Genomic DNA, 72,089 nt, shown 5'->3' on the forward strand with positions numbered 1-72,089 from the left:
GAGTAAGTTAGTAAGTCAGTGAGTGATTTGGGGTGGTGTGTATGGGGATGTTTTCTGTCTCAAGGATCAATAAAGTCTGGAAACCCATTCATTTCCTATGGCGGTCACTTTTGACCGGGAACACCACAGATGTAACAAGGTTGATTAAAACACTCAAATTTCAATGAAAGAGGTGATCATCGCTTTTACATGTTCAAATGCATGGTGTGGAGGATATCATAAAGTCTTGAGGCAATCAGATTTAAAAAATACAATTTATGAGCGTTTTAAGTTGTAAATCGGTCTGATTTGACCCGAACACGACAGGAGGGTTAAAAGAGATTGCTAGAGAAATCTCCATGAGCTATTAGCCATTACATGTTTTCACACTGGTACTGCACTACTGCCTCCCAACAGTAACGCTAACATTAACACGAGCAGATACATTGTGCCTCCACTAAATGTGAGCTTTAAAAGCTCTATATCTACAAAATGTCTGATTACAACCAGCTCAACACTTGAATAAACAATGTGGTTCATTATGATGAAGTCTGCTGTGAAGGACTTACACTTACTTAAGGTACTTCAATGTTGTAAACAACTTGCCACAGAAATGACAACTACACATTTTGTTGTACACTTAGCTAGCTAGCTAAACACATTAATGTTTAACACAAATACATCTAAGACAGTTAGATGTAAGACAAATGTTAGCTATAGCAAGTTAACGTGTAAGATTAGCATTAAGGCTAGCTAGCCGCTACCGTTAAAAACGTTAACTAAATAACGTTTTAGGGAACACGTCGTTAACCTCAACTTTAATGTCAATTACAATAACCGTAACTTTTAAGAAGAAAAATGACCGAAGCGTTATTTTAAAGCTCAAACTTACCTCCACACATTGCTCCTCCAGGCTAACATTCAGGAGACGCTGTATTCCGCGGTGCTGCTCGGACAGAACCGGCGCCAACTGTTCAGTGTCCGTTAACATTTGAACCACAGTTTCCCGCTCTCTGAATACGTCAGTGCTCCGTCTGTTAGTCTTTAAATGACGGTGGTTCACAGTTAGTTTGAGAAAATAAAATAAAATAAAATACATTTACAACCAGTAAACCATATGTTACGGTAACTCACCATGTTTTCAGTGAAAACCCTTAATTAACATAACTCTAAGTATTACAGTGATATAAATGGACCTGGTCATTACCAGTATGGAGGCTGATCCCAGTGTGGGCCGCATTTCAAATCTTATCTATTATATTTCCAGTTTGTGCTGTAGGTACATTAGAGGTCAGAGGTCAACAGCAAAACCAATAACAACATAATTACGGAAAAAGTTTCCAGAAACTTGATACATGAGATATTTGGTATTTTTCAACACCAACGACTTTAATTTCTTCAAGAAATGTATTATTCATGTTTTAGTTTTCCATCACACATTAAAGCCTTACAAGTGCATAACATAAAATGACAGTATATGTAAACATATATTTGATTTCAAAATCTACATAAATACCATATTTTTAACATCTCCTTTCTGTAGAAAGAAGAAAATGTTTTTGTTGAATTATAAAAGGTTTTAAACCGTAGATTTCAATGTATACTACAACAAAATCTGTAATTTAAACCAAATAATACAATTCATTTTACGGTATTTACTTGCTTGTGGACTTACGGTATTTTCCCATTAATTTTAGCTAAATTTTATGTTTTAACAGTAAAACTGTGTGTTTTCTACATACTTTCACAGTAAAAAGTAAAGTTACGTACTGTTTCTTGATTAACAGCAATAAAGTGTATCTATTACGGTGATATACTGTTTTAACAGTTTTTTACCATAATTTCTACAACCATTTCTTACACTGTAGATAATTAACAGGTAGTTCATTATAGATAAACAACACATTCATAACAGTTGTATTTTTTATTGTTGCTTTGTCTTTTTTTTCTTTTAACTTCATGAACAAGATCTCGTTCTTTGGTCTAATATAAAGTACTATTTAAATTCTACTGTGCAAACATTAATACTACAGAAACACTGTCAGGGGGATACTGTACTATAATATGTAAATTTTGTCACTTGGGTTTCGTCCTTGGGTTACCATCTCAACAGAAAATCATATCTAGCTTAGCAAAGGCTAAGTGGTAGTGATACTGTATTTGTGACCTTCCTCTGTCTCACCTGTGACAGTCAACCAGCTCTCAGCTGATTCTCCAGCTCCAGAGATGCTGCACTTGTGGAGTCCTTCATCAAACATGGAGACATTGTGGATGATCATCTCTCCTGTAGAGCTACTCCCTATGAAGAAACCATCTTTATAGAATTCAGCAGTGATGTTTGAAGGAGTCTGTTTCTTTCTACAGCTCAGAGTCACATTATCACCCTCCATCACAGGGAGAACTGGACTCTCCAGGATCACAGAAGCAGCTGATGATAATTCTTTAATAGTGAAAATACAATGTTTTGAAGTGAGTGTTGATATTGACATACCAGTGACAGTGATGTTAACAGTTTTACTTCTCTTCACTTTTTTCATTTCACACCAGTACTCTCCACTGTCAATTCCTGGATATGCAGTTTGAATCTCACAAGGTCCTGTTGATGTTTCCCAGGTAGAAGCACATATTGTATCAACTCCCTTGATCTTCCTCATCACTCTCCATCCAGTCAGTCCATTCAGTCCTTCACAGCTGACATTGAAAGTCTCATATGCAAAGTGCTGCTGTCTGTTCAAAACCACCAAGTAAAACAGAACAAGCATGGTTAACATTATGCTTTGAACATTCTCATTTCATTTATTCTTATGCAGTACTAGTTTCCCACAGTGAAGTAGTCCAACCAACAGCAGAAGCAGAGCCAGCATCACTATGGTGAAAACAGTCCTCAGGATGAGATAAGTATGACAGGAGTGGTCTGAGGGGACATAAGATAAGATAAGATAAGATATTCTTTATTGATCCCACATTGGGGAAATTCAATTGCTACAGCAGGTCAGTGCAAAAAGAACAACAGAACAACAGTAATGTGCAAAAAGAATGAAAGGGTGTGCAAAAATACAAAAGTAATAAACATTTAACGAGAATCTACAACTATATACACTATTACGACTTAACATGTATAATATGTTATACGTAATAATAAAATAAATAAAGTAAAAAACAATACAGTCAGGTGGGCTATGGATGCATGATAACCGGTTTTGTACATGTATATTTAAACTGTGGCATTGTACAGTCTAACAGCTGTTGGAATGAATGACCTCAGACATCAGTCTCTGTGTGAACTGCTGCAAAGTCAGTGGAACAACATGAAACAGTGTGTGTTACTGAAAAATGACATGATGATTCTTCATGATGATGACAATTCTTCAAATTAATGATTCAATAAGACACCTTTCTTTAGTTGAGTAAATCAAGAGGCATCAGTTGTGTTAGCATAAAGGGGAAAAAGCTCAGCTCTGTCAGTGTCAGAAACCACTCCTCCAATATTAATCAATTACCATGCTATGTCTTGTTTGTTGATTTGTACATTAAACACAGTATTTGTATGAATAAGTCGACTTGGATGCAACCTCTGCTTCCAGCTTTTGTGCTTAAGGATTCTGGCTATTGCTTTATATTTAGTGGAAGAAAATGCAAGTGCAAGTGAATGTTGTCCTGTGGTCCCGTCACCTCACCTCAAAAGATCTCAGACAAAACTTTTCAACTCTGAGGTTCCACAATGGTGAATTGACTTACCAACCTCGGCACGCTTAGCTGCCTCAATCTAAACTTTTAAGACATGTTGATAACGGAATCTGAATCTTTCTCTGCACTTAAAAAAACATACTTTTACCCCATGAAACTGAAATAGCTGTTTCTTGAGCACTTTACTCTAAATGTAAATGTAGTATGTGAGCTCTTTAGTATCTCACCTCTTCTGACACTCAGCCAGCTCTCTGGTGATTCTCCAAGTCAGAGATGCTGCATTTGTAGAACCCTTCATTACATTTAAAAACCTTTTTGATGGTCATCTCTCCAACGGAACCAGTGCCTATGAGGAGGCCATCTTTATAGAAATTTTCTATGTGGGCAGACGATGTCTTTTTGCTTCTGCAGAGTCACAGCTTCTCCCTCCAACACTGGGAGGACAGGACTCTCCAGGATCACAGAACCATCTAATCATGAAGATTTACAGTTTGTCAAACATTAAATGTTAATTAATTTGTGAAAATTACCAGATTGTTAATAATATTTAACTCTCTCAAAATACTGACAATATCATGAAATCTGGTTCCAAATAGGACAAAACTGGCTCAACTTTGAACTAAAACCGGCAACTCTTTCAGCAAGAGTCAAGTTTTAGATTTTCTTATTTACTGGTTCCTGTGTTGCTCGCATTAATAATGTATCTGTTATTACAGTTTATATATTTTATAATCACTTAGTAAGAAAAATGAATGCACATCATATCTGATATTAACTGTGTATGAACAGTAAACATACCAGTGACAGTGATGTTGACAGTGTTGCTTTTCTTTCCTCCTGTCATCTGACACCAGTATTCTCCACTGTGTGATGGATAAACGGGTTTGATGGCACAGACAGAATGTGCTGTTGTCTCCCAATTACTGACACACATGCCGACTTCTCCCTTGAGTCTCCTGAACACCTTCCATTCAGTCGTGCTGTTAGAACTCTCACAGTTAAAAGAGATGGAGCCGTAGTCAAAGAGCTGCAGTCTGGTTGGAATGATCCAAGCAAAAGCTGCATCTGAGACAGTAAAAAATAAAGATTAAAAATTATGGACTTCAAAAGTGGCTGCTGAACTTTAATTATTTCAGTTATTATAATGAATCTGTCTGGGTATAAGTGGGAATTTTATTTGTTATAAACTATATAACCTTAACTAAGTAGAAATGTTAAGGCTTTTGGTGCCATTTTGAACAAATAATGTATGAACTGTTACTTACCGTCATCATCAGCATAATTGTGAACAACCAGCATTAACACATTCAATACTGGGGAGACAAAGGAAAATCTGAATATAAAACATATTTTATATCTCTGGACTCTCACAAGCATTTCTATCAGTTGAACACAAACAAACATCAAAATTTAATGATTTTGACAACTAATTCTGATTGTTAATTAAAAACAGAAAGCATTAATAAAAAGACAAATGTGTTCCGCTCATTTAAGTCACATAATAAATGACAAATACCATGTAACACTGTACTCACGCAGTCTGACGCAGAGAGTTGTGACCTCCATGTTGTCTTGCTGCTGACTGACTGAACACTACAGCACAGACATGGTAGTAGATGAAAACCTCCTCTTCCTATGGCTGATTTTGCACTTTGTACATCACCTTCACCTGTAGACAAGCATTAGTCACTATTGTTGGGTATAAAATATTCTAGCCTATAAAGGTAGGCCTATCAATCCTTACTTCAAGAAGCATCTTGATCTAACAGTAGGACCACACATTTAATCTAAAATTGAGCAAAGCAGCAACGTTGTGTCTCTAATAATGTCGGCCAATGGAACAATTCAAGAGATCTGTTATTTTCCATAATCACCACTTCAGGAAATGTTGGTTTTCATAATTGTGGCTAACATGTTCAGACCGCAACACACTTTAATTAAAGTTGTTGTTTAATGGAAACTTTACTGTAGATCTTTTAGCAGCAGTCTTAGTGGCTGACAACAAACGCTCAAATATTGGCAGGTTAATAATAGTATTGGTAGTTCAAACAAGGCATTAACAGGACAGGTGGACTGTTAGAGAATGAAAACAAGCCCAGTGCGTTTGACTTTTAGGATAAAGACAGAGCAGACGAGTAAGGCAGGGACCAACAAAAACAGTTCCAGTAAAGAGGAAGCAGATGCAGAGTGCAAATAGAAAAACAGACAAGGCTGAGTAGTTATATAAGATCATCTCTGTAAAAAAATTAACAATCACTCAATTCTGACTGCAAGCTTTGTGAATCTGCTGAGTCAAAATGTGAGTACAGGAGGAGGAATCTCAGACAGTGGAGGCAAGAAACTGCAACAAGGGTCCATTGCAAATCTCCTACATTGTCATGATTCTGCTCCTGACTTCCTGTTGAGAGACTCTTAGTTTGGAACTCAAACACCACTTCCTGCCTGTGAACACTCTTCTTTTGTTCACTTCACAATCTGCTTTCTGGAAATTTCAGCCCTTTTTCTGTTTTTTGTAAACAATGTGAGAAGAAAGTGCAGATGGAAGAAAGTGGTTTAACTGTTAGCCTTTAATAAACCACTAACATTTTAAAAATAGTCTCTGACGGCAGCTGAAGACAAAATACAATTTAGTTATCTTATATGACAAAGAGCTAAATAGTTTCTACTCTGTACTTTCTTCAGATATGACGCTCAGCGATGACCACTCAAAAATGTAAAAAGATGCAAAAGTATTTCAATTTTTTATTACAACATTTAAAAATTACTTCTTTGTTACTTTTATTCTTCAATGACTTAAAGTACAAACTTAGGTTTTGTTTGACCAATGACTGTATTAAAAACAAAACATAATTCAAGCACAATACAAATGAAAGACTGATTTAGAAATTCAATGTATGGTTCATCTTGTAAATAGTCTGTAGCAGTGATTTCCTTCATCATTCAGTCAGATGTGTTCACTGTTGGTGACCTGAATAAATAAAACAGTAGCTATTAAAAAGAAAAAAAAGTACATCCTGTTTTTTTGTTGAGAGGGTCGGGTCAGAATTACATTCAGGTTTTTGGTTGTCAAGGTGTGTAAATGGTTACAATTAAGGTAATAAGCTAGAGAATGCATTATATAGAAAGAAAAGTTTGTGTGCGTGTATTTATACTTCGATTCTGTCTGTCTGGTATTTCATAGATGAAACGTGACATTCATCAAGTCAAAACTAACCTGTACTTTCTTTGACATCAATAGTTGGTCAGACTGGTTATATTTAAAGCCTGCAGCAACTCTGCTTGCTGCATGTCTTCAGACATGTGAACAGACTGAACAGATGTAATAAGGTGGTTTAAGAGTTCCACACTCACGCCTTGAGGTGTATCAGCCACATCTTTGGTATGTACATCTTATAAGCACGTCACACAACTGATACCTATTTTAATCAAGCTAGCTGTGTGCACAACCTGCATGTTGGCTGTAGTTTTACAAGACTATTCTATGCTTTCATTTTTAGGCACATACCTTTCACAGAAAACACCAAACATCAAGTATCACTGCAGATAATAGAGAAATGCATCAAGTAAAGACAAATCAAACAGTGTCGCTTTTGTTCCTGGCATTTAATAAATTAATATGCTCTTTATCTCTAAAATTCTTGAAAAGGTAGTGTCTAAGCAATTATGTGACCACCTGTGCAGCAATAACTTGTATGAAGATTTCCAGTCAGGATTTAGAGTACATCATAGTACAGAAACAGCACTGGTAAAGGTTACTTATGATCTTCTATTAGCATCAGATAATGAACTACTCTCTATACTCGTCATGTTAGATCTTAGTGCTGCATTCGACACTATAGATCACAACATTTTATTACACAGACTGGAACATGTCATTGGGATCAAAGGAACAGCACTAGAGTGGTTTAAATCGTATCTATCGGATAGATTTCAGTTTGTACATGTTAATGATGAGTCTTCCATGCACAGCAAAGTCAGCTATGGAGTTCCACAGGGATCTGTGCTTGGACCGATTCTTTTTGCTTTATATAAAGTCCCCTTTAGGCAATATTATTAGGAAACACTCTATAAATTTCCCTCGTTATGCAGATGATACCCAGCTATACTTATCTATAAAACCAGGAGAAACTAATCAATTAGTCAAACTTCAAGAATGTTTAAAAGACATAAAGACTTGGATGTCCTCCAATTTCCTTCTCCTAAATCCAGACAAGACAGAGGTTATACTGTTTGGGCCCAAAAATCTCAGAGACACTATGTCTAATCACGTTTTCACCCTTGATGACTTGGCATTGGCCTCAAGTAATACTGTAAGAAATCTCGGAGTTATCTTTGATCAGGATATCTCCTTCACTTCATACATCAAAGAAATCTCTAGAACTGCCTTTTTCCACCTGAGAAACATTAAAGTTAAAATTAGGAGCATCCTGTCCCAAAGTGATGCTGAAAAACTAGTCCATGCATTTGTTACTTCCAGACTGGACTATTGTAATTCCTTATTAATAGCTTTTCCCAATAACTCCTTAAAAAGCCTCCAGTTAATCCAAAATGCTGCAACCAGAGTTCTGACTGGAATTAGCAAGAGAGATCATATTTCTCCTACTGGATCAGGTGACTCTGAACCATCTCTTAGTTCTGCTGATATAGCTTAGTCTGCTGGGGGACCTCTACTGACAAACTGAGCTCCTCTCCTCTCTCTATTTTCTCCTGTATCAATGCAAATGCCACCATTGCATGTCATTAACTTTGTGTCTTCTCTCTCTTTTAGTTGTGTTTCCTCCTCTCTGTCTCTCTCTCTCTGTACTTTTCTGCAGGTATCCTCGGCCTGGAGCTGTACATGTCCAGAATCCAGTTGACCTGCCCAATGTTCTTGCTGCTTCTTGTTGTCTTTATTGCCTGCTGTTCTTTTCTCTCTTCTCTTTCCACTCACCCCAACCGGTCCAGGCAGATGGCCGCCCACTATGAGTCTGGTTCTGCTGGAGGTTTCTTCCTCTAAAGGGAGTTTTTCCTCTCCACTGTTGCCTAAAGCTTGCTCAAATGGGATTGTCTCTATAATGTTTTGTATAAATATTTTCTGTAAGGTCTTAAACCTTACACTGTAAAGTGCCTTGAGAAAACTTCTGTTGTAAATTGGCGCTATACAAATAAAACTGAATTGGATTTAATTGAATCTACTAACACAGTTTATTCTTTATCTTCTAATCTCATCACCTCTAAATACACCTGTTGAAGTAGGTCGTTACTTTGTCTAATACTAGTATAAGTACTGTGTTCTACTTGTGTGAAGTACAGGCACTACTATTAAATATAGCCCAATATATTACTGTATGATCATACTTGCTGTTACATTACAATGAAAACAATACTTTTCTTGTACTTGGTCTAGTAGTACTTCTATATTCTTAACACTGTTAGGAATTATTCCTAAATTGAACACGTCAAATTATAAGATGATCGTTCGTTTCACATGTAGAAAGAAAATCAAACAACAAATATTCAGAGAATTTATTTACTGTCAAATTGTTGGATATATTTTAATATTTGTAAATTTATTGGTTTAACTCAGAGACTTGAAACTTTCACATTTCACAATGTTTCTTGATTTTTTCAGAATTAGAATTTCATCATCAGGTTAATCAGTACAGAAACACAATGAGCTGAAGGTTTAAATAGACTGCAGTGTGTTTAGTGAATCTACAGTATAAATAGGAAAAGAATCAGAAAGGTAATAAGATAGTTAAGATATCTCTAAGATATTATATATTATCATTTAATATATATGTATATTATATTAAGATATCTTCATTGGATTTGAGACTAGTCATAATGTAATTAAAGATATCTGGTATTTACTTTATGGATAAGCAAAACTGAATAGTCGATGTCTTAATTCAATTTTTTTGTGTTGTGAAGAATGTTTTAGTCACAACTTTGGAAAAATTAATGTTTTCCCCACAGATCTCTGTGCTCAGGTTGAAACAACAGGAAATGTTTTCTCTTCTGAGAACTTTAGTTTTAACCTGCTCTACAGTTCAATGGTAAATTCCAAAATGATGATATTATATTATTATTAGAAAGTGTCTGATTTATGAACTATTTTTATAAAAACAGGGAATGCAGTTTTATCCAAATTTGACAAATCCACTTAAAAACCTTTGTTTGAAATCCACTCAGTATTCAAACCTGCCTCAGTTAAATAGGTTCACTGTAAGTATTCAATCCCTGTACTGTTCACTAATGTTAACTAATAATGTTCTTCAAAATAAATTACAGATGTAGAGAAGAGAAACTATTTGTTTCTAGTGAATAAAGAAAGTTGTTCACGGCTCTTTGTCATGAAGAAACAAAGATCATGGCTTGTTAACTTATGAGTTATATAAGAGTAATTAAATAACTTTGTTCAGACCATTTGTAACAAACTGAGCTGTTTAAGATGAAAATACTGCCAGGCTTTTATTGTGAAGTTCACTTTTACAGGAATGCGCAAAAGTGAAACCAAAAGAATGTCTGTGGTTTAGAGTCATTTGACAGAAGGAACAGAGGTTTATGTGATTTTTTAGTTCAGGATCCAGAGTTTCTTCAGGTCGCATCACAGAAGGAGACTTTGAGGATGCTTTGATTTCACAGGAAGATGAAGATGGTTGTGGTGTTTGTGATTCTTCTGTATGGTAAGATCATCTTCCTCTCTGCAGTCACACTCATTAAACACACAAATACGAATAGTCAAACTGTGTTTAAAGCCCAGTGGTCTTTGTTTCAACTCCATAGTCAGGATCAGATTGTTCTAAATCTGCTGGGCCCCACGTTCAGAGACACAGTTCTGCTGCTCTACTGTACCTGTACCCTGACTCAAGCTATTCTACGTTACAGCGCCGCCTTGGATGTTTGGTTGTTAAAAGTTTGATCAGACTTTGACAGAAATAATTCAAAATAACACCTCATTAATGTCAAAGTGAAAACAGGTTTCTACAAAGTAATGTCAATTAAATATAGATACATAAGGTGTTTACATTAATATTTACCCCTTAAGGTCAATATTTAGTAGATGAACCTTTGGCTGCAATCACAGCATGAAGTCTGTGTGGAGAGGTCTTAATTAGACTTGTACATCTGGACACTGGAATTTTATGTCATTCTTCTTTGTAAAACTGCTCAAACTCTGTCAGATTGTGTGAGGATCAGGTGTGAACAGTCATTTAGTCCATCCACAAATTCTCTATTGGAAATGTGTCAAACTCAAGGCCCGCGGCCCAAATCTGACCCGTAATACAATTATATCCGGCCACTGGGATCATTTTATATTGATCTATTATTATAATTATTACCGGTCCGGCTATATGAAGGGCTGATAACACACAAACAATAGATCCCATAACGCAGTGCAACAGCTGCCAAACCATAGGTTACCTGGGAAACACTAATGTAAGGTCAAAGGTTACCCTGTACAATGGAGAAAAAAAGTTGATCCTGAAAACTGAGCTTTTCAAACCGATGGGAGGATGAGATATATACACCAGTAAACCCATGTGTCTGATTTGTGGAGTTAATGTGGCTGTATTTAAAGAATTTAAACTAAGACAAGACAAAACATCAAGAGTTCAAGAAGATTCTGACACCAGAGAAAAGTGAAGCTGCTGTGAAAGCAGAGATCTTCAAGCCAAATTAATACCATTTCTTTAGCTGTATGCTTCGGGTCATTGTCTTATGAACTGGCTGGACAACAAATCTTCTCTCAAGTTGTAGTCGTCTTGCCGACTGAATGAGATTGTCCTCTAGGATTGTCCTATATTTTCATCCCCACAGCATGATGCGGCCTCCACCTTGTTTCACAGTGTGGATGGTGCGAATGTGGTGATGTGCAGTGTTTGGTGTGCTCCAAATATAGCGTCTTGTCTGATGGAGTAAAAGCATAATTTAGGTCTCGTCAAACCGTTCTTCCACTGGACCATGGAGTCTTTCACAGGCCTGTTGTTGAACTCAAGTCTTGATTTAACGTGAGTTTTCTTTAACAGTGTCTTTCTCCGTCCACTCTCCCAGTAAGCTTTGACTGGTGAAGAATTCAGTCAACAGTTGTTGTATGCACAGTATCTTCTATCTCAGTTGCTGAAGCTTGTAACTCCCTCAGAGTAGTCATCAGTGTGTTAGTGGCCATTCTCACTAGTCTAAAAAATATATAATAATCAAAAAATAGGACAGGATAAAGGCTTCACAGGTTTGACATGACTGTTACAACATCTAAGTACATACGACCAACGTCTGCGAGGGTTCAGTCTAGTCCACACTGTCAAAGCAGAGGACAGAACATCTTTCCATCTGTTTTCTTTCAGTTTCCCACCATGCTTTGGGTGTGGAGGTGTATGAGGGGGATGAATCTGTCCTCCTGTCTTGCCAAGTGAGTGTCTCTGATTCTGAGAGGTCCACAGTGGTGTGGAGCCGCGAGGACCTCAAATATCCGACTGTTCATGTACGTCAGCAGAGTGGTGATGAACTCCTCGACCAAAACAAGAATTACAGGAACCGAACATCGATGAGGACTGATTCTCTGCAGACTGGAGACCTCAGCCTGACTCTGAGAAAACCCACCATCAGTGACAGTGATACCTACACCTGCACCGTCCGTAGGATGGGAAAACAACTGAGCCAGACTGAAGTAGAGCTGCTGGTCAGAGGTCAGTCTGTCTTGCTGCCTTCAGATGGCTGCAGGGCTTTGATGAACTGAAGTAAATGTGCACAAACCAATTAGATTGGCAGCAAAGTGATGTGACATGTTTCTACCTTTGTCCAGTCCAAGACAAAGCTGGTCAGGTTTGAGTTAGAAAAGGTCCAAGGAAAGTCTGAGTCCACAAATAAGATCAAAAGTAAAACACCAAGACAGAAAAATATTAGATGCTAGAGACAGTAAACTATGAACAAAAGCCCTGTTATTACCTGAAACTAGTTTTTATAAAGTAACATACGTGTTTTCAAAAGTCTGAAACTGAAAAAGAGTAGGGTGAGAACTCAGGGTAGAAGAGAACAGAAGTCAGGGTAGAAGAGGACAGAACTCAGGGTAGAAGAGGACAGAACTCAGGGTAGAAGAGGACAGACTCAGGGTAAAAGAGGACAGAACTCGGGGTAGAAGAGGACAGTATGTGGTGATTTCATTCAAATGTGTGATGTTGTTTGTGTTGACTACAGAACCTCCTCCAGTCTGGCCCTGGGTTCTAGTCCTGGCTGTCCTGACTCTCCTGGCTGTCGTCGGAGTCGTCCTGTACGTTAGACGTAAGAGGAAGAAGAAGAGAAGAGCAGGTGTGTTACAGTGTTCAGGCTCAGTTACTATCAGGACTTCTACTGTCCTGAATGTCCAGTAAAACCTGTGCTGTGTAGCCCTGAGATCCTGTATAGATAACAGTATACTAGATAGTACATGATTGGAATAAAGTAAACCTGGCCAGGTCGAGGACGATGAGAGGCATCACGTCTTCATTTCTATTCCTTTCAGCCTTCCAGGTCGGCATGACGGAGGTGACGGAGGGGGTGGAGTCTGTCCTGCTGCCCTTTAAAACCAGCTTTACTGGGAATGTCACAGTCAAGTGGATTCGCTCAGGTGCTAAACCCATGACAGTCCATGTGAATGAGAACGGCCAAAACAAGCCTCACAAGCAGGACAATGTTTTTAAAGGCCGCACAGAGATGAAGGACGACCTGCTGGGAAGTGGAGACCTCAGTCTGACCCTGAGTAAACCCTGCATTAATGACCGAGGGGTCTACATCTGCACTGTCTACAAGGATGGAAGACTCCTGACAGAGAAGAGAGTGGCGCTGTGTGTCAAAGGTCGGTCAGTGAGTAGAAGACAAATGAGGATTTAAATATGTGCTGCTAGTTTGTCCTCATGTGCACCAGTCAGAGTCTGAACTAACAGAAACAGTTTTTAGGACGTGATTTGAGCGGTCATATATTCTGTTCAGTGTTTAAATGATCACTGTTCCATTCAGCTGAGTTTAAACGTCTTCAAAGCTGCTCTGGAGAACTGGCGAGAAGGTTCGATGTATAACTTGTTGGATGAAGGCAGCAGAAGACGTTAGGTGACATCAGTCAACCAGTCGTGTATTATTGAATTAGCAGATCTCAGTCTGACTCCAACTCAGACACCTTCATGCTACGGAAGATGATAAAACTCAACTTTACAAACTCTCTTTGTAAGAACACAGTTCATCAAATGTCCACTGAACAGGTAAAACATTCCTTCATTTGTGGCTTCTCAGCTTTCCAGGTAGCAACAGTGGAGGTAACAGAGGGGGTGGAGTCTGTCCTGCTGCCCTTCATCACCACAGCTGGTCTACCTGATGACGTCACAGTGGTGTGGGAGGTCACAGTTCCCCAACCCAGGACTGTCCATGTGTATGAGAATGGCCAACACAACAGAAAAACCGACAAACAGGACATGGTTTACAAAGACCGCACGGAGATGAAGGAAGACCTGCTGAGAACTGGAGACGTCAGTCTGACCTTGAAGAACCCAAGGGTGGAGGATGGAGGTGTCTACGTCTGCAAAGTCAACAGAGACCTAGAAAACCTGAATCAGAAAAGAATGACACTTTGTGTCAAAGGTCAGTGTTGGGACATAATCTATCTTCACATTCTAACATTGTTGTCTCTCAGTATGCCTCATACAGCAACTGTCCATCCCTGCAACTCATCCCCTGGTTTCTGGTCCCCTCAGCCTGTCAGGTAGAGAAAGTGGAGGTGACAGAAGGAGTGGATTCTGTCCTGCTGCCCTTCCAGACCAGAGGTCAGCTGGCTGAGGACGTCACAGTGGAGTGGAGATGCTCAGACCCTAAACCCATGATGGTCCACGTGTATCAGAACGGACAAAACCAACATCACATACAGGACGAGAATTACAAAGGCCGCACAGCAATGAAAAGCGACCCGGAGAGAACTGGAGACCTGAGTCTGATCCTGAGTAACCCAAACTTTGATGACGGTGGTGTCTACATCTGCAACGTGAACAAAGATGGGAATATACTGACGCAGAAAATAGTCGTACTCTGCATCCAAGGTCAGTACAAATCCAGCACAATGTTCAGTCAGATCACAAATGAGTTGGTCTGGGAACAGATCCAGCTGTTGTGGAGTGTGTTTGAAAGTTGATTTCTCAGGTTTCACTGTGTGGTCTTCTCCTCCTCGGTGTCACAGTCTCTCTTCAAACACCTGAAACCAAAGAAGTTAGATCTGTTCTGATCCAATGATGACACCCAGTCATTAGCAAAAAATGAATCCAATCCTAAATGTCTAAATAGTAAAAGTATGTGAAATTCATGTAAAAGGGAAATCAGGGTCAGGTGTGTCGGCCAATGGGATGATAACAGGTGCAAGTCCGGGAGTGTCTGCCTTATCTAAAGCAATCTGGGTCTTCACTATCAGTAAAGCAGGTTTCATGTTAAATTATAGTTGAGGAATCAGATCACTGGAGAAATCCAAGTCTAACCTGCTTACTTGAGTTCATGTACACATTGAAAGTCTGATCCTGACAACACAGGTTTGTAGAAGTGTGTTGGGACTGGAACAGAGCAGATTTCTGAAGAGCTAAGAAGAGCCGTTGATATTCACCTGGCTTTCAAAGGAACTTCTAAAGAGTTCATAAATAAAATACAAATCTAAACACATCTAACCGAGCTAGACAGAAAACAAACTGCACAAAGTTAAATCTACAGAACAAAACAGGAAACTACTGAGAATTCTGTGCAGTTGTATGTTGAGATGATGTGATTTGCACATCAATACCAAGGAATGTGGAAATGTATATGATCCAGTATAATGAATTAGTGAAGAAGTCAGTAGCTGGTTTGGATAGGTTGGTAGCAGAGCTCTCCGCTGTCTGAATATAGGTTGATGGTTGTTGGCAGGAATGACGTCCTGGACCTTTTCCTTTTTCACACTGGGGCTGGAGAAGTCTCTGACTTAAGCTGCTCTGAAGTTTAAACAGCAGCTGTGCAGAGGATGTTCAGCAGTTTGTTCAGCATCCTCCTCTCAACAACCTGCTCCAAGGGCTCCAGTGAGGTCCCCAGCACAGAGCCAGCCTTCCTGATCATTTTGTTCAGTTTGTTGTTGTCCCTGGATCTGATGCAGCTGATCCAGCAGACAGCAGCAAAGAAAAATGCACTGGATACAACAGCCTTGTAAAAGATGTTCAACATCTAGTTGCACACATTAAAGAAGTACAGTCTGCTCTGTCCCTGTGACCAGCCTCTGTGTTGTATTTCCAGTCCTGTCTGTCGTCCAGGTGAACTCCCAGGTATCTGTACCCTCCTTCACCTCTACTTCCACTCCCAAAGTGGAGACAGTGTCTAAACAGTCTCTGTTCCTCCTAAAGTCCACAACCATCTCTGTGGTCTTTGTTACATTTAAAGTCTTGTGATTGTTTCCACACCACTTTACAAAATAGTCCACCAGCCTCTGTACTCTGCCTCCTCCCCACCACTGATACACCCCACGACCACAGAGTTGTCTGAGATGTCGATGACTGGACTTAGTATTGTTCTTAGAATTGTACTGAAGACCAGAGGTGTACAGAGTGAAGAGGGTCAAACAACAGGAGAACAACTGTGAACACACAAGTCGTTGTATGGCTGAGCTAAAGTCCTGACCTGAACCCTGTGGAAGGACCTGAAGCAAGAAGTTCATGTTGAGTTGAAGCAGTAGGAAGAAAAAGCCTGAAATCGAAGTGATGAGCAGTGGTAATAAACAGTTACTGGAAATGTTGAGGTTACTGCTGTGAAAGGGGCTCACACCAGTTCACTTACTTATGCTACAGAAAACATTTAAGATTGGATCATGTTCCACAATTAATGTGTGTTTCATTATTTTAAATACGTTGAGGGGTTGTGTAAAAATGTCATCATATTTATAATAACACAGAGGAAATTATTAACTAGTGTAGTATAAGAAGTGTAGTATAAGTAGTGTAGTATACGTAGTAGTATAAGTAGTGGACTATACTGTAGTGTAGTATAAGTAGTAGTATAAGTAGTAGTATAAGTAGTGTGGTATAAGTAGTAGTATAAGTAGTATAAATATGAGTTCCCAAACCTTCGAACAGCAGTGTGAATGAATCTTTTGTATTTTCTCTCATCTCTGCAGAGGACTGGAAGAAAACCATGGAAAACCTGTATCAAGAAGACACAGAGAAAGGAAACAGTGTTTTTTCCCAACTCATCGGATTTTTAAGTATGTTCACTTCCTGCCTCGTTAGCTTTTTCTCACCGCTGCTCATCTGTGGTTAAATGTTGAATCATCTAAATCCAGTCTTTCAGCTCCAATAGTTTGTCTCGGTTCCTCTGTTTCTGGTGCTTTGATCGTTTGGTCTGTTTCCTGTTTGTAGTTTTATTTCTTCTTCTTTCTTAGATCAGATCTAATCTCTCTGAGAAGGAATCTCATATGTGGTGTTTCTAATATTCTTACTGTACTTTATGGGTCATGATGACATCACATCCTGCTGGTTCATGTTAACTTGTTCAAGTAACACTAAACACAGTAGAAACACAGTAGAACGTGTTTTATTAAGCTGTTGTTTAAATACAAGTCAAACGTATTCAGGAGCTATTCCCCATCCATCAGTCAGGGTAATAAGGAGGTCTTACCTAAGGACCCCCTATTGGAGGTAGACCACAGCTGAACCCCAGTCTTCCACATGGAAGGTGGTGATCTTACCTCTACACTAACCAGCCGCCACCAGTCAGTGACTAACGTTGATCTTAGTGGTTAAAGCGGTGGTTTAGAGGTGAAAGGTAAATGTATTTAAAGATCTTTCTAATTCATTAATGAGACTTTTACACAGTAACTGAAATTATGTCAGAATGAAGTGAAGGTGTTTAAGGAGGTTCCCGGTCCTCTGAAACACCTCGTGGTGGTTTTGTCTCTGTGTTAATTTCTCACTGTTTACTGCTCTTTGTTTTTTTTCTCTTTTATAGATGAAACAGTGACATGCAGGACCAGAAGTAGCTCCACGGATCCAAGTCCCCTGATGGCTGATCCGTCTGTTGATCACTCTGTTGATCAGTGTGTTGATCAGTGTGTTGATTAATCTTTGATTATTGATCTGTGAAATCATCATATAATCATTTTGTACAGTGTTACTGTGAATGAAAAGCCAGTTTCCAAAGCCACTCTGTGTAAATCAGCCCCAAACCTGACCTGAACAGAACTGGGAACTGTTCCAAGTAAAATCAGAGCTAAATTTCAAATCCCAAAGAAAGAATTGTTCTGTTCCAGCGTTTTAACCAACTGCCCAACTGCTTCACACAGTCCACCATCGTGCCGCTGCCAAAAAAGTGAGCTGGTGATGAACCACCTGAAGGACATCACAGACCCACTGCTGGAACCCCTGCAGTTCGCCTACAGGAAAAACAGTTCAGTCGATGATGCAGCAAACCTAGGTCTCCACTACATCCTGCAGCACCTGGACCTCCCTGGCACGTATGTCAGGATCCTTTTTGTGGACTTCAGTTCAGCCTTTAACACGATCACCCTTGGAATACTTGACCATAAACTGACCCAGCTTACTGTACCTGCTCCCACGTGTCAGTGGATCAAGAGCTTCCTGACTGACAGGAGGCAGCAGGTGCGGCTGGGCAGCATCACATCTGGCACCCGCACCATCAGCACCGGCGCACCACAGGGGTGTGTCCTCTCTCCACTGCTCTTCTCCCTGTACACTAATGACTAATGACCCGTCTGTGAAACTCCTGAAGTATGCAGATGACATGACTGATCCGGGATGGTGATGAGTCTGCATACAGGCAGGAGGTGGAGCAGCTGGTCCAGTGATGTAGTCAGAACCAGCTGTAGCTGTAGTCAGAAACAACTGTCCTCAGACTTATGAAGCTACTTGATGAGTAGAGAAACGATTCCATCATACAACATGAAGTCCAGTTACCAGGACTCAAAGTCCAGATAAGATCAAAGTTCAAAACATTAACAACCACTGTAAAAGAAGAGAGAGGGCGATGTCTACGAAAAAGATTAAAGGTTAAATGGAACTAGATAAAGCATTTCCTGTAGAAAATGCACTGTGAATGCTGTAATGCTGAATCGATTCCCTGAAAAACTGCTGAAAGTTGATGAAACGTTTGAAAACGCTGCTGAAATTAGCTGAAGAGAAACAGGAACCGTTTAAACAGAGCTAAACATATGAAGAAGAAGCTACAACAGCTGAATGTTTAGTTAAAAAAAGCTGAAATAGATCTGCTGAAGTTAATAAAAAAGGTGAATTCGTCTAGACAGTTAAAGGTAAAGTTAAATGTTTAGTTAAAAAAAGCTGAAATAAATTAGCTAAGGTTGATAAACCATAGCTGAATTTATTTAAACAGTAATTTAGATAAAGGCTGAAACGTTTTAACGCTGCTGAAATTATCTGAAGAGAAACAGGAAGTGTTTTAACAGAGCTAAACATATGAAGATGATACTGAGACTGTAGGGGAGAAGCGGGAAACTTCCACTGGCAAGATTTTCACTTGTGAAAACTGATTTGGAGCCCTAAAAACAGGCTTTTTTCAGCAAAACTACGATAGCTATCGTCATAAAAAGTTAACCACGTGACTTTAATGCACCACTAGTGTGAATTTTACGTTTGAGGACTGAAAATTGTGGTCACAGGAGCGAGAGATCCGTTCAGCTTGTCGGACAGATTCTGAAACCGAATTTAACATTGGCGCTAATGGGAGAGCGGAGGGGGACTCCCGTCACTCTGAGGCTCACAGAGAAAAAACTATTTGTCTCTGAGCTTAGATAAGAAGCTTATCAGAACCAGGACAAGTATTCCTACTTGTCTGTAAAGAAATTATTCAGAAAGAGTGAAAATTGTGGCCATGCTGACAGTTTATTGAGAAAGATTCAGTCCCATTATAAAGTCAAAAATCATCATTCAATCAATTTAATTCAAGCATCACAGTATTTATCTGAGCAAAGCACATGGTTTGTACCAGGAGACTTTTCACCAGTAATAATTTCTTCTCCAGAACCTGAAATATGAACGAAGATACTGTATTATTCTAACAGGGAGGTATTTTTATTCATAGCAACCTAGAGGACAAATAGAGATAAAGTTGTGAAATAAATAAAAAGTGTATGAAATGCGAACATCTGACATGTTGATAAATGAAGCCACTACTTAAATTGACAGATTTTTGTAAAGTCAATCATTGTGTATTTATAATTACTTGCTATTTATGAATTATTGTGCAGAAAACACCCAACTTAAACGTTATGTCTTACAGGTGGCCCTATTTGAAAAAATCATAATTACTAAAATGCATGTAAATTAAGAAATCTGAATGAAACTATTCTAGACATAAAAGCTTTAGATTTTGTTACATGATCCACTGCACAGAAACACAAAACAACAATAATGAACAACAATAAGTACCTCTTTTAGTTCCAGTGTCTGACAACAGCATATGTTGACGTGTTTGGATCTGATACATGAGCCTCAGAAACTGAGAAGTAGAAGAAAAACTGTTAAAGTAAAAAATACTGTTTATACTAAACTATGTACATTTCACATTTCAAATATGGATATATGGATATAGGTTTCAAAATTATTATTAGATATTGGCACCTTCTTTAAAATACCTCTCCACTTACGCTTCTCTTATATACAGACACTGAGGTGAAACCACTCTGCCTCTGACTATTTGTAGAGGCGGCCTATTAAGATCATGTCAGCATGATGGTCAAGTAAAACTCACTAGAGTAAAAAAAAGTATATAGAGTAGCGTTTATTTTAAATCTGCTGCTGTTCTGTTTTTATAAACAGCAACATTTGTGTGAACACGTACCAGATAGAAAAAAATGTGGTTTCTTTGTTCACACACACTGAACTTTCTTTATTTTTACTTGTCTTTTTATAAATGATCAAACTTGTCAGTAATGGTGAGTGGTAATACCTCTTGTCTTCCCCTTTGTTGTGACAGTAGCATACATCACGTTGTTTGGATCATCTACATTTTCTTCTCCACATCCTGAAATATGAAAAAAAAAACTGTATTATTCAGAGATTAATACTAAGAAATTGACAAGAAAATTACTTGCTAGCTGTAGCTAGACGTATAAAGATAACAACATAACACATCTAAAAGTATATCAAACACTAAATGGTATGTGTAACTTTTTAATACTCAATTGGACCTGACTGTCGTGTTGGGATTTCAGAAGAAAAGCATGAAACTATACAGAGAAAAAGGAAAAAGAGAGAATATGAGCATGAACATCCAACTTTTTGATGTGAGACCACAGTGAGAACTGCACTACTGTGCCACAAATCATTACTAACACATTGATACCCTTGATTTTTTTTATTGATCATATATTTTATGGACAATTCAAGACTGGGGTTATGGCAAATAATGTGTATGACACCAGGCATAATAGGCATCTACTCATCAGATTGGGTTTAGGTAAGTAAAGCAGTTTGGTTAGGGTTAGATTAATACAGACATTGTGTGTGAAGTTACATTTTGCTTTCTTAAGCCAACCAAGTGTAGTAAGTTCATGAACCCAACCATTGAAATATTAATAAAACTGAATGTTGTACTGCAAGATTATATATTGAAACATAAAATGTAACACTGCTCTGTAGATGGAGTACTTCAGTGAACAAAATGCACTGCCTGTGTTCAGGGCATATTATTTACATTAGGAGTGAACACAAATAATGATGCTTTCACTGTCTCAGTAGGATATGAAAACATGGAGGAGATGAAAGTGATAATAACAGCATTATTCTCTAAGGGTTTTGCATTTCTTCTGAGTATTAGATAAGATCTTTACTGCTGTGTCCACAATTGCATATGAATAGTGGAAAAATATTATTTCAAAATAAAATTTTGAAAGAGATGTTGAACCTTACTAAATAAATTATTCATTCATTCACATTGATTCAAACATTTATTTGGATTTTCATATTTTGAAATAATTTCACTAAAATTGTTTTATAGGATTTATTTAAGATAATTAATGTAAATCATTTGCTTACATTTCTTAATCTAGAGCTAGACAGTCCTAATAGAAATGTATTTTCTGTACCTCTGTGTTTGTAACGCTGAAGTAGTCCCACGGCCAACAGCAGCACAACCACTGACAAAACAGTGAAGACAACTGACAACACAGTGGAGAGTTGAACGGATCCAGGGTGGAGAGGATTTGGAGAAGTCTCTTGGCCATTTTGAGTTGTTGTCCCTTGAGTTGAAGGATTATTATATGCTGTTAAAAAATGTACACAGTACACAAAAAGTAAGTATAATAAGTGAGAAGTTACAGAATAATGAGTGAGGAACGAACAAAGAAATGACCTAATAATTAATTAATCTATAGTCATTTAAATTAATGACCTGCAATGGTAGCATCTGAATGGATAGAAGAGAGGAGCTCAATGTATCAGTGGAACAAAACAATACAACAACAGTAGTACAAATATTCTAACACATGGAATTTTATAACATCACAGGAAGACTTTGATGAGGTTGGCTCTAATTTAGATTTTTAATAGTATTTTAATATTAAAATGTTTTATTGTATTAAACTTTTTTCTCGTACCACAGTTAAGGCAATACATACACAATGAACATACTGCAATTCCATTTAGTCATCTAGCTAGATGTTTAATTAAATTGAATGAAAGGAGAGATGGACCTTTAGACACAGCTTGGGGTTTAGTGTCTCTCCCTAAAACGTTTTGACGATTTACTTTAATTTAGTATTTTCTTCCTCTCTCATGCCTCACCTGTAACAGGCAGCCAGCTCTGTGGGGATTCACCTTGAGATCCTGAGATGCTGCATTTGTAGAATCCTTCATCAGACATAGAAATATTGTGAATGGTCATCTCTCCTGTATATTCAGTTTTAATGAAGTTGCCATTTTTATAGAAATCAGCTGGGAGTTTGGAGGATGTTCTCAGTTTCCTACAAGTTAGAGTCACATTTTCTCCCTCCATCACAGGCAGAGCAGGACTCTCCAAGATCACATCACCAGCTGAACAAACCAAAACAAAAAATTAACCTATGTGGTGTAATGTTTAATATTGTTACAGAAAATTACTACATTTGCACTTGGTCATAGTATGTAAGTATAGATTTTTATTTCAAACTACACTTTCAATATTTTATTATTAACAGGTGCTGAACATACCAATGACAGTGATGTTGACAGTCCTGCTTTTCTCTCCTTCTTCATTTTCACAAAAGTATTCTCCATTGTGTAAAACAAATGCAGCCTTGATTTCCATCAATCCTGTCGATGTTTCCCACTGAGGAGAATTTGAGGGATTCCTTTTCATCACACTCCATTCAGTTGGTCCATGGGAGCCAACACAACTTAATGAGAGTGATTCATATTCAAAAAACTGCAGCCTGTTTGGATTGATTTGAAGAGAAGCTCTACCTGTGACAAAAAAAAAAATTAAATGTTCAAGAGACCTAAAAGAGTTTCAAACTTGATTTTCATGCTGAAAAAATAAATGTTCTTAGTCAAGAGTGAAAGTTTTTTGCAATTTGTTTCAAAGTCTAATATAAAAATGTAAAGCTGAGTAGAAAATATTTGAATGACTATAACACTGAAATGAATCTCAACCTACCAGCTTCCTGCACATCAGGTCTTTTCTGACCTTGAGCAGTGAGCAGCAATAACAAATTCAACACTGGAGAGAAAACAGAACATAGCTGTATGTCAGATATAAATATCTTTATATGTAGAATTACACTGCTGATATATACATACCATAGATGACCATGACAAGTGTTACTTTGTTTTTAAAAGGTTAATTCAATGTACAAAATGAATGTTTGTTTCTAGTTATAGTCATAAACAGGCAAGTGATGTGCATTGATAATACACATTACCACTAAGTACAAATTACAGTTGCAAAGCACATTATGTGTTTGAAGTTAATTATATATTTGTCACAGTGTATATACAGTGCTGTATCATATATGAACACATTTAGATTTGTAAGGAGTAGACACAGTAAACACGAGGAGATCTTTTAAGCTATACTGCTCAATGAAAGGACCTAATCATACAGCTAATATATTTAACATTAATATTAAAAAACACAATTACATTTCATATTTGATTTTAAATTCTGAGAAACAAGAGAATCAGTACTTACAAAGTCTGATGTAGAACATTGTGCCCTCCATACTCTCTTGCTGCTGACTGAGCGTCAGACTGAGTAAAAGTAATATATGGTGTGTGTGAAGGACTTCCTCTTCCTGTGTCTTGAATGACAGAGAATAAAATCTAATAACAAGTGGTTAAAATGTACAGAAATATACTAAAATGTACATGGATTTCACTTAGATTAAAATATATCCTCACATCTCAATATTGGTTCACACGTGCAACAAGTGTATTCTGTCATGTTTCAGACTCTCTGCATGAGTGGTACCAGAGAAAAATTGGAGCAGATCATGGGCAGCAACACCACCCACCTCTTCAACTTTTGTACATGCAACATGTACACATTTCTATATATGGAACTAAAATATAGTGCAAACAATATGTATGGGATAATAGAACATTATTACTAAATAAAGACTTCTTTCTAAGATTTACAAATGTATCAAAACTGAAATCCCTAAAATGATAGAAATGGTTAAAAAATGTTCTATATAAATTTACATTTCTACTATTAAAATCTCTGGAAGAGGACAATGATAATATAAAATACATATTTATAGGAGCAGTAAATCTTTCATTTGTTTATCTTTAAGTTTATGTTTTCTTCCACAATTAACTTTCATCTTTGTCTTGTTCAATGTTTTCTCAGCAATAAAGGAGATTTTGATTAAAAATTAGGCTCAGTTGCAGAAACCAGTAGTCAGTGAGTATCTTTCATGATGCTGCCAAAATATGTTTCACTAACTAACTTCATGTCCTCTCTCACTATATCCATAGATATTCTCTTTGGTCTTCATGTAGACCTCCTGGCAGCTCTAACCTCAACATCTGATCGCAATTATATCCATAATCTCTCCTCTAACCATGTCCAAAACACCTCAATCTGGCCTCTGACTCCAAAACATCTGACATGGTCTGTCCCTCTCATTCTTGATCCTTACCATCCTTGTCACTTCCTTGTCCGGATACATTTTCCTCGACCAATGCTTTGCAGTGGGCACATGACGTAGTCTTCTCCCTGCACTCTTGTATGTCACCTCTCTGCTTTTTCTGGAAGAAAGTTTCACTGCAGCCATTTCACCCCTTTTGAGTTGTCTACCACCGTCTGCCCTTCTCTGTTCCTGTCCTGAAGACAAAACCTGTCATTCATGGTCTCATATCCATTGAAATCTGCACCATTCGCCACTCCCTCACATCTGGGGATGCTCTGCATCACATCACTTAACTCACTCCAGAATTTTTCAAATTCTTTAATTGTAACTCACATCATACCTGTGGGGCATAATGACTGACAACATTGATCATCACACAGTACCTTCAATATCCAGCTTCAGAGTCAACACCCTATCTGATACATTCCTAGAATAGATAGAATTCCATAGAACAACTTGAACCCTGATGCTAAGCTTCTAGCCTTGCTACCTTTCCATCTGGTCTTCTGGACACAAAGTATGTCCACCTTCCTTCTCTGCATCATGCAACCAATTCTCTAGCCTTTCATTGTGATAGTCCCTATGTTTAATGTTCCGGCTGTCAGTCCTACACTCTTGTTTCCAAATGTAGAACTGGAGGCAGAGCGTTTAGCTATCAAGCTCCTCTCCTGTGGACCCAGGTCCCAGTTTAGGTTCAGGAGGAAGACACCCTCTCTCCAATAAGACTTATTTATTTATTTTTTTTACAGTCTAGTTAGAGATTTCTGTTAGCTTATAGTTAGAGATGGATCAGGTGACTCTGAATCGTCTCTTAGTTATGCTGATATAGGTTATTCTGCTGGGGGAATTCTACTGATAAACTGAGCTCCTCCTTCTCTCTCCTATAGTTGTGTTTCCTCCTCTCTGTACTTTTCTGCAGGTATCCTTGGCCTTGGAGCTGTTATCTCCAGAAGCCAGTTACTGGCCCTACTGAATCAGCCAATCTATTTGCTGCTTGTTTTTTTGTTGCCTGCTGTTCTTTTCGCTTTCCTCTTTACACTCACCCCAACTGGTCGCGGCAAATGGCCCCCCACACTAAGTCTTAAACCTTAAACACTGCAATGTGTCTTGAGATAATTTCTGTTGTGATCAGGTGATATATAAATAAAATGGAATTAAATTGAATTGAATATATGGAAACATGTGATTCTGGTAATATATTAATTCATCACATGTTTCTGCTTCAGGTCAAACTTGAAATTATAACCTCAGAGTCTGACCACAAACAGTCAGTTAAAATGCTGCAGCAGCTGTTTTTATAAACAGTGTGAGAAGAAAGAGCAGATGGAACAAAGTGGTTTAACTGTTACCCTTTAATAAACCACTAACATTTAAAAAGGTCTCTGATAGCAGCTGAAGACAAAAGACAATTTTGGCAGAGAACTAAATAGTTTGTACTCTGCACTTTCTTTAGCTATGACGCTCAATGATGACCACTCAAAAATGTACACAGATGCAAACGTATTTCATTTTCTATTAATCTTGATACAACATTTAAAAATTACTCCTTTGTTAGATACTTTTATTCTTAAAGAACCTGAAGTAAAAACTTAGGTTTTGTTTGACCAATGACTGCATTCAAAACAGAAATATATTTTAACATAATACAAATCAAAGATGGAATTTTAAAATTGTACATGCTGACTAATTTAGAAGTGCATTTATGGTATGGTTGCATCTTGTACATAGTCTGCAACTTTGATTCCCTTCATCATTCAGTCAGATGTTTTCACTGTTGGTGACCTGAAAAAATAAAACAGTAGCCATTAAAAAAAAAAAAAAAAGTTGAGAGGGTGGGGTCAGAATTACATTCAGGTATTTGGTTTTTCAAGGTATGTAAATGGTTACAATTAGGGTAATAAGCTAGAGAATGCATTAAGTCAATGAGTTTTCCTCACAAATATAGAAAGAATGTGGATTCTGTCTGTCCGGTATTTCATAGATGGATGTGACATTCATCAAGTCAAAACTATTCTGAGACATTAGTAGTTGGCCACAGTGGTGATATTTATAGGCTGCAGCAACTCTATATTGGTAAACAAGTCTTCAGACATGTGAACAGACAGAGTAGATGGAACACGGTGGTTTAAGTGTTCCACACTCACATCTTCACTAAACCCAAAGCGTATCAACCATGTCTTTGATATACACATCTTATGAGCATGTTGATGACACCTATTTTAATCAATCTAGCTGTGGTCACTATCAACATGTTGACCCTATTTATATAGCTCAGTGTATAACAGTGTAGCTTCCAGTGCCTCTACTATGACTATACTGCTATCCTTAAAGACTGGTGATAATTAGTATTTAATAAATTTACTTTAGCATAAACCCAATTAAGAGAAATATTCCAGTATGGAAAATTTGATTGGGTTAATAGTAGGATTATGTCAAATAATTTGTGTACAAAATAGGTGTCTAATTTAAATGGTTATGGTTATGGTATAGTTAAAGTTACACAGCTAAATAAGATTAGAAAAACATCATAAGTATAGTTAAAACAAAGGTCTGTGATGGGATGAAAACTTTTAAACCTGTGTCCTAAAAATGAATTCCTGCACAACTGATCTCTGAACAGAATCATATTAGCATATTTTTGGAAAGAATGTAGCATCTTTCAGGGGTTCTTGAGAATGAAGTAAAATGTGCAGGACTGAGGAGTAGCAGAATTGACTGAGTCAGATTGGGTTTACGCAAGTAGAGCACTTTGGTCAGGGTTAGAGAAAAGTTGGGTTTATAAAGTAATTGTATGTAAAGTGACAAAAATGTTACTTGTTCTTTGTTTTTATTGGCTGGCTTTGTTAGCTAGCTAGACCCAAGCAAAGTGTCGTAAGTTCTGGAACCCAACAAAAAAACTGAGAGCTGTACTGCAAGATTAGATATTTAGACAAAAAATGTTAAAATACTGTTTGTAATATATTTCCTGTACCTCTATGTTTCCAACGCCGAAGTAGTCCAACCACCAACAGCAGCACAGACACAGACAAAATGGTGAAGACAACTGAGCGGAACACAGTAGAGATCTGAAAGGATCCACGGTGGAGGGGATTTGGAAAAGTCTCTTGGCTGTTTTGAGTCGTTGTCCCTTGATGTGTAGAGTTAATATATGTTGTTAAAAATGTACACAGTACGCAATCATTCTAGTTATAAAATAATGACTAATAAATTATTGTTTAATCAATTAAAAACTATTTAAAAAATATTTAATATTTAAGATATAATCAACCATTATAATCCCTGCATTTTATTTGACAATATTGCAGAAAAACTACAATGAGATTGCTTTAATTAAGATATTTTGTAGTAGTGTAGGTGTTATTATTATTATTATTATTATTATTATTATTATTATTATTATTATTATTATTCCTTCATTTCTCCATTAGTTTTTTGCAAATTCAACAAGACAATACATTAAATGTATTCATCTAGCAGACACATTTATCTAAATTAAGTTACAGATGAGGTGTATAAACACACAATTTTAAGTACAACTTGGTGTTTAGTGTCTCGCCCTAGAATACCTCCAGAGGATTTAATTTAATTTAATTTAATTTAATTTCTCACATGCCTCACCTGTAACATCAAGCCAGCTCTCTGGTGATTCACCTTGAGGTCCTGAGATGCTGCATTTGTAGAATCCTCCATCAGTCATAGAAATATTGTGAATGGTCAGCTGGCCTGTATATTCAGTCTTAATTAAGTTGTCATTTTTATAAAAATCAGCTGGGAAGTTAAAGGATGATCCCCGTTTCTTACATCGTAGAGTCAGTATTTGTCCTATCATCAAAGGTTGAGCAGGACTCTCCAAAATTACATCACCAGCTGAACAACAAAAGCCAAAATAACTAAATACATAAACAAATTAAACCAATTCAAAATCATGCAGTGATACAGTGATCAGTAAGCATTAATTAAATTTAATATATAAATAACCGCTAGGGTCCATTGTTTTGTAACTCAAATATTATAGTTGCACTTGTTATAATATGTAAGTATAGATTTTTATTTAAAACTTCACTTTCAACATTTTATTAGTTAACAGGGACTGAACATACCAGTGACAGTGATGTTGACAGTGTTGCTTCTCTCTCCTTCTTCATTTTCACAAAAGTATTCTCCACTGTGTGATACAAGGGTAGGTTTTATGTACATCAATCCTGTCGATGTTTCCCAGTGCAGAGAATTTGAGGAAAGGTTTTTCATCACTCTCCATTCAGTTGGTCCAACACAACTTAATGAGATGGACTCGTAGTCAAAGAACTGCAGCCTGTTTGGACTGATATGAAGAGAACCTCTACCTGTGATAGACAAAAGTAAGAAAATATAAACGAGAGGCTTATTACTCATTGGACTTCTAATAAAATGTAAAGTAAAATAGTGGAGTAGTTCATTAAAGTATTAAATTAATCTAAACTTACCTTTATTCAGCTCATTGGAACTGTTCTGACCTTGAGCAGTGAGCACCAAGAACAAATTAAACACTACAAAGACAGTAGAACATAGCATTATGTAAGATATGAATATATCTTCATATATTGAATTATATATTGTAACATACATACTACAGATGACGCTAATGTCACTATCAGACATTCTGATTGGTTTTGAAAAGGTTAATTTAATTAAATTATCACCATTAAGAACATTTAGTCTGTTTGAATGTTTCAGAATGAAATGTTTATTTCTAGTTATGTTATTAAACAATGATAATATACATCACTCAATTAAAAGGACTATAGAATGGGTCTTAGCTGTCACATGATGTTCAACAAAGTACAATAGTTGTTTGAAATTAAAATACAGTTAATTTTAAATTATACATAGGCTAGAGTGTATATGCAGTGTTGTGCCATAGTAACACGCAGATATGTTTAGGGAGTACAAAAGACACAAGGACGTTAATTAAGCTATACTGCTCATTTTAAGGACCTAATCATATATTTATTATATTTAACATGAATCATAAGAAACTTAATTAATACAATGCACATTTTTCACATTTGACTTTAAATTCAGAGAAGTAGGAGAATCAGTACTTACATAGTCTGATGTAGAACACTGTGACCTCCATACTGTCTTGCTGCTGAGTGAGCATTAAAATAAGTTGACGTAAACTACAGTGTAAGTAAAAGACTTCCTTTTCCTGTCCAGAGTAGAGGCCACATACATTTATAGCAGTACAACGTTATGATACCATTGCTACCTTACCAGTTGCTGTGTGGGAAAAAATACTTCTTAATTTTTTATTTGAATGTTTTATTATTTTATAAAATAATAAAACATTTCACTTTTAGCTTAAACCAAAAAATAATTTTTCACAATTGTCTGGAGGTTTACGTTACGTCTGTAATCTCCTACATCAAGCACTGCATAGACAACGTCACCATGGACAAACACATCTGACTGTACACCAACCATAGGTGGGGGTCCAAAACAAACCCAACTACACTACTAACTACTAACAACTAACTACAAACCCAGTGTCAATGATAGCAATGCTGTGCTTCCTTTTTGCCCACTCCAGAAGCAACTACATCACATCCATCGACCAACACTAGCCACATCTTTAAGGTGTGGGAGTATGATGTGAGGCGAGTGCTAAGGACAGTAAACCTTACAAAAGCAGCAGGACCTGACAACGTCACAGGTAGGGTGCTGAAGGACTGTGCAAATCTAATCATGGGGTCTTCATTAGAATATTCAACATGTCTTTAACACAGGCCACATTCCCATCCTGCCTAAACTCAACCATTATCACTATCTCAAAAAAGACCACCAACAGTTTAAATGACTGCTGGCAAGTGGCTCTCACTCCAGGTATTTTGAGAAATTTGTCAGAAGCCACATTATTCAAAAACCACCAACGTTTGACCCCCATTAGTTTGGATACAGGCATAATAGGTCGACAAAGGACACTATAGACATAGCCATCAACACAACTCTGACCCATCTGGAACAGAAGGATTGCTATGCCATGCTAATTTTTCATTGGTGTTAAGTTAGTAATTAAGACGATCATCCCTGGGAGACAGGAAACAAAATAAAAAAAAAAAAATTCCACAATCTACCTGCCTTTGCATTAATGACTTCCTCAGCAACCACCCACACATGGTCACAGCATGGCCTTACCTTTCCTTAGCATTCATCAGTTAGTTATGCTGCTATAGGTTAGTCTCCTGGGGGTCTAGGAGTCAGTCCGAAACAAAGAGAAAAGTTTGAGGCCCGGACAGAATGATTTTACAGCATTTTACCGCAGAAAAGGTGAGTAATTTTTAAAACAATGACTCTCTTACATATGAATAACTTCAAGGCCTGAGTAGATAGGTAGACAGGTAGATAAGAAAATGTTTGGACATTAACAGGGCAAGCATTTATATTTATTATATTAAAAAAAAGAAAAAAAATATTATTATTAATTATTAATATTGTTATTATATTATATTGTTAATTTTTAAAATGACTTACTGATTTGAAAAATAGGCAAACTCAAAGTGCAGAGTACAAGCAAAGAAAGATGAGCATTGACACAAGCAACAAAAAACTAGAGTCATAATTGTAACTGTGGTGACTGAGAGTTTATATAGTGTCCTTAACAACCTGGTGCAGCGGGTGAGTGAGTGGGCGGAGCCAGAGGAAAATGGAGAGAAAAAGGGCTTAAAGGAACTGGGAGGAGCTGAGTAAAGAGTGAGTGACAGAGAAAAAGGTTGAGACAGGTGTGTGTGTGAAAATTAACAAGGCACTGATGTAGAGAAACTCTACTTGTGTGTCTTAATTTAAGTTAATTTTGAAGTAAAACTCCTACTGATGCAGTTTCAACACAAACTTCCTGAATATTCTGGTGAAAGGCACAAAGTCGATGTCTGAATGTTCAACTGGAAGTAAACCTGTCACCTTTGGTCTTTTTCAATATAATAAAATTAGTTACTATTATTACAATTGCAAAATAAGTAGATCATGAAAGAAAAAAAAGATATCAGAACTCGTGTACAGTAGAGAATCATGACCTGTATCTTCCTGTTTTGTAATAAGCTTGTTTAGTCATGAAACCAAGTACATATGATCAGTATTATCTTTTGGTGGAGAAACTCCAGCGTTCTGTACCACTGAATCAATATGAAGCAGTTTTGTCGAAACTGTTTTTTTAAACCTTTTTTAGTAGTTAAAATTGCGATATCTGCTGGTCAAATCTGGGTATTACATTTACATAGGTGAAATACAGCTGAGACCATGTTGACACTGTTGGTCCAAATAAAAGTGCACTATGCTGCTGGTAGTAAAAATGTATGAAATAAAGGCTGCATCATCAAATTAGATCTTTTTAACATAGGTTTTACTACTCTGAACAAGCAGAGGGAGAAATTAATGTGATTTTCAACACCATTGCAAAATCTGCAAATCAAGCTTAAATCCAAGTCACTATCAAAATCATTCACTGCAACCTTAGATTCTTTTGATGGACATCTTAAATTAATTGTGTATTTCACTTGGTACAACATGCCAAAGAGTTATATTTTTCATTTTTGAATCTGTGCAAAAAAAACTTGCTGAAGCTAAACTTCATTCCTGCAGAGAACAATATTTGATGTCTAAACAGGATTCTTACCACCAATGTCATGATTGGTAGACAACTGCTCTACCTCCTGATCCACAGCCGCCCTCAAACATCTCGTTTATACAGAGCACCCTGAGAAACCATTAAATGTGTATTTGTCTGTTAATCCTACATACATTTTGTGAGTGTATTTAAATAAAACCACAGATAAGACAAACTGTGTGTCTACATCAACCTCATGTACTGTTTGTTTTTTAATATATCTTCACTTTGTGTCAAACAGACAACAAACAGCATCATAATAAATAAGAAGCAGAAACAGTTTGTACCAAGTAATTTATTTTTACTTTACAATTTATTATCATTTATTTAATGAAACACATTGCAGTCTTTTCTACTAAAGCAGATATTCATTAGCCTTCATTACATTATACATGGGATTTACTTTACTGTAAATAAATCATCACCAAACGTGTCCTTCGTACATTTTTCTGTTTTAGTTTTGCGTTCCTCCATGTTTCCCACAGTGTAGCAGTCCCACCAGCAGCAACACCAGACCCATCAACATTATGGTGGAAACTGTTCTTACGATGAGCAGAGTAGTAAAGAAGTGGTCGGAGCAGGGACAAGTCTCTCTGTGAAGATTATCTCCGAGAAGATTATTACACAAAACAATTGACATACTGTAGGTCAACACCATTTTTAACACTGTCTTTTATGTGTTTGTCAAGAAGAACATAGAAAGTATGTACGTAGTCAAACATAAAATATAATTGACAAATTTAAAGCTCAATGGCAAATGTTAAAATCTGCTGGCAAATATTCCTTTAATAATAGCATGGCGTGAATATGAAAACTCCACAGCAGAACACGTTTGTGTCTCTGTGATAGTAATTTGCAGGAACCTGAGTACATGTCATTGATCTGTACGTTAAATTTGGTCACTATAATTTGAAAATTATTATTCAGAACTTAATCTGTAATAATTGATTGATCATTGCAGCTATAGTGCTCAACAGTCTCCAACAAAGTCTAAGACAAAAGTGTTTGGTTGAAACTTTGTAGGTCTTTTGCATTGCTGCTGATATGTTTTGGCTAACCTGTTCTGTTTTTGTAGGGTTTATTTGAGTCCTCAGACTTTCTCACTGAGAGATGATAATTCGGGATCTGCACTAAAGTTTTAAATAACGTTCTATGAATTTAGTGTTTTTGTGCATTTCAGAAATTTGCACTGATTCACATGTTGAAAGTATATACTGTTTGTGAGATAATAGGAGTGAACACAACTAAATATATATTAAAAAAAAAAACATTAAAAAACATTAACAAAACCGTTAGACAGCTGCACAGTGTTGCTGTGGCAACACAATAAAATTTCTAATTTTGTTTTTTACAAAGTAAAACAGTGTTTTTATATTTACTGATGACATGTCTCACCTTTGACTAACAGTTGTTTCTCCGGTGATTCTCCAGCTCCAGAGACGCACGTGTAGAGTCCTTCATTACACTTACAAACACTGTGGATGATCTGTTCTCCTGTAGAGCTGCTGTCGATGTGGTTACCATTTTTATAGAAATCAGCTTGGAGGTGAAAGGGATTTATTTGATTTACGCAGCGCAAAGTCACAGTTTCTCCCTCAGTCACAGGAAGAGCAGGAAGAGCAGGACTCTCCAGCGTCACATCATCTGAACAATGTTATAAAAGGAAATCTTTAAAAATTAGCTGCTACAGTATGACTTTAAAGATAAACAATAAATTCACACTTCATATACGCCAAATACTGACATTAATACAGAGCAAAGTGAAAAAATATTCTTTATGATGCACTTCTAATTTCACAATTAAAAAAGTAAATGAAATAATTCATATTCAAAGAACTGCAGCCTGTTTGGATTAATATGAAGAGAAGATCTGACTGTGACAGAGAAAAGAAAAGAAAAAAGTTAAGAGACCTATTGCTAAATTTCTATATGCACTCTTTATGTAATGTACATATGTTGTAAATCTGCGTTTCGCTCATAATTTTCAAAAGGGAACTCTTTGAAGATGTCTCACATGAAAAGTGCAAAGAAGCTAATATTTAAATAGCACATAGGTAATATTTACCATAATGCCTATAATGTAAAGAATGCACTTCTTTGTGCATGTACAGTATTCAGATACTGAACTTACCAACTTCAGGAGCATATGTAATGTTCTGACCTTGAACACTGAGCAGGAGGCAAATGTTCAAAACTGCAGAGACAATGGAAGATATTAGCAAATACAAGCCTGTCTAGAATAGGATAAAATGTTACTACAAATATGATAAAGGCAACAAATGAATTAGAGTTAGACACATTAGGATATTTTGTCAATTGGCAGACACTTTTATTCATGAGGATAATTGATCTATTATGAAAAACAGCCTACTGAATAGAGCTACTTATCTTTTGACTTTGCACAACGCATTTGCTCTATTTTTGAGAAAGTTTGTTGTCCTGCACCAGTTATTTTGTCCAATGTTAAATGAAATGGAATTAATTAGGTAGATCTAAATGTCAAGTGCATTTAATAGACCTATACCAGATTTGAAAATTATTTGAATTCAGACTACTAGTGGAGACAGTACTCACACAATCTGATGGAGAACCCTGTTACCTCCATGTTGTCTTGCTGCAGACTGACTGAACACTAGTCGAGTTACAGGAGCTTATGATGTGGGTGAATAACTTCCTGTTCCTGTGCAGAGTAACAGTACTGATGATGGTTATCATTATTATTATTATTGATTGTAGCAGTATTACTACTAGTAGTAGCAGTAGTAGTAGTAGTAGTAGTAGTAGTATAATTTAGTTTATTTGCAGACATGACCTCTCATATCAACAAAATATTAACGATAACAATGTGTGAGACGTTTTTTCTTGATATTATTTTTGTAATTATAATATACTGTGAATGAAGGTGCAAAACAGATTTTACATATCGAGTTAAATTAATTTGTTGCTGCACATTATTTTTATTATTATTATAAACAATTATAATTGGCAGGTGAATACATTAATGCAACTGGTAAGACAGGATTATTTAGGGTATTACAAAATGTGCATTGAGGGAAATCCAGAGGGCTGAATGTGACTGTGTTTACATGACTGTGTAAAAAGAAGACACAAAAAGAGACAATATGGTGGTCTAGCATTTAAGGATACCCCAGCTTCTGGCAAATTGGAACAAAGGCCTGCAAGTTTGTAAATCTACTGTAAATATTTTTCTTTTTATTATAGTCAGCAAATTAAGGACTATGTTAAGACTTGAAAAATTCATAATTAGTAAAAATCAGCAAATCTGGGCTTTGGCTGCTTTGATTTGGACAGTTCTTTAATATAATTGCTTGGAGTGGCCTTTAATGTACAATATTGTACACTCTCTTAAGTTGATGATAACTTCTGTAATGTCTTGTCATGTCATTTGTTTAAGCCACAAGTACTCATATGAATGCAATTTCAATGCACTGAGTCGCTGGTACAGAAGAGACATAATAAGAAGAAAGGTGAAAAAGAGTGGATTTGTGCTATGGTTACTGAAAGTTCCCAAAAATAATACTGTACACTTACAGTCATTAATAGACACAATGTGGATACCATGCTGAAGATGAAAATATCATAAAAGTGTATAAATGTCATGGTTCCAGCCTCGTTGCTGCCAGTGCTTCCTGCCGTGCTTTTATTTAGGCAGCCTTCTGTTTCTCTTTCCCGGTATGGTCACATGCACTCACCTGATTGGTTATACCTGCTTTCCCCTGGAGTATAAATACCGGCCTGCTCACCTGTTTCCCCTGCCAGATAGTCTGTTTTCAACGCCTGAACACTATCCAGCATTTATCTTGGACTGACTCTTTTGGATTTCTTGGACTCTGCCTGATCTGGACCCCGTCTCTTGCCTGACCCCCTGGTGCTGTGAGTTCTGTCTTTCCCCCCCCTGCTCACGGTACCAAACCTGTACCTGGACCTGCCTGATTCCCTTTCCCGGACCTGTCCCCTTTCTACTCTGTCTACCCTGGATTCCCCCTTGTGGACCAGCCTGACCTGACCCTGCTTCCCCTCTGGTTCAGTGAGTTCTCCCTCTGTTCTGTTTCGCTCCCTTGTTGTCCCCTTTCCTGCTCTGTCTGTTTGGACTGCTTTTGTGTTTCGACCTGGATTGTCTTCCGTTGTGGATTTTGCCTGCCGGACTTAACTTTGAACTGCCTGCCTGTGTATGACCCGGATTACCCTCGACCTCCGAGCTAGCTCTGTAGATACTGTTTGGACTATTTTCTCGTTGTGCTTGTGTGACTCTGGTGTCTCTGTCCATGTGCTCTCTGGTTTTGACGTTGTCTTCCATTTTGCCCATGTGCTCTCTGTTGGTCGGCCATCTTGGATTTGAATTACTTCCGGTTTCCAACCAGACCACCATACGCACCCTACCTCGTCTCCTCCCACCTGGTGACTGTTCCATTGATTTACTGTGTTCTGTCACTTCTAAATAAACATTGTTCGCTCAGTTCTGTCCTGTCTGCTCTCTGACCATGGAGTCCATCCGGCAGCTCATGACAATAAATGTGTATTAGGAGATGAGCTCTAACATTACACAGTCCATATTGTTATTGCATGTATTGTTTTTCACAGTAACAGGGATATTGCACATAATATTCTATACTGAGTGCAGGACTGATGGCCTGTGGAATGAAACTGTTTCTGAATCTGGCTGTTCTGCTCTTCAGATTGTGGAACCTCCTGCCTGAGGCCAGGATAGAGAACAGTCCTTGATGTGAATGTGAGCAGTCTCTGGTGATGCTGTGGGCATGAGGCAGGCTGCGTTTATGTCTAATCTATTTTACTAACTACTGTTAACAGTAATCTACTCTTAAAGGAACAATGTTCACTAACGAACACACATTCACTGACATAATGTCTGAAAACAGTTTAAGAACATCAGTGGTAAGTGAAACTACTTGCGAAACAGCTCTATGTTGTGCCCTTGTGAGGCATCAAAAACAGAACCTCCTTGTTAATCAAAACCCAGCTTACAAAGCAAGAACATCACTATCCACTGAGAAAAAGAAGCAAGGAGACCTTTCACTGAGCCTCTCTGCACTGATAATGGACAGTCGAGCTTGTTTTTGGTAATTTGTCATGTTTTCATGTGCAGAATGTTCCTTCATATGTTTACACATAAACATATGATATTTTACTAAACCTTCTTCTCTTTTACATCATCAGGTTCTGCTCATCACCTGTCATAGTTGGAATGAACATAAACATCAAAGTAGTAGTTTTGCAGTGTGTCCAAAGGGCGTATATCCACATTCTCTCTGCTGAGATAATATCCTGGCCCTACATAACTCTGCAGAGTTTTCTTGTGCTGTTTGGTTTTTGCTGTCCATCAAAAAAAGTGATTTCTGCTCCCTGGTGCTGAAATTCGTGGCTGGTTAGTGTAGTGGTAACATCACTGCCTCCCTTGTGGGAGACTGGGGTTCAAATCCCAGCTGTGGCCTATCTCCAGTAGGGGTCCTTAGGCAAGACCTCCTCACGCTCACCCTGCCTACCATTGTACCCTACTTGTAAGTCACTTTGGATAAAAGCATCTGCCAAATGACTAAATGTAAATTCGCACCACACAGGGTACTTTACTTTAATTCTCCATGCAAATAATAAATTATTTTTCTCTGATTAATTCATTCAAATAAACATGTTTTTTCAACAAATCTTATTATTACTGTCACCAGCTAACAGCTCATGTATCTAAGAACCAGGTTTGATAACCTTTTTGGACAATTACCTGTCTGCCAGTCCTAAATTCTTTAGCAGTTTTCTATCTTAAACCTATGTCAAATTGTTACTTTAAACTTTCTCAAGCTTTGGAATCCGGAGTAGACATTTATGAATGTATCATCAAACATTATGTACAGTATATCACTGTAGAGATAAAGGAAGAGAGTTAAAAGAGTAACTGTAGAAAATAGTTTTTTGTTCACTAAAAGACTGTTCTCTAAATGATTGTGAAACCATTTTTAAAACATTTATTTCAGAAGTATACTGGCTCAGTTCTTGAATGAAACAGTTCTAATTCATCCACAACTTAGACAAAAGCTTTATCCAAAATCCTGACTTAAAGCTGACAGTCGACACTTTAAACACATTTTTATTGTTTTATTTCAAAACTATTGTGGTGGTAAAGAAAGTCACACTTACAGCAACTGTATCTCAAAGGGCTGGTCTTTATCACATTGCAATCCTTAACTAGAGTTACAGTGTTTTTGTTATGTTTGTTTTTTTATCACTAGCTCATATACAAAGAAATAAACCTTTCAGTTCATTTACCACAACTGTCATTTGCACAGGCAGTCAAATTATCACCTGCATTCTTAGAGTCTAATCTAAACACAAGATCTAAGATACGTCTTTTTAAAATAAACTTTGACATTAAAGAGGTATTTTTCATATTTTTTGTTTTGTCAAAGTTGCCAACTTTTATTGACCACAATTGATTTATAATGTCAATAAAATAATCAAACATCCAAGGGAGTGCAGCTCAAAGCAGCTCCTCTCTTTGTGTATTGTCTCTTATAGTTATGTTAAGTTTCTGTTGTCTGTATTTCTCTAACTCGTGTTTTGTGCTTTTCTGAGGTGATAGCCATACCAGGACCTTTCCGATCCCCTACATTTGTCATTTTTGGTGACTTTCTTAGGAGAAACATGTTACCATGGATACTGCATTGTTTTTTTTTTTTTTTATTAAATATGGCAACAGCTAGTGTGCTACTACCTATTACCACTGTAAAACACAGGCCAGATTCCAGGAGAGAGACCTGGAATCCACCAGAAGGTGAGGAGACGACAAAGCCAATGAGACACTGTCTCTCCAATAGAGTGAAGAAGTCCTTCATGACAGACCAATATGGGAACATGGATAAAATTTAGTCCTGATTAAAAATACAAAGAAGGCCATGCACATCACACTTGTCAGCCTTCATCACTCTCATCAAACTCAAATGACCTGGGTAACCTGATCAGCCTGAATTCTGAGTTTAATGAAACCAGTTAATTCTGTACTGTTCTTGCTTCTCATGGTCTTAAAAACTTTGCTATTTACTGTATCTCACACCCTTAATTGTACATTGTTATTATTACTGCTCTATTCAGTATTTTTGTACTATATTCATGATTAAATCTCTTCTGTTCTTTTTAACATTTGATCTCAGTTTTCCTCTGCTGCTGTGAAACTTGAATTTCCCCTTTGGGGGATCAGTAAAGTCTTATCTTGTTGTCATTGGTTTACTGTTTTATTAATATATAGTTATAGATCGTGTTGTAGATGTGTGTCTGTGTCAGGTCAAGCTGATGTTAAATGTTAATATTAGTAGTTGACCACACACAGTGTATTCATGGGCTGTAGCAGCTCTTTTCTAAACACCGTCTTCAGACACGTGAACAGGCAGATCATTGGATTAACTGCACTATAATAATAACCTGCTACTTTTTAAAAATATAGTGATGCTGTGAAGCTAAAAGACTTATAAACCACATTATTCATTTAGTTTGACCTGCAATGGGTAATATTTACAAATGTATAAAATCTACAAAATTAGCTTTAATTGTCTTAAAACTGCACTATTATTTATTAATAAGAATCAATCCACATCACCAGACCTCTATTTATCACACTACAGGCATTAACAAGGAGACACAAGTACAAAGCATCTGATGAATTAGATGTGTCGTGTTTAGTTGTAGCCACTGTAAATTGTATTTACTGCACCGAATTAGTCAGCACCTTAATACATTTTACCTTTCAATTATTGTTTTCTCATATTGTATTTTACAAAACTTGTATGTGAGTAAAAAAATAGCTTGAAAACAAATTACAAGAAAAAAATAAAGATTAAAAAAATGTATATCTTTATTTATTGTATTTTGCTTTTACTTTACTAGGACTAAGATACATTATTGTGGTGACAACACATTTGTATAAACAAGTGTATTTCTGTTTAATATGATTGTCTGTATCTACAATGTTCTTGAAAATCTGATGATGATTTAGCTCAAATTTATGGAAAAAAGAAATACGATTCTGAAGGGTTCACAAACGTTCAAGCATCACAGTATTTATCTGAGCACAGCACATGGCATGTACCAAGAGACTTCTCTTCATACTGTATGTCACATAGCTCTTTTCATTCTAAGCAATCTAGAAGACACAGAGATATAGTTGTAAAATTAATAAAAAACGTATGCAATGCATGTTGATAAATGCAGCCATTACTTTAATTGATATAGATTTTTGTTAGGTCATTCAATGTGCATTTATAATTGCTCTATAATACAGATTATAGATTATAGATTATAGACTATATATAAGATAGACTATAGATATAGAATGTTTGTACTAATCATTGCGCAGAAAAAAAAACAGCTTAATAGTGATGTCTTACAAATGGCCTTATATTAAAAAAAAACATTTATTAAATTAAAAAATAGTATCTGTTTTAAACAATCTGAATGAAACTATTCTAGACATTAAATCTTTAGATCTTGGTACATGATCCACTGCACAGATAACAAAAAACAACAAAAATGAATAAGTTCCTCTTTTACTTCCGCTGTATGACAGCAGCATATGTTGACTTGTTTAGATCTGATACATGTGCATCAGAAAAGAGAAGTAGAAAAAAAAACTCCTTAAAAACGAAACTACTATTCATACTAAACTGTGTATATTTCACACTTCAACTGTTGATAAGGGTCTATGGATATAGGTGTCAAAATGAGGTATTGGCACCTACTTTAAAATGTCTCACCTCTTACACTTGCTTTATATACAGACACTGAGGTGAAACCACACTGTCTTTGACTATTTGTAAAGGAAGCCTATTAAGATCATGTCAGCATGATGGTCAAGTAAAAAAAGTATACAGCGTAGCCTATATTTAAAATCTGCTGCTGCTCTGTTCTTATAAACAGCATTTGTGTGAACACGTACCAGATAAAAAAAGTGTGGTTTCTCTGTTCCACTTAAGAAACCACAGGCACTTACAAATACACACAGATGTTGTGAGCTCATGAGAACTGTGACTGACTGAGTGGACACTGAATTTTCTTTTTATTTGCTCCACTTTTAACTAACAATTAAACTTGTCAGAAACGTTAAATTTAAATACCTCTTGCCTTACCATTCGTTGTGACAGTAGCATACATCGTATTGTTTGGATCATTTACATTTTCAACTCCACAACCTGAAATATGAACAAACACATTGTACTATTCCAACAGGAATAATAACAAATCAGTAAGCAAAATTACTTGTTAATGACTTGTTAACAGTAGATAGATAGGCTGAAACATGTAAAGATAACAATATAACAAATATAAAGTATACCAAAGCACAAATGGTATGTGTACTTTTTGATAGTGGAGAAAAAGGGAAGAGAGAAATTATGAGGACGCACATCCAACTTTTTGATGTGAGACAACAGTGGGAACTACACTACTGTGCCACAAATCATTACTAACACATAGAAATCCTTGGTTTTGTTCAGTGATTAACTATTTTTTATTCATCTACTCTAAAGCATGAATGGTTATAGTTTTGTTAAAGTTACACGGCTAAAACAGATGCAGACCAGAGTCTGTTTCCTGTCAGATTGGGTTTAGGGAAGTAAAGCACTTTGGCTAGGGTTAGAGAAAGGTTTAGATTAATAAAGACATTGTGTGTAAAGTAAATGTTACATTTTTCTTTCTTAAGCCGGCCCACAGGCTTATCTACGCTTCAAGTACGCTGTAGTTACAAAACTGAAAACTGGAATGCAAGATTAACGAACAAGTAATGACATAATAATTAATTAATCTATAAAAAAGTTAATGACATGCAGTGGTAGCATTTGAATAAACAGAGAAGAGGGGAGAGGAGCTCTGTGTATCAGTAGAAGAATACAACAACAGTAGTACAAATATTCTAACACATGGGATTTTATAATATCACAGGAAGACTTTTATGAGGTTAGCATTAAGTTTGATCTGTATTATTATTATATTATACATGTATTTATTTTTTCAGCACCACAGTTGAGACAATAATTACATAATGAACACTGCCACCTTAAGAAGACACCACAGTTACATTTAGTCATCTAGCTAGTTGGTAATTTAAATTGACGTGAGAACAAGAGGATTTAATTTAATTTAGTTTTCTCTTCCTCTCACATGCCTCACCTGTTACAGCCAGCCAGCTCTCTGGCGATTCACCTTGAGGTCCTGAGATGCTGCATTTGTAGAATCCTTCATCAGACATAGAAATATTGTGAATAGTCATCTCGCCTGTATATTCAGTTTAAAATAAGTTGCCATTTTTAAAGAAATCAGCAGGGAGTTTGGAGGATGTTCCCTGTTTCCCACAGGGTAGAGTCAGAGTTTCTCCCACCACCACAGGAAGAGTAGAGATGTCAAGGATCACATCCCCAGCTGAACAACAAAAGTAAGCATGAATTTAATTAAAAAATGACCTCATGGGTTTCATGTTTTGCATTGATACAAGCACGTACCATTTTTGCATAGAATAGATTAAGATTAAATTGAAAATAAACTTTCAACATTTCACTGAAGTTATCAGCTGCATTTTGCCATTTCTGTAGATTATAAAATTTCTTGAGTTAACAGTTACTGATCATACCAGTGACACTGATGTTGACAGTGTTGCTTCTCTCTCCTTCTTCATTTTCACAAGTATTCTCCACTGTGTGATGCAAAGGCAGGTTTAATGTACATTGATGCTGTCGATGTTTCCCACTGAGAACAATTTGAAGGAAGCTTTTTCATCACTCTCCATTCAGTTGGGCCATTAGAGCCCAACACAACGTAATGACATGGATTCATATTCAAAGAACTGCAGCCTGTTTGGATTGATATGAAGAGAAGCTCTACCTGTAACAGAGAAAAGAAGACGAGTTCAGTGAAAGAGGTGTTTCAAAACTTTGCTTCAAAAAAAAAAAAAAAGAAAATCTCACATAAAAATGTAAATATGAGTAGGAAACATTTGTTTGTGTATTAGTATATTGCATGAATCTCACCCTACCAGCTTTCTGCACATCAGAACTGTTCTGACTTTGAGCAGTGAGCAGCAAGAACAAATGAAACACTTGAGAAAAAACAGAACATAGCTGTGTGTCAGATATAAATATTTTTATACAGTGGCTTGTAAAAGTTTTCATACCCCTTGAACTTTTCCACATGTTCTCACACTGTGACCACAAACATAAATATATTTTACTGGAATCTTATGTAAAAGACCAACACAAAGTGGCTACAATTGTGAAGCAGAAAGAAAATTATACATGAGTTTATTTATATTTTACATATAAAAAACTGAAAAGTGCAGTGTGCAAAAGTATTCAGCCCCCCTGAGTCAATACTTTGTTGAACCCCCTTTTGCTGCAATTACAGCTGCAAGTCTTTTGGGGTATGTCTCCACCGGCTTTGCACATCTAGATACTGAAATCTTTGCCCATTCTTCCTTGCAAAACAATTCAAGCTGAGTCAGATTAGAAGTGAAGACTCCAACAGGTTTTCCTCCAAGATTGCCCTGTATTTGGATCCATCCATCTTCCCATCAACTCTGACCAGCTTCCCTGTCACTGCTGAAGAGAAGCAGCCCTAGAGCATGATGCTGCCACCACCATGCTTGACAGTGGGTATGGTGTGTTCAGAATGATGTGCAGTGTTACTTTTCCGCCACACATAGAGTTTTGCATTTAGGCCAAAAAGTTAAATTTTGGTCTCATCTGACCAGAGCACCTTCTTCCACACGTTTGCTGGGTCACTCACATGGCTTCTGGCAAACCGCAAACTGAACTGGACTTCTTGTGGTTTTCTTTTAACAATGGCTTTCTTCTTGCCACTCTTTCATAAAGCCCAGATTTCTGCATCTGTGATCAGTGCTCTCCTTGTTCTGCCTGTTAGTTTAGGTGGACGACCATGTCTCGGTAGGTTTGCAGTTGTGCCATACTTTTCCATTTGCAGATGATGAACAGTGGTCCGTGAGATGTTTAAAGCGTGGGAAATCTTTTTATAGCCTAACCCTGCTTTAAATTTTTCCACAACTGTATCCCTGACCTGTCTGGTGTGTTCCTTGGACTTCTTGATGTTGTTTGCTTCCCAATATTCTCTTAACAAACCAAAGAGGCTGTCACAGAACAGCTGTATTTGTACTGAGATTAAATTACACACAGGTGGACTCTATTCAGTCATTAGGTCAACATTCAATCAGTCAGCAACCATCAGGCAACTTCTGCAGGCAATTGGATGCACTCAGAGAAAAGGGGGCTGAATACTTTAGCACACTGCACTTTTTGTAAAAAATAAATAAACTCATGTATAATTTTCTTTCTACTTCACAATTGTATGCCACTTTGTGTTGGTCTTTCACATAACATTCCAATAAAATATATTAATGTTTGTGGTCACAATGTGAGAAAATGTGGAAAAGTTCAAGGGGTATGAATACTTTTACAAGCCACTGTATGTAGAATATAACAAGCTGCTGAAAAACACATACTTTCATGACCGAAACAGGAGAACATACTTGGCACCATCAGCAATTCTGATTAGTTCATAAAAGGTTAATATAATGTTAAATAGTAGTTATTGATTCAATTATCACCAGTAACACACTTGTATCTATTAAAAAGTTTTAGGATGAAAAGTATATATCAGGTATGGTATTCAAGTTGTGTTAGCCGGCAAGTGATATGTATTGATAATATACACTACCCAAGACTATAGTATGTGTGTTAGTATTCACATGCTGTACAAGTACAACATGCAGTTGAAATTAAAATAAAGTTAATTTATATTTTATATAGGCTACACTGTATATACAGTGCTGTACCGTATACAATGTGAAAGGAATACACACAATAGACACAAGAACATCTATTGAGTTATACTGCTTAATATATTAGGTGCTTTTAGTGAGTATATTTAATATAAATTGTATAAACCTATTGCATTAAATGCACAAATTTCTAATTCTAAAAGCAATTAGTACTTACACAATCTGATGTAGAACACTGTGACCTCCATACTGTCTTGCTGTTGACTGAGCATCAGACTGGGTAAAAGTCAAATATGGTATATGTGAAGTATATGTGAGTGGAAGAAGAAGGACTTCCTTTTCCTGTGCAGAGTGGAGGCCACGTCAGTTTGTAGCAGTATGACCTTTTTGTGGTACGTGCAGTTGCTCTGAGTGAAAAAAAAACATCTTATGTAGCTAGTTAACTGTCTAGAATAACCATGGAATAACAAGTGAAGCGAGGAAATGTCCATGCATTTCACTTTTAGCTTAAACTATAACTTCATATTATAAGGAAAAAAAAACAACAACAATGTTTCACAACAGGTGATTTGGGATTGAAACCTTTCAGACTTGCAGCAGGACATAAAGTGCTCTCTGTGCTCTATCCAACATCTGCTTGTGCTCCACTTTGCTCACATGCTCTGGTGAACAGATTTGTGATGTTTTCCAAAAATCCTTGTGAGATTTTCAGACACAGTCTCTTCCATTGGCCCTGAGTCATTTTTTTCTGGACCAGAGTTCAGTGTCTGCAACGTTTGTAGAACACAGCTGTTGTAGCTGAAAAAAATAAATGACTAGTTTATAAGCACTCTCCTAACCAAGTGGAAACCTCTCACAACAAAAAAGAAAAATAATCTCAAACCGGAGAAAGGTGAGCCCTGTCCGGTTTCCTACAGACAAACTTCAAGGTAACATAATAAACATGTATAAATAAAGGACAGCTCACTCATTGCATTTACTGAGCCTTGGCTCAACTAGAACGATGAGAATAATGTTCTACATATAGATGGTTTCATTCCCCACAGAGACTAGACCCTGATAGTGAGCTCACAGGAAATTAGCATGGCTAATGGTGAGGGATCTGAGAAGGAAAAGAAGAGGGTCAATAGGTCAATAACGCCGTTAAAACAATCAAGCTAAATTACAACAACAAAGGGGAGCAAACTTATGTTGCTCAGCAAGGCAAGGCCTAAAGAATACAGCTGTGAATTCTAATTCCTCAAACAGCAGGACCAACCATCCATCCAGTAGTTCAGACATTAGCACTCAGCTCAAATAAGTTATTTGCTTACTTAAACCCAGATACTCTGCTCGGAGCCCTCAAAACCACCAATATAAATACAGCTACAGTGGATGCATGTTTCAAGTTCAGTTCCAGAGCTCCCTGGCCTGCAGCAGAGTCCTTAAGCTGTGGAAACACCCCACAGTAATTCCCACCCCAAAGAAGGTTGGCATCATCAACGACCACTGCCCTGTGGCCCTCACCTCTTTGGCAATGAAGGTAATGGAGAGGGTCATCAAAATCCATATCATCAGTAAGATACAGACATCGATGGACCGTCTGTAGGGGAGTTGACGACGCCAAAGCATACATCAAAGATACCATTTTCAAAAACCCGGAACCCCCCAACACTGCAGCCAGACTTCTGTGTGCAGACTTCACATCAGCCACACATTCTGGCTCAGAAAATCTCTTGCCACTTACACCTGGATGAGCAGCTTATTCTGTGGAAAACACACTTTCTCACCAACCAGTTGCAGAGAGTTTAACTGGCTTCCCATAGGGCTGTGTCTCTCGCCGCTGCTCTTTATCTTCCAGACCCTATCACTGCAGAGCCTCCCAGCTGAACTATTACCTAGTTAAATGTTGTGGATGACACATTTCACACAAATGTGTGTGTGTGTACAGTTTATGGCTGTTTAATGCTTAATTTGTTTTTTAAATCTTTCAATCAACCAATCAATAAACGTATTGTCCCCATAGGGGCAAATGTTTTTGTAGAAGCACAGTAGCACATGACAGAGAAACCAGACACAGTCAACGTAGAGTACATAGTGGAAGAAGCTGGGAGGGGGGGACACTTTCATCACCATCCTCTCTTTAAGTTCAACATACTGACAGCTGTGGGTAGAAAAAAGTGTTTGTATCTGTTGGTTCTGGCTCATGGCTGCTAAGAATAGAACCAGGAGGCAGTACTTGGGATCTGTCAGATAGAATTGACTGTACTTTGTTCAGCAGCTGCTTCATATGGAGGTCAGACAGTGGCAGTGAAGAAAAGAAGGGAGGCAAAGCTGGAGGCAGCAGAATTTAAGATGTTAAGGTGCTCTCTGGCAGTGACTAAGATGGACAGGATCAGGAATAAGTATATCAGAGGGGCAGTGCATGTCAGATAGTTTGGAGATAAAGTCAGAGAGGCCAGATTGAGGTGGTTTGAAATTGTGACCATATCGGCAAACAGATGTTGAGCGCTGAGCTGCCAGGTAGGAGGTTTAGAGGAAGACCAAAGAGGAGATTTATTGATGTAGTGAAAGATGACATGAAGTTAGTTGGTGTAAGAAGATAACGTAGAGGATAGGGTTAAAGGGAGGCAGATGATTTGCTGAGGCAACAACTGAAAGGAAACAGCTGAAAGGAAAAGAAGAAGATGAAGAGTATAAAACCATAATGCTTCATGCACCTAACCTAGCTTTTCCTCTAGCACCACCATCTGGTCAAAATGTGTTTCTGCAATCATTTTGCTAGCTGCAAAATTAATGACAGACCCATTTGCACCCAACTTTGTGTATTGCTAATACACGTCTCTCAAATGTCTCTCAGTTTAAAAAAAATATGTATTACCTCATGCCTTTGTGCATCCTAAAATATTCTGCAATCTGAGCGTTATCCTTCACTGACCAGCAGCTCTGAATATCCTTATATTGTAATATATCTATATAATTTAACAAAAATACTTCTCAATGCACAACAAGTTTCTCCATCATCATTATTATTAAATATGTTTTTTTTATAAAGATTATATATTATATTTATTATATATTATTTTATTATTGTTTTTTTTTCATTCCAAGTTCTCACTTGATCACAGATTACTCCCAGCAATATAAGAGATTTTTATGGCTCAGCTGCAAAAAAAAAAAAACAAGGAAAACCGGAGTTGCGAAATACAAGACCACTGACAAAAGAAAAAGATATTTAAGAAAAAAGCAGAACTATAAGATGATCATCACAAACTGGAAAAGAAAAGAGACGTGATAGAGCAGCTGCAGAAAAAATGAGATTATGACAACATCTGTTCTACCAGAGACCAGAGTTCTGACCCAGAGTCAGACACGTTAAATGTGAAGTCACAAAACTTTGCTTTGCTTTGCTGTTTATTTTCTAATTTTCTAATCTGATTTTAAATGGTTGTTGTATGGCAGTTCTAAGTCAATATAAGACATACAATTTTTAGTGTGTTTGTTGCAGAAAAATTATGAGTACACTACTGTAAGCACACAAATTAGACTCTACATACTATGGATGGAAGTTATTTCAGTCCTAACAACCACCAGCAAGAGGTGTGGCCAGACGTGAATTGAATTATTATATAAAACCATAAAGTCAAAAGAAAAATATGTTTCTGTATTTTATACTGGTGCTATTAAATGGAGCTATACAGAGGTCCATATGTTTTGTCAGTGTAGAAAACAACCTGGTAAACAGAACGCTCAAATGTAAACCTGAAAGCTGACTTACTCCTCTTAAAATCTTAAAAAAAGAAAGAAAAAAAACAACTTGTTGAGTCTTCTACACAGACACTAGGGTGAAACACTGTCTACTATAACATGCTGCACAAGCTGCTACTCATTACAGACACTGACACATTCAGGGTCATTTTTCAATCAACCTGTTGCTCTGACACTTGTCTACGAAACATGTCTTGACTAAAAACATTGACCAACTCCCTGTTGAGCGTCATTGTTTCTTGTAATAAACACATGCTCATTATAGAAAGCCAAACACACCATCTCAAATAACTTGCTATCCAAACAGAAGTAGTAAGTCATGGAGTCTTAGTTTCAGTTATCCATTCTGGACTTGATGGAGCTAGCAGTTTACACTACACAGCATCACAATAGGACATGGGACCCTGGTAAGAACATTACTGTGTGTAAGTGAATAACACCTGGTGCACTAACATAATGTTTTATTTAAATTTCTCTTTCCACTATAGCCATCTCTGGAAAATATATGACCATAAGAGCAGAAAATCTTTCAATAGTGGATTTTTAAGTCTACAATAAACTTTTTTGTCTCATTCAGTGTTTGACATTTTATCAGCATTAAACGAGATTCAGCTGTAGAAATAGTTGTTTATTAATTTAAATTTCCATTAAACTACTTTTAAGATCAACTTTCAATAGTTGATCTTTCAATGGAAGTCTCCTGAAAGAAAAACTTGATCCAACTCTTTGACCATCAAATTATGTGTGAGTCTTCCTGCTTACAGAGAAGCATTATGTCTGATGTTTTTAAATGAAGTAGAGTAATTATATAACTTTAATTATTAACATGTCAGATACAGAACATGTTATTTGAGCCTGCATCATGTACCAAAAGCTGTCTCTCCTCCAGTATAAGTTGGAGCGTCTCCTAGAAAAAACAACATGAGACTGTTTCAAGTCTTCTACACAGACACCAGGGTGAAACACTGTCTACTTTAACCTACTGCACTGGCTGCTATATACACTGAGACATTCACTGTTATTTTTAAATCATCAACTCTAACCAGAGGATCACAGAGCTCAGAGACTACAAACCTGTTGCTCTGATCACTGTGTCTACCTGGATCCTCCATTTGTTTAACTAGCACAAAGAAGCCTGTGTTTTCCTCTTAGTAGTGATGGGCAAATGATACTGAGGCTTCGGAGCGTGTGTCACTCTTCCTGAAGCGCAGTGATTCGAATCACTGTATCGGAGCTTGTATCGAAACACCAGTGTCACGTTCAAGCTTCGAAGCTTCGAACGTCATCGCTGTTTCGTTTCGCGCTTCGTTCCTTCAAAATGTTTCGAAGCTTTTTATTGGAGTCTTTCAGTGTGTTTCATTGGCTCATGGTGTTTCAATGCATTCTGAGCCAGCCTGACAGGTTTTACAAATTCGAGTGGTTTGGTGCCAAACCAGCTATATAAGATGCATCATTATGCTTCAAATGAGGTTGTGAAGAGATAGAGATTTGGAGAGTGAGAGTATTTTGGCAAGTTTCATGGCGAGTACCACGGCGAGTAACACTAATAAGAGATGTTCTAAAGTTTGGGATCATTTTGACACTGCGACACTGAGCATGAGCCGACTGATCCTGCGACAGTAGAAAAAAATAGATTTCTCAATAAAAACCTGTGAAGACAACTAACTGCTTCTGCTTCTGTAAATAATCATTTCAAATCAACCATACAAGTCCTTAACTGACAAACTATTATGTTTAAAGGTTTCCTAGAAAAACACAAAAAAGATATGACCTTTTTCGACACAATTGTTAGGAAAGCCTCAGTGCTTCATGAGGCTTCATATGCCCACCACTACCTCTGAGCTGTTTCCTCATTTCAGGAGTAGACAGGTCAGACAAATAGTGGGGCTATTTTAAAATTCTTCTCATCACTTATAAATCACTTAATAATCAGACTCCATCTTATCTTAAAGAACTCATAGTTCCATATCTTCCAAGCAGAACTCTCTGTTATCATGCTGCAGGTTTACATGTGGTTTCTAGAGTTTCCAAATGTAGAATGGGAGGCAGAGCCTTTAGTTATCAAGCTCTCCACATTTAAGACTAGACTTAAAACTTTCCTTTTAATAATGAGGCTAACCCTAACCCTATGTAGAGAGGGTGTCTGCCTCCAGAACCTGAACTGGGAGCTGGCTCCACAGGAGAGAAGCATGAAAACTAAAGGCTTGACCTGGTGGCTCAATGGGTAGGTCATTGGCCTTAGATGCAGAACATTCATGGTTCAAACCCTGTCTCACACACTAGGTGTATCCTTAAAGACATTCTACACTAGCTCCCTGGGAGCTGTACTGTATGTGGCTGCCTGTTCCCCCCAGGTGGATGGGTTGGTGCAGAGGACAAATTTCATTGTGACATATGACTAATAAAGGCTTTCTTTTTTATAAAGCTTATAGTTAGAGATGGATCAGGTGACTCTGAACCATCTCTTAGTTATGCTGCTATAGCTTAATCTGCTGGGGGACCTCTACTGATAAACTGAGCTCCTCTCCTCTTTCCTGTATCAATTCAAATGCCACCATTGCATGTCATTAACTTTGTGTCTTCTCTCTCCTGTAGTTGTGTTTCCTCCTCTCTGTCTCCCTCTCTCTGTACTTTTCTGCTGGTATCCTCGGCCTGGAGCTGTACATCTCCAGAATCCAGTTGACCTGCCCAATGTTCTTGCTGCTTGTTGTTTTTGTTGCCTGCTGTTCTTTTCTCTCTTCTCTTTCTATATAATTCTGTATGCCATTATACTGTAAGGTCTTAAACCAGGGGTCTCAAACTCGCGGCCGATAGTATGTGGCCCCCGCCTTAATATGAAAATTTTATGTTAGTGTGTTTTATGTTAGAGCTTGACATGTATGGCAATTTACAGTGTTGTGTGCGAAGCTGAACAAACCTACTGTTGCAAGCTTTATGAAGGACCCCATGGCCAGAGATAACCCAGATTCGGAGGAGAGTTCAAAAAGTTTATTGACAACAGAAATAGAACCTAAACAAAGCAGGAGGGTTCAGCAGAGGCCCAAACGAGAGAAGGCGGTGTCAGGTGAGTACAGCGCTCTGGATGTGAGTTGCTGTGGGGAACCGGAGGGAATGACGACAATTCTAAGATGGCTGTAGAACAGAGGCTGAGGACTGAGAACCCTGAGACACGTGACTGATAAGGCGGGGTGGGGGTCACGGCCAATATGGCCGACCAACAGCGAGCATGTGGAGCAGATGGGGACAGTGAAAGCTAATGAAGTCCGGGGATATGCACAGGGCAGAACAATAAATCCAGTAGGCTATAATCATGGTCAGGGGCAAGCCAGGTCATACACAGTGAGAAAGTTTTAAAGGGAAGTCCAGCAGGCAAAATCCACAACAGAATAGACAGTCCAGGTCAAAAACACTAGGAGGTCCACACAGTTGAAACAGGGTAGGAACAAAGAGGGAGAGAACAGATAACACTCACATAACCAGAGGGGTTGAAGGGGTGCAGGTCCGAGAAAGGGAATCAGGCAGATACAGGTACAGGTCTGGTACTGTGAGCAGAGGGAAAAGCAGAACTCACAGAACCAGAGGGGTCAGGCAAGAGACGAGGTCCAGGGGAGGCAGATCCAAAATAAATCAGTCCAAATTAAACGCTGGATAGTGTCCGGGGGTTGAGGTTTGACTATCTGGCAGGGGAGAAAGGTGGGCAGGACTGTATATGTAGTGTTGGGGGAAACCAGGTGTAGTCAATTAGGTGAGTGAAAGTAATCAGACTGGGAGAAGGAAACAGGAAGTTGTCAAAATAAGGGCATGGGGGAAATACAGGCAGCAACGAGGCTGGAATCATTCAATTCAATTCAATTCAGTTTTATTTGTAGAGCGCTTTTTACAATTGACATTGTCACAAAGCAGCTTTACACAACCAAAGAACAGTACATGAACAGTGAATGTGTATGAATCATAATAATCTGATTGTCCCTGATGAGCAAGCCGAGGGCGACGGTGGCAAGGAAAAACTCCCTGAGAAGGCTACAGGAAGAAACCTTGAGAGGAACCAGACTCAACAGGGAACCCATCCTCATATGGGTGATTACATGCTGTGTAGGCAGCAGTCCAGTATAACAGTTAAAGTCTTTAAGTTAATGTGGAGTCCAGTTAGTTATTGCAGGCAGACTTGTTCCATTCCTTGACTATCGAGCGTTGAGTCGAGACCTCCAAGAAACAGCTTCCGACGTCCCCCGAGGCCGGGACCGACTTCATAGTAGCTTGTGACCAATCCAGTCTCCAAACGCATCCCAAAGGGCAAACGGTGGATCCAGGCGACGAGATCTCCAGCCAGAAGTTGGGCATCAGGACGAGTCAGACAGGTCCAGAGGGCAAAGGGAGGAATGACGGAATCATGACACCTACCAATCAGAATGCAGAGAAACATTTCTCAATGAGTGACAGTTAGAGCACCGTTGCCATGGGAGAGGAGGAGAGTTTTCTTCCCGCCTGGCTGCTGCCATGTTTCTATTAAGCACACACGGACATTCATCCCAGCGTGCTGCGTTCACAACACTTCAAAAAAAGTTTGTTTTGTTGTTGCCCAGCGGGACATTATATGTAAATACACACGTCAATGGCACATAGAGAGTTAAATCTATATATATAATTTATAATTCTTCTTCTTCTTTCGGCTTTTACCATCAGGGGTCACCACAGCGAATCATCCTTCTCCACCTAAATCTATCATGAACATCTTCTACCCTCACACCAGCCAACCTCATGTCCTCTGTTAAGACATCCATATATCTCCTCCTTGGTCGTCCTCTTGCCCTCCTGCCTGGCAGCTCCATCTCCAACATCCTTCTACAATATACTCACTATCCCTCCTCTGCACATGTCCGAACCATCTCAGTCTGGCCTCTCTGACTTTGTTGCTAACTCAGGCAACGTGAGCCGTCCCTCTGATGTACTCGTTCCTTATTCTGTCTAACCTGGTCACTCCTAAGGAGAACCTCAACATCTTCATCTCTGCTACCTCCATCTCAGCCTCTTGTCTCTGTCTCACTGCTACCGTCTCTAACCCATAGAGCAGAGCTGGTCTCACCACTGTCTTGTACACCTTTCCTTTGAGTCTTGCTGACACTCTTTTGTCACACAACACTCCTGACACTTTCCTCCACCCGCTCCAACCTGCCTGCACTCTCCTCTTCACCTCTTTTCCACACTCTCCATCACACTGAACTGTTGACCCCAAGTACTTAAACTCCTGCACCTTCTTCACCTCAGCCCCCTGTAACCTAACGCTTCTACCTTTAACCAATTCACATATAAATAAATAAATAAAAAACACGGCAGTTCATGTACCACAACCATGGTTTACACAGGCAGTCATGCTTAGAGGCTCAAAATATCACCAGCGTATGTAGAGTCTAATCTAAAAACAAGATCTAATATACGTCTATGTAAAATAGGTCACACGTCTGTTGAGTATGTGGTTTAATGTTTTACCTTAAGGTCAACAGCCAAGGTAAAAATAAGCAAGCAGCAGACGTACAGAAAGTCTAACAGCTTTTGTAACCACGTTACTGGAGAAACCTGACACAATCTGTGATGCATTAAAATAAATTCTAATTGAATAAACAAAATAAAAATAAGAAGAATAATTGCATGTGAATATTTGCTTATTATTGCTCTTTCTCGTATACTGAAGCAACACGTTGTTTGGGGAATAGTGAGTAGAAGACACAGAGCTCGTTCAAAACCACCAAATAAAAAAGGAACAAGCATGGTTAACATTGTGCTTTGAACACTCTCATTTCATTTATTTTTGTGTAACATTAGTTTCCCACAGTGAAGTAGCCCCACCAACAGCAGAAGCAGAGCCACCATCACTATGGTGAAAACAGTCCTCAGGATGAGATAAGTATGACAGGAGTGGTCTGAGGGGACATCAGTCTCTGTGTGAACTGCTGCAAAGACATGAAACAGTGTGTGTTACTGCAAAATGACATGACGATTCTTCATGATTATGACAATTCTTCAAAGAAATGATTCAATTAGACACCTAAGGTCATTATTATTAACCAAATATTGACAAAATATGATAAAATCATTGTGCAATGTTAAAAACCGATTTTTCTTTAATTCAGTGAATCATCAGTCATCCGGTGTATTAGCATAAAGGGGAAAAAGCTCAGCCCTGTCAAACAGTGTATTGTTTCTTTAATCTGTACAGAAATGAATGAATGATGTCCTGTGGTCCCCTCATCTCACCTCAAAAGATCCCAGGCAAACTTTTTCAGCTCTGAGGTTCCACGATGGTGAATTGACCTACCCGTCAATCTCAACTTACAAAGACATTCTGAAAACAGAATGTGAATCTGTCTCTACACTTAAAGAAAATAAAAAAAAACTTTTACACTTTTATCCCATAAAACTGAAATAGCTCTTTCTGGAGCACTTTACTCTTAGTTTGTCTCCTTGGATTAGATATTTGCTTTGTACCTCACTTGTAAGTCACTTTGAATAAAAGCATCTGGTATATATTTGTAAATGTAAATGTAAATGTAAATGTAGTATGTGAGCATTGAGCTCTTTATTATCTCACCTCTTCTGACACTCAGTTGGCTCTCTGGTGATTCTCCAAAGTCATAGATGCTGCACTTGTAGAGGCCTTTGTGAAATTTAAAAACCTTTTTAATGGTCATCTCTCCAAAGGAGCCAGTGCCTATGAGGAGGCCATCTTTATAGAAATCAGCCATGTGGGCAGATGATGTCTTCTTGATTCTGCAGCGCAGAGTCACAGCTTCTCCCTCCAGCACCGGGAGGACGGGACTCTCCAGGATCACAGAACCATCTGATCATGAAGATTTACAGTATTTCAAACATTAAATGTTAATTCATTTGTGATAAAAATGTCAAGATTGATAATAATATTTAACTCTCTCAAAATACTGACAATATCATGAAACCTGGTTCCAAATGGGACAAAACATGGCTCAACTTTGAACTAAAACCAGAAAAAACTGTCCTATTGCATCTATCTGATGTTTAATCGTGTATGAACAGTGAACATACCAGTGACAGTGATGTTGACAGTGTTGCTTTTGTTTCCTCCTGTCGTCTGACACCAGTATTCTCCACAGTCTGATAGATAAACAGGTTTGATGGCACAGACAGAAGGTGCTGTTGTCTCCCAATTACTGACACACATGCGACTTCTCCCTTGAGTCTCCTGAACACCTTCCATTCAGTCGTGCTGTTAGAGCTCTCACAGTTAAAAGAGATGGAGCCGTAGTCAAAGAGCTGCAGTCTGGTTGGAACGATCCAAGCAAAAGCTGCATCAGAGACAGTAAAAAATAAAGATTAAAAATTATAGACTTCAAAAGTGGCTTCAAGTAAACACAGCGCAAAACGTTAATGTAATTCAGTTATTATAAGTAATAAGTTGCTGGACTAAAGTGGGAAATCACACATTTTATCTATTATAAACCATATACACTTTACTGATATACTAAGTAGAAATGTTAAAATAATCCATGAACTGTAACTTACCGTCACCTTCAGCATAATTGTGAACATTTGCAACCAGCATCAACACTTTCAACACTGGGGAGACAAAGGGAAATCTGAATATAAAACATATTTTATATGTCTGGACTCTGACTAGTATTTGTATCAGTTGAATACAAACAAACATCAAAATTTCATGATTTTGACAAAAAATTTTGATTGTTAGGTAAAAACAGAAAGCATTAATAAAAAGACAAATGTGTTCCGCTCATTTAAGTCACATAATAAATGACAAATACCACATAACACTGTACTCACGCAGTCTGACGCAGAGAGTTGTGACCTCCATGTTGTCTTGCTGCTGACTGAACACTACAGCACAGACGTGGTAGTAGATGAAAACCTCCTCTTCCTATGGCTGATTTTGCACTTTGTACGTCACCTTCACCCACAGACAAGCATTAGTCACTATTGTTGGGTATAAAATATTCTAGCCTTTAAAGGTAGGCCAATCAATCCTTACGTCAAGAAGCATTTTAAAGAGAGAGATCTAACATTAGGACCACGCATTTAATCTACAATTGAGCAAAGCAGCAATGTTGTCTGCCAATGGCACAATTCTAGAATAAGAAAAGAGATCTGTTATTTTTCATAATCACCACTTCAGGAATGTTGGTTTTCATAATTGTGGCTAACATGTTCAGACCACAACACACTTTAATTAAAGTTGTTGTTTAATGGAAACTTTACTGTAGATCTTTTAGCAGCAGTCTTAGCGGCTGACAACAAACGCTCAAATATTGGCAGGTTAATAATAGTGTTGGTAGTTCAAGCAAGGCATTAACAAGACAGGTGGATTGTTAGAGAAAACAAGCCCAGTGCGTTTGACTTTTAGGATAAAGACAGAGCAGACGAGTAAGGCAGGGACCAACAAAAAGCTCTCAAGCAAACAGTTCCAGTAAGGAGGAAGCAGAAGCAGAGTGCAAATAGAAAAATAGACAAGGCTGAGTAGTTATATAAGATCATCTCTGTAAAAAAATTAACAATCACTCAATCTTGACTGCAAGCTTTGTGAATCTGCTGAGTCAAAATGTGAGTACAGGACAGTGGAGGCAAGAAACTGCAACAAGGGTCCATTGCAAATCTCCTACATTGTCATGATTCTGCTCCTGACTTCCTGTTCAGAGACTCTTAGTTTGTAACTCAAACACCACGTCCTGCCTGTGAACACTCTTCTCTTGTTTACTTTACACTCTGCTTTCTGGAAATTTCAGCTCTTGTTCTATTTTCTGTAAACACTGTGAGAAGAAAGAGTAGATGGAACAAAGTGGTTTAACTGTTACCCTTTAATAAACCACTAACGCTTTAAAAATAGTCTCCGATAGCAGCTGAAGACAAAAGACAATTTAGTTATCTCATATGACAAAGAGCTAAAAAGTTTCTATTCTGTACTTTCTTCAGATATGACGCTCAACGATGACCACTCAAAAATGTACAAAGATGCAAATATATTTAAATTTTTTATTAATCTTTATACAACATTTAAAAATTACTCTTTTATTTGATACTTTTATTCTTAAAGGACTTAAAGTACAAACTTAGGTTTTGTTTGACCAATGCCTTTATTAAAAACAAAACATAATTCAAACATAATACAAATGAAAGACTGATTTTGAAAATGTTACATGCTGACTGATTTAGAAGTGCAATGTATGGTTGCATCTTGTACATAGCATAGTCTGTAGCAGTGATTTCCTTTATCATTCAGTCAGATGTGTTCACTGTTGGTGACCTGGAAAAATAAAATAGCAATTAAATAGAAGAAAAAAAGAAAATCCTGTTGTTTTGTTGAGAGGGTCGGGTCAGAATTATATTCAGGCTTTTGGTTGTCAAGGTGTGTAAATGGGTACGATTAAGGTAATAAGCTAGAGAATGCATTATATAGAAAGAAAAGTTTGTGTGTCTCTGTGCGTCTATCCCGTATTTCATAGATGAAACGTGACATTCATCAAGTCAAAACTAACCTGTACCTTCTTTGACATTAGTAGTTGGTCACAGTGGTGATATTTAAAGGTTGCAGCAACTCTGCTTGCTGCATATCTTCAGACATGTGAACAGACAGAGCAGATGGAACAAGGTGGTTTAAGTGTTCCACACTCACGCCTTGACTAAACCAGAAATGTATCAGCCGCATCTTTGGTATGCACATCTTATGAGCCTGTCACACAACTGACAGCTATTTTAATCAAGCTAGCTGTGTGCACTACCTGCATGTTGGCTGTAGTTTTACACTACTAGTCTATTCCTTCATTTTTAGGCACATACATTTTACAGAAAACACCAAAGTATTTCTGCAGATAGTAGAGAAATGCATCAAGTAAACACAAATTAAACAGTGTCGCTTTTATTCCTGGCATTTAATAAATTAACTTAAACCCAAATACTGCATACAGTTCTACATTAAACATTTGATGTATGTTCTGCTCTAGTGGCATTTACTGTAAACACTAAGTTGGTCTAATACACAAAATAATACTGAGTTAAAATAACAAAATCAATACTATATATAACATCAAGTACCTGTCTCTTTCTTCTTTGTTGTTACAACAGTGTAGATCACCTTTGTATATTCTTCTACGTTTGTCTCTCGACTACCTGAAAATTTAAAAAAATAAATAAATACAGCCAGTAATAAAAAATGTACCCCAGTAATAATTTGTTTATTTTATTAATAAACAAAAGCAGGGTCCAAAAAAGCTCACAAACTCAAATAAACAAGACAAACGTACTGTAGAAACACCTTGAAGGGGAATACTGTACTATAATATGTAAATTGTGTCACTTGGGTTTTGTCATTGTGTTACCACATTTCACAATAACTACATATATGATATTAAGGTTATGGTAATAAAAACGTGGCCTTTGCTGTGATGGGACACAAACATGTGTCCTGCTTAATAACGGGATATGTTCAGCTGCCTTGACTTCCAAACCCTCACAGTTCACCACACTAGATACAATACTTTGTGCTTTAACTTTCAGTACAGGTACTGAATGTAAGTCATAATGACAGAATCATCGAATATGTAGATCATTCTAAGATGCTAATCTAGATATAGATATTTGTCTATACAAAGATAAGGGAAAGTATGTTTAAAGTAAGTTTTTGTTTTAATCCCAAAGTAAGTGAAACTTCAACAAACTAATTTTATTTTTTATACCTCTGTAGTGAAGATGTCCCAACATCAATCCAGCTGCACACAAAGTGGTGAAGACCACAAACAACTGGGTGGAGAGCTGAATGGAGATGGGTTGGGAAGGAGTAGGTGAAATCTCTGGACTGTTGCCAGGTGTTGTCCCTTGAGGTGCAGGAGAAATATATGCCACTGAAAGATTTTGATTTTTACAGTATTAGAGTTCGTGCATAGTGAATGTCAATCTAAAATTGTATCTTGAGAGGTAAAAACATGCAATCAGAAGTAAATGTGTCAAGGTACTCTAGGACATATGACCAAACTGTATAACTGCTAATGCTAATGCTAGCATTGTCATTAGGGACATACAGATGTGAATATTAATTGTAGAAGTAAACATCACTGGCTAAGAGTAGATGAGCCAGTAAAACATAAAGTCTCAAATTATTTGTAAGGAATTTCATATATGTCATACATTAGAATACTAAAATTTACACAGAACAAAGTGACTTTTTTTTTCTTTCTGGTGATGGACTTTAGAGTTAAATAAAAATATAACATTGTAATAAGTTTTACAAAATTCCTCTGTCTCACCTGTTACAGCCAGCCAGCTCTCCGGTGATTCACCTTGAGGTCCTGAGATGCTGCATTTGTAGAGTCCTTCATCAGACATAGAAATATTGTGAATGGTCATCTCGCCTGTATATTCAGTCTTAATTAAGTTGCCATTTTTAAAGAAATCAGCTGGGAGTTTGGAGGATGTTCCCTGTTTCCTACAAGGTAGAGTCAGAGTTTCTCCCACCATCACAGGCAGAGTAGAGATGTCAAGGATCACATCACCAGCTGAACAGCAATAGGCAAAGAATAAAAAAATACAAATCTTTAAAAAATAACAAATAAAACACAATCATGCAGTAACATTGCAATGAGTAAGCTTGAATGTAATTAAAAAATAACAAATTTAATACCAGTTTAATATTGTTACGCAAAAGTGTCATTTTTGGACTTAGTCATAATTTGTCAGAATACATTTTTAATGAAATTCACACTTTAAATATTCAACTGAAGTTATTAGCTGCATTTTTTTTTTGTCTCTGTAGAGTGTAAAATTTCTTATGTTAATTATCGCTGAACATACCAGTGACACTGACGTTGACAGTCCTGCTTCTCTCTCCTTCTTCATTTTCACAAAAGTATTCTCCACTGTGTGATACAAAGGCAGGTTTAATGTACATTGATCCAGTCGATGTTTCCCACTGAGTAGAATTTGAGGGACGCTTTTTTATCACTCTCCATTCAGCTGGACCATGAGAGCCCACACAACTTAAAGAGATGAATTCATATTCAAAGAACTGCAGCCTGTTTGGATTGATATGAAGAGAAGCTCTGCCTGTAATAGAGAAAGCAAAGAAAAAATAAGGAGACCTATTGCCAAATTTCTATATGCACTCTTTATGAAATGTAGATATGTTGTACATCTGAGGTTCTCACATAATTTTCAAAAGGGAACCCATTTCAGATGTCTCAAATGAGAGGTGCATAGAAGCTTATATTTAAATAGTACATAGGTAATATTTACGACCATGCCTATAATGTAAAGAAATCACTTGTTTGTGTATTTACTAGGTATAGTTACTGTACTTACGAACTTTAGGACCATATGAACTGTTCTGACATTGAACACTGAGCAGGAGGCAAACGTTCAACACTGGAAAGACAGTGGAAGATATCAGACAACTATAAACCTGTCTATAATAGAATAAGACATACTGATAATATTGCAGAAATAAACTACTAGTAATGTACCAGTTAACTTTATTCTGTACAGGAAGGTACAGTACAAAGTTCCCATTTCATTCTTGCTTGTGTTTAAAAAAAAATTAAAATTATATAAACATACACATATAGCTGTGTTGTTAAGACTTAGAAACATGATAAACATAAGAATATACATTGTGTTATACTGCCTACTGAAAAGAACCTAATTTTAAAGGAATGTTTGTAATCCTGCACCATTTACTTTATCCAGTGTTATATAAAACTAATTTAATTAATTATATTCACATACCTGATTAAAATGTATAAATACCTTTATTGAGGTAGATGTGAAAGTCAAATGCATTTAATAGACATATACCAGATTTAAGACTGATTTCAATTCAGGCTACAAGTGGAGACAGTACTCACACAATCTGATGCAGAACAATGTGACCTCCATGTTGTTTTGCTGCAGACAGACTGAACATCAGACTGAGCTACAGTAGTTTATGATGTGGGTGAATGACTTCCTGTTCCTGTGCAGAGTAAGAGTACAGATAATGATGAGGATTATTATTATTGATCATAGAAGTAGTATAGTTTAGTTTATTTGCAGTAAGGATGTCTCATATAAACAAAACATCAAGGATAACTGTGTAAGACTTATTTCTTCATAATTTCTTTTATTTCATAAAACACATTATGAACCAGATCAAAGTGCCTAATAAATATACTATATATTATATGTTTATACATTATACTCTATTTTTACAATATTTCTCACTCTGAAGTTTGTAATTAATATTATAAAGATTTTGTTCTATGTGTCTTATTTATCTATGTATTCATTACATAAAGAGTTTTTGTCTATTTTACTAACTGCTCTTAAAGTTATTCTACTCTTAAAAGAAAAATGTTCACTAATAATCACAGACTCAGAGACATAATAACTCAAAACAATTTTAGCACGTCAGTGATAAGTGAACTACTTCCCAAACACCCCTTTATTGCACTTTTTTTCTGATCATTGGAAAAGTGAAAATTCTCCTGATCCACTTGACTTTCATTTACAAAAACCCATTACTATGACTAATTCAAATGTGCTAGTCAAATCAATTCAAATCAAAAAGAAACAAAAAAAAGTCATGTTTTCTCTAGATAATAGATCCCTCTCAAATATCAGCTCTCTGCTGCAGAGTCCTGCAATAGAAGTGGACACACTGTGGATGGTCATCTCTCCTGTAGTGCTGCTCCTTGTGGAGAACCCATTTTTATAGAATCCAGCAGCAAGGGTGGAGGGACTCTCTTTCTTTATACACAAAGTCACATCATTACCCTTCATCACAGGGAGAACAGGGCTCTCCAAAAATAACAAAAGCATCTAAAAATGAAAACATGAGAATTCTTTAGTGTATGGGTTTGTGTGCTCGAATGACTCTCCGTGCTATGTTGGTGATGACTTATCCCATCAATCTCTAGAAAAGGACTCTGGCTATTGGGGCATGGAATTTCATGATGCTGGGGGAGAAAGAGCCCGAACGTGTGCGGGAAGTTGAGTGGTACTGACTCATACTCATGCTCATAGCTTGGGCTCTGGAGCCCAACTCCTCAAGAGAGGTTGGACCCTCTTCTACCCTGGAGTTTGCCCAAGGTGAGAGGCGGAAGGCTAGAGTGGGCTTGCTTATAACCCTTTAGCTCATTAGCCATGTGTTAGAATTTTCCCTGGTGGATGAAGATAGCTTCCTTGGGCCTTCAGGTAGGAGATAGGTCTCTTACTGTTGTTTGTTCCTACGGGTCAAATAACAGTATTCCTGTTTCTTTGGGTTTCTTGGGGTCTCTGGAAGGGGTACTGAATGGTTCTATGACTGGGGTCTCTGTTGTTCTGCTGGGCGATTCTAACGCTCACGTGGGCAATAACAGTGACACTTGGATGGATGTGGTTGGCAGGAACTGTCTCCCCGATCTGAACCCATGAGGTTTTGCTATTGGACTTCTGTGGTAGTCACAATTTGTCCATAATGAACACCATGTTCAAGCATAAGGGTGGCCATCAGTGCATAAGGCACCATGACACCATAAGGTTGGAGGTCGATGATCGACTTTATGATTGTAAGATACAGATTACACCTGTTGATCACTTGTTAGAACTTGTTGATGTCTCCCAGGTAGAAGCACATATTGTAGCAACTGTTTTAATCTTCATCATCAATCTCCATTCAGTCAGTCAGATCTTTGGAGCTGACAGGGAAATTACTGCTGTCAGTTTGGAACAACCTAAGGAAAACCTGCATCTGAGACACAAAGTATGCAATGTAATAAAAGTGTATTATTTATTATTAATAAATATAGTTTGAAAAATATTTTTTTGCAAAATAAAAACAATGAATTCTCCTTGAGGTGATGTATGAATATGACTTTTAGAAATGTTAGAAATTTAATTACTTTTGTAATTACTTTTGTAATTTATTTGTAAGGAACTTTTACTATAATAAACAAATCTATTGTGGTGTCAAACTCATAGCAACTGTTTCTTAAGGTGCTGTCATTACATTGTGATCATCACCTAGAAAGATTCTAATGATCATTCTCTTTATTTTTTATCACCAACTCACATGAGTATAAATTAAAAGTAAAATATAAATTAAAAGAACATACACTTTCAACAGGCTCAACTTATAACCTGCATATGTAGGGTATAATCTAAAAACAAGATCTAAGATTCACCTTTTTTAAAATAAGCCACATGTCTGTTGAGTATGTGGTTTAATGTTTTCCATTTAGGTCAACAGCCAAGGTAAAAATAAGCATTCAGCTAAAGTTCAGAAAGTCAACTACTTTACTAATGCAACCTGCTGCAGTTTTGTTACAAAAAAATAAAAATACAGTTATTATTATTTATTTGTTTGTTTTTGCTCTTTCCAGTCTATTGAAGAATTGCATGGCTTGGGTTACAGTGAGTGAAAGAGACAAGTTCATTCAAAACCAAACAACAACAAGACAACAGGACCTATGGGCTTAACACGTGGTTATCACTATGCTAACCATTGCAACACTTTCCTTTCATTTATTTTTGTTTAATTCTAGTTTCCCGCAGTGAAGTAGTCCCCCCAGCAGCAGAAGCAGAGCCACCATTACTATGGTGAAAACAGTCCTCAGGATGAGATAAGTATGACAGGAGTGGTCTGAGGGGACATCAGTCGTTGTGTGAACTGCTGCAAAGACAGTGGAACAACATGAAACAGTCAAATTGTTTGTTATTGCACAAAAAAAAACGATAATGTCAATTCTTTAAATCAAAGATCAGATTTACTGACACACCTAAGGTCGTCATTTTTCACCAAATATTGACATACATTTGCTAAAATCATTGCACAGTGTTAAACTCTTTTTAATACTTTAGTTGAATGTACTGGTGTGAATCACCAGTCATCAACTGCATTAGCATAAAGAGAATTTCCTGCTGAGCACTGAGTTCTTTAGTATCACGCCACTTCTGACACTCAGCCAGCTCTCTGGTGATTCTCCAAAGTCATGGATGCTGCACTTGTAAAAGCCTTCATTATATTTAAAAACTCTTTTGATGGTCATCTTTCCAAAGGAGCCAGTGCCGATGAGGAGGCCGTCTTTATAGAAATCTGCTTCTGCAGTGAAGAGTCACAGCTTCTCCCTCCAGCACCTGGGTGACAGGACTCTCCAGGATCACAGAACCATCTAATATTGAATTATAGTATGTAAAACTTTCAAAGTCAAAATACTTGGAATAAAAATGTCCAGACTGTGAAACCTGCCCTATAAAAATTGATGTTAGGAGAAAATTCAAAAATTCCAACTAGGACAAATCAGAATAAAAATAATTTTGAATCACTTTTTGAATTTAAGTCACATTTTGAAATTTCTTATTTACATTACTGGTTTCTGCCTTGCTTTAATAAATAATGTATGCTTTTAATATATTTTTTATTTGCATCAAAAATATGTTTTTTTTTGTATTAAGATAGTTAGTAATCATAATGTAAATGTTTTATAATAACTTTGTAATTAAATTAATTTATGTAAACTCTTACGCTTAACTGTGTATGAACAATAATCATAGCAATGACAGTGATGTGGACAGTGTTGCTTTTCTTTCCTCCTGTCGTCTCACACCAGTATTCTCCGCTGTCGGATGAATAAACAGGTTTAATGTCACAGGGAGAAGGTGCTGTTGTCTCCCAACTGACGCACATGCCGACTTCTCCCTTGAGTCTCCTGAACACCTTCCATTCAGTCGTGGTGTTTGAACTCTCACAGCTAAAAGAGATGGAGCCGTAGTCAAAGAGCTGCAGTCTGGTTGGAATGATCCAAGCAAAAGCTGCATCTGACGCAAAAGAGAAGAGCAACATGTAAATCACAAGTTGTTATAGATTAGCTGCTGAACTTTAATGTAATTCCATAATTCTAATTAAAGGAAATGATCTATTTAATAATCTAACTTACCGTCATCTTCAGCATAACTGTGGTGAACATTCACAACCAGCATCAACACATTCAACACTGGGAGGACAGAGACATACATTTGTATAAGCCAAACGAAAATCAACATAAGTTATCAATTTAAAAATCTGAGCAATACATAAAAACAGAAAACCTAAATAAAAAGAGTGACCGTGTTTAACTTGTCACAAAAGAAATAATAAATGGCATATGAGACAATACTTATACAGTTTCATACAGAGAGCTATGACCTCCATGTTGTCTTTTTACTGACTGACTGAAAAGTACAACATAGATACAGTCATAGATGAAAACCTCTTCTTCCTATGGCTGAGTTCGCACTGTGTACTGTACATCATCACATCAAGCATTAGTCTCTATGGGTGGGAACAAAACATTTCCTGCTTTTAAAGATTAGCCAGTGAATCCTTTCTTCAAAAAGCACGTAAGAAAGAGTGAGCTATCAGTAGCAACAATGCTGTGTTTTCCTTTTAAGTCTGCCAATGTCACATTGCTAGACTAGAAATAAAATTATTTTACATTCACTTCCCCCTTCAGAAATGTTTCCATAATTGAGGATATTTTGGGAACTAATGCAGTGGTTCACACTACAACACACCTAAATTAAAAGGTTGCTTAATGGAAACATTACTATAAATAAGATAAAATAAGATAGATCTCTCAACACCAAACATCTTACCTGTAGACAATATGACAAACTCTTAAATGTTGGCAGGTTAATATCAGTATTGGTGGTTCAAACAAAGCATTAACAGCAGACCTGAGGATTGAATTAGGCAGGGATACACATAAAAGCATATAAATAATTTGTGACTTTTGGTGACTTTGCGAGGAGGAGCATGTTTTCATGTTTTTTATTATGTGTGGCAATAACTAGCCTGCTATTAGCTACTAGCTATTAACACTGCAAAACACAGGCCTGATTCCGAGAATCTACCTTGAAATCACCCAGGAAATGAGAAGGAGAGCAAGTGTCTGAGACAATGTCTTTCCAATAGAGAGGCGAGTCATCTGTGCTGATCATGGATCAGAACTGTACATGGATGAAATAATTTAGTCCTGACTGAGAATATCAGATTTCTCAGCCTTCATCACTCTCATCAAACCCAAATGACCTGGTTAACCTGATCAGCCTGAGTTCTCCATTAATGAAAACAGTTAATTTGGTGCTGTTCTTACTTCTCATGTTCTTACGAACTTAGTTTTTTACTGTATCTTACATCCTTAATTGTATATTGTTATTTTTGCTGCTCTATTCAGTATTTTTGTACTGTATTCTTGATCTCTTCTGTTCTTTTTACCGTTTTACTGTCAGTTTTACTCTGCTGCTGTGAAACTTGAATTTCCCCTTTGGTGGATCATTAAAGTCTTATCTTGTGGTCTTTGGTTTACTGTTTCATTAATATACAGTTATAGTTCATGTTGCAGATGTGTGTCTGCTTCAGGTCAAGCTGATGTTATATGTTAATATTAGTAGTGTTGACCACACGCAGTGTATTTTTGGGCTGCAGCAGCTCTGTTCCTCTGAACAGCACCTTCAGACATGTGAACAGGCAGATCAGTGGTTTAACTGTTGCACCATGATAATAACCCGCTAAACACAGTGATGCTGTGAAGTTAAAGGCCTTATAAACCACGTCATAAGTAAGGTCATTCCATTTTAATATGACTTTAACAGTGAATGTCAAACTTTTAACTATTAATAACAAACTATAATATAATAGAAAATTGTTATCCTTTACTTTGCCCTGCAATGGGAAATACTCACAAATACATAAAATCTACAAAATAAGATTTTATTTTCTTAAAACAACTGCTCATTTGACTCTTGGTTCAAAAAGCAAGACAAGTTATGAGTGATTAAAATACTGCTTTAACTGAATGTGAATTATTGATAAGAATCAATCCACATCACCAGACCTCTATTTATCACACTACAGGCATCAACAAAGAGACACAAGTACAAAGAACCTGATGAATCAGATATGAGTCATGTTTAGTTGTAGCCACTGTAAATTGTATTTATTGCTTTGAATTAGAAAGCATCTAATTACAAATTATCTTTCATTTATTGTTTTCTCATTTTGTATTTTACATAATTCAATTTCAATTTACAATTTAATGTATTAGCCTTTACTAAGACTTTACATTACTAAAACGTCTATATTATTTTGGTAACCTAAAGTATTTTTTATTATAATACTTTTTTGACTAATACATTTAGGAATTTAACAATAGGTGTATTTTTGTTTCATTAGATTTTCAGTATCTACAACTTTTTTGAAAATTTGATCATGATTTAGATCAAATTTATGGAAACAAAAAGATACAATTCTAAAGGGTTCACAAACGTGCAAGCATCACAGTATTTATCTGAGCACAGCACATGGTATGTACCAAGAGACTTTTCTCCAGCAAGAATTTCTTCTCCAGAACCTGCAATATGAACAAAGATACTGTATTATTCCAAAAGGGAGGTCTTTTTATTCATAGCAACCTAGAGGACAAATAGAGATATAGTTGTGAAATAAATAAAAAACTTACAGTATGCAATGCGAACATCTGACATGTTGATGAATGAAGCCATTACTTAAATTGACATAGATTTTTGTTAAGTCATTCATTGTGTATTTATAATTACTTGCTATTTATGAATTATTGTGCAGAAAACAGCCAACTTAAAGATTATGTCTTACAGGTAGCCCTAGTTAAAAAAAAATCATAATTAGTAAAATGCATGTAAATTAAATAATCTGAATTAAACTATTCTAGACATTAAAACTTAAGTTGTTGGTATATGATCCACTGTCTGGACAGATAACACAAAACAACAATAATGAACAACAATAAGTACCTCTTTTACTTCCAGTGTCTGACAACAGCATATGTTGACTTGTTTGGATCTGATACATGTGCCTCAGAAACTGAGAAGTAGAAGAAAACTGTTAAAGTAAAAACTACTTTTTATACTAAACCATGTACATTTCACATTTCAAATAAGCAAATGTTAGATGTTGATAAGGGTCTATGGATAAAGGTTTCAAAATGAGATATTGGCTCCTTCTTTAAAATGCCTCTCCACTTACGCTTCTCTTATATACAGACACTGAGGTGAAACCACTCTGCCTCTGACTATTTGTAGAGGTGGCCTATTAAGACCATGTCAGCATGATGATCAAGTAAAACTCACTAAAGTAAAAAAAAGTATACAGAGTAGCCTTTATTTTAAATCTGCTGCTGTTCTGTTTTTATAAGCAGCAACATTTGTGTGAATACGTCCCAGATAGAAAAAAATGTGGTTTCTTTGTTCCACTCAAGTAACCACACAAACTTACAACTCACACACACTGAACTTTATTTATTTTTACTTGTCTTTTTATAAATGATCAAACTTGTCAGTAATGGTGAGTGGAAATACCTCTCATCTTCCCCTTTGTTGTGACAGTAGCATACATCACGTTGTTCGGATCATCTACATTTTCTTCTCCACAACCTGAAATATGAACAAAGACACTGTATTATTCAGACATAAATACTAAGAAATTGACAAGAAAATAACTTGTTAACAGTAGATAGGCAGGTGTCGGCTGGTTAGTGTAGTGCCGAGATTACCGCATCCCATGTGGGAGACTGGGGTTCAATCCCAGCTGTGGCCTACCTCCAGTAGGGGTCCTTAGGCAAGACCTCCTTACACTTGCCTTGTCTACCCTTGTACCCTACTTGTAAGTCGCTTTGGATAAAAGCGTCTGCTAAATGTAAATATGTCAAGATAAGACACATTTATAACATAGTCCCAATTTCAATTGTGTTTGTTTACAAAATATATAATTGCCATAATACTTTCTAATAACCACTGAAGGAATTTAAAACAAAGTAAAAACATATCATACAGTTTGTAGTCTGTACATATGTTGCATAGTTAGAAAGTTATGTTGATGAAGTACCTGTTTTCTTCTTTTGCTTCTTGACATATACAGCTGTTTGTGGAACAGCCACACCAACCTGATCATAGGCTGAAACATATAAAGATAAGAATATAACAAATACAAATCATAATCAAACACTAAAGTGTATGTGCGACTTTTTAATACTCACTTGGACCTGACTCCGGTGTCGGGGGCTCATACGAAAAGCATGGAACTATGTGGAGATTAAAAAAAAGACAATTTGAGGATACACATCCAACTTTTTGATATGAGACAACATTGAGAACTGCACTATTATGCTACAAATCATTACTCACACATAGAAACCCTTGATTTGTTTAATTATTATCTGTTTTAATTAAATCTTTGCATTTGAAGACTGAGGTTATGGGAAATAATACGTATATATGACTCTAAGGCATCTACTCTAAAGTATGAATGGTTTTGGTATAGTTAATGTTACATGGCTAAACAGCGGCACAATCTGCAGGGTTTACAAACCACAGACCCAAGTGGGTCCCTTGTCAGATTAGGTTTAGGGAAGGAAAGCACTTTAGTTAGGGTAAAAGAAAGGTTTAGGTTAAAGACATTTTATGGGAAGTAAAATTTTTCTTTCTTAAGCCGACCAAGTGTATTAAGTTCCTGAACCAAACCATTAAAACATTAATAATGCTGTAGTCAAAAAACTGAAAATTTTACTGCAAGATTAGATATTGAAACATAAAAAGTAACTGTGCTCTGTAGATGGGGTAGTTTACTTTTCTGTACTTTTTACATTAACAGTGAACACATACATTATATTTTCAGAAATGTTTCTATTTAAAAGTGTGTTTGTTGACACTTGTGCCATTATGTCAGATAATGATGCTACCAGTGTTTCAGTATGATATTAAAACATGGAATAGATGAAAGTGATGATAGCAGCATTATTCTCTAAAGGTTTTGCATTTCTTCAGAGGATTAGATCAGATCTTTATTGCTGTGTCCATCATTGCATCTGAATAATGGAAAAAAAGATTATTTCAGATAATAATTTTGAAATTAAAAGAAATATTCAACCTTAGAGTCTATGTAAATTATTAATTCATTCACATTGATTCAAAAATGTATTTGGATTGAAAAATGATTAAATAATTTCATTATAAATTGTTATATAGAATTAATTTAAGTTTATTAATGTAAACGTTTAACAGTCCTAATAGAAATGTTTTTTCTGTACCTCTATGTTTGTAACGCTGAAGTAGTCCCACGGCCAACAGCAGCACAACCATAAACAAAACGGTGAAGACAACTGATAACACAGTGGAGAGCTGAACGGATCCAGGGTGGAGAGGATTTGGAGAAGTCTCTTGGCCATTTTGAGTTGTTGTCCCTTGAGGTGAAGGATTACGATATGCTGTTAAAAAATGTACACAGAACACAAACAGTAAGTATAGTAAGTAAGTAGTTATAGAATAATGAGTGAGGAACTAACGAGGGATGACCTAATAATTAATTAATCTATAATCATTTAAGTTAATGACCTGCAATAGTAGCATTTGAATGTATAGAAGAGAGGAGCTCAATGTATCAGTGGAACAAAACAATACAACAACAGTAGTACAAATATTCTAACGTATGAGATTTCATAATATTACAGCAAGACTTTGGAGTTTATTTTAATTTTGATCTTTATTATTATTATAACATTTATTTAATACTGTATTTTATTATATTATACTTTTTTTCCTGTATCAAAGTTAAGGCAATAATTACACTGCGACCATTAGAAGATACTCCAATTCCATTTAGTCATCTAGCTAGTTAATTTAAATTAACTTACAAGGAAGGTGCACAACCATACACCATTAGACACAGATTGGGGTTTAGTGTTTCACCCTGAAACACTTCGACGTGAGAACAAGAGGATTTACTTTAATTTAGTATTTTCTTCCTCTCTCATGCCTCACCTGTAACAGCCAGCCAGCTCTCCGGTGATTCGGCCTGAGATCCCGAGATGCTGCATCTGTAGAATCCTTCATCAGACATAGAAATATTGTGAATGGTCACCTCTCCTGTATATTCAGTTTTAATTAAGTTGCCACTTTTATAGAAATCAGCTGGGAGTTTGAAGGATGTTCTCAGTTTCCTACAAGTTAGAGTCACAGTTTCTCCCTCCATCACAGGCAGAGCAGGACTCTCCATGATCACATCACCAGCTGAACAAACCAAAACAAAAAAAAAATTAACCTTTGTGGTTCAATGTTAAATATGACATAAAATTACTACATTTGCACTTGGTCTT

The 72,089-nt window shown here is 37.0% G+C and overlaps 4 protein-coding genes across 5 annotated transcripts in view; 1 reads left to right on the top strand and 3 right to left on the bottom strand.

The window, feature by feature from the left end:
• The first annotated feature begins 10,167 nt into the window (after positions 1–10,167).
• On the top strand, positions 10,168–18,824 carry LOC113168488. 2 transcript variants are annotated; one of them, XM_033326584.1, is made up of 10 exons: positions 10,168–10,334; positions 11,994–12,335; positions 12,844–12,954; positions 13,148–13,480; positions 13,912–14,256; positions 14,370–14,708; positions 16,790–16,876; positions 17,620–17,719; positions 17,954–18,317; positions 18,437–18,824. In XM_033326584.1, the coding sequence occupies exons 1-10, from the start codon at positions 10,298–10,300 to the stop codon at positions 18,473–18,475; spliced, it is 2,097 nt and encodes a 698-aa protein (XP_033182475.1). In that variant the 5' UTR covers positions 10,168–10,297; the 3' UTR covers positions 18,476–18,824. The 2 variants fall into 2 exon arrangements, with proteins under 2 accessions (XP_033182475.1, XP_033182474.1); XM_033326583.1 differs by having other exon boundaries at positions 17,954–18,824.
• A 3,592-nt stretch (positions 18,825–22,416) lies between these two features.
• Positions 22,417–23,842, bottom strand: LOC113168305 (low affinity immunoglobulin gamma Fc region receptor II-like). Its single transcript, XM_033326520.1, has 4 exons — positions 23,812–23,842; positions 23,278–23,340; positions 22,833–23,084; positions 22,417–22,676 (listed from the first exon to the last, which is right to left on the bottom strand). Exons 1-4 carry the CDS (start codon positions 23,840–23,842, stop codon positions 22,417–22,419), a joined length of 606 nt encoding a protein of 201 aa, XP_033182411.1.
• A 3,755-nt stretch (positions 23,843–27,597) lies between these two features.
• LOC113168306 (low affinity immunoglobulin gamma Fc region receptor II-like) lies at positions 27,598–29,870 on the bottom strand. The gene is made up of 6 exons (XM_026369326.1): positions 29,840–29,870; positions 29,218–29,280; positions 28,855–29,097; positions 28,373–28,621; positions 27,726–27,797; positions 27,598–27,632 (listed from the first exon to the last, which is right to left on the bottom strand). The coding sequence occupies exons 1-6, from the start codon at positions 29,868–29,870 to the stop codon at positions 27,598–27,600; spliced, it is 693 nt and encodes a 230-aa protein (XP_026225111.1).
• Positions 29,871–64,445: 34,575 nt separating this feature from the next.
• The window catches only part of LOC117152996 (low affinity immunoglobulin gamma Fc region receptor II-like), an 8,811-nt gene continuing 1,167 nt past the window's right edge, over positions 64,446–72,089 (bottom strand). The window contains exons 4-5 of the mRNA XM_033326521.1: positions 71,755–72,003; positions 64,446–64,594 (exon numbers count right to left, since the gene is read on the bottom strand). Coding sequence (XP_033182412.1) covers positions 64,446–64,594; positions 71,755–72,003 — 398 coding nt within the window. The remainder of the gene's footprint in view (positions 64,595–71,754; positions 72,004–72,089) is intronic.

This window comes from Anabas testudineus, chromosome 18, assembly GCF_900324465.2.
Source record: "Anabas testudineus chromosome 18, fAnaTes1.2, whole genome shotgun sequence".
Taxonomy (NCBI): domain Eukaryota; kingdom Metazoa; phylum Chordata; class Actinopteri; order Anabantiformes; family Anabantidae; genus Anabas; species Anabas testudineus.

Excerpts from the sequence above, each read along its gene's own strand:
- LOC113168488 (XM_033326583.1), top strand. The coding sequence starts at position 10,298 with ATGAAGATGGTTGTGGTGTTTGTGATTCTTCTGTATG. Across the intron at positions 10,335-11,993 it reads GTTTGTGATTCTTCTGTATG|TTTCCCACCATGCTTTGGGT; the intron begins GTAAGATCATCT and ends GTTTTCTTTCAG. Across the intron at positions 14,257-14,369 it reads AATGACACTTTGTGTCAAAG|CCTGTCAGGTAGAGAAAGTG; the intron begins GTCAGTGTTGGG and ends TGGTCCCCTCAG.
- LOC113168305 (XM_033326520.1), bottom strand. The coding sequence starts at position 23,842 with ATGGAGGGCACAATGTTCTACATCAGACTTT. Across the intron at positions 23,341-23,811 it reads AATGTTCTACATCAGACTTT|TGTTGAATTTGTTATTGCTG; the intron begins GTAAGTACTGAT and ends TTTTCTCTCCAG. Across the intron at positions 23,085-23,277 it reads ACCTGATGTGCAGGAAGCTG|GTAGAGCTTCTCTTCAAATC; the intron begins GTAGGTTGAGAT and ends TTTTTGTCACAG.
- LOC113168306 (XM_026369326.1), bottom strand. The coding sequence starts at position 29,870 with ATGGAGGTCACAGTGTTCTACATCAGACTAT. Across the intron at positions 29,281-29,839 it reads AGTGTTCTACATCAGACTAT|TGTTTAATTTGTTCTTGGTG; the intron begins GTAAGTACTGAT and ends CTGTCTTTGTAG. Across the intron at positions 28,622-28,854 it reads TGTCAACATCACTGTCACTG|CTGGTGATGTAATTTTGGAG; the intron begins GTATGTTCAGTC and ends TTTGTTGTTCAG.